Raw genomic sequence first — 72,089 nt, 5'->3', positions numbered from 1 at the left:
GAAGGCGGGGAGATGGGAGTCAAAAATTGCTCTTTTTGCAGATGACATTCTGTTGACCTTAATCTCACCCTTAACATCTCTACCAGCAGTATTTACGGAGATTGAGGCATATAGCCAAGTATCAGGATTTAAAATTAATTATACAAAGACTGAAGCCATGGCAGTGGGGATGGAGGAGAGAGACTATCAGACCTGCTGTCAGACATATCCGTTGACTTGGGTCAAGCAGGGATTACGGTATTTGGGGGTGATACTTACCAGTAAATTGAATGACATGAGTACAGCCAACTATTTGCCCTTAATTAAGGAAATTAGGAGAGATCTAGATAGATGGGATCCCTTGCATCTCTCGTGGTTTGGGAGAGTGGCAACTGTGAAGATGAATATTCTCCCACGTCTGCTATATTTATTTCAGTCTATACCGCTTCCAATTAATAATCGTATGCTTCATTTGCTCCAAACCAGAATAGAACACTTTATATGGCAGGGTCATAGGGCCCGTCTCCCTAGGTCCCGTTTATATGCAGCTAGGAAAAGTAAGGGTGGACTGGGGGTACCACATTTGGGGCTATATCACAGAGCTGCCCAAGCGAAAGCTGCAGTAGAATGGTTCCATGAATCAGAACATAAGCTTTGGATTCAGATAGAGCAGTATATGATACAGAGCCCACTAAGGTTGGGACAATTACTTTGGCTGGCACCTAGATATCGATATTTACCTCAACCCTTAAATCCAATCATTCAATACACCTTTTCTTGTTGGGACAAATTAGAGAGAATGAAAGGATTCTATGAATCACGACTAACACCTATAGCTTACAATGCAGCATTCCCTCCTGGATGCACACTGTCTCCTTTTATTAAATGGCGGAAAACTAGATTGATTTGGTGGGGGCAGTTAATGAAAGATGAGCGCTTCATTACATTTGGGGAGTTGGCTAGTGAATATGACTTACCTCAGCAAGACCAATATGCATATAATCAGATTATTCATTTCCTTCAGACAGCAGGTTTGAAGCGTAAGTTATGTGGGGAAGTTACTTTTTTAGAGCAACTATGTGTGGAAACTGAAAAATCCAAGGGTTTGATCTCTAAGTTATACAACCATTTGAGGGACTCCCTAGGGATTAGTTGTAGACACCGGGATAAGTGGGAAAGCGAATTGGGAGTGACATATACCCCTGAAATGTGGCAACAGATGGAGCGGGCCTCAGTTCACAGCTCTCGAGCAGTCAATATCCAAGAAAATTGTACAAAAGTAATATATCGCTGGTATCTCACCCCGGCAAGGCTACATCATATGTACCCTGGGGCATCGAAATTATGCTGGAGAGGCTGTGGACAGATTGGCACAATGGGACACATTTGGTGGTCCTGTAGAAAAGTACAAGCATTTTGGAAATCGGTACGAGGCAGGTTGAATAGATGGGTGGAGGGTAACATACCATGGGACCCTGCAGTGTTTTTATTTAATAGACCAATCATGGGGCTCACTAGCCAGGGGAGCCAGCTGGCAAAACACTGCATCAATGCAGCTAGATTGCTGATAGCACGAATGTGGAAACAGAATGGATGTCCCTCAATACGGCGATGGTACAATTTGGTGTGGTATATAAGTAATATGGAAAAACTAATGGCTAAGGAGCGTAAAACCCTAGCAAAATGGGAACAGATTTGGGCACCAGTAAACACATCGTTATCATAGATATGGATCTTGGAGTCATCTTTTGGGATGAGACATGGAGAAGTGAAGGGAGGGGGGGGGGAGTTCTTTGGGGTTACTGGGGGGTTATAAAAGGTTTAAATGTGACAAGAAATGTTTTTGCTTTTTATGGAAATTACACTAGGAGTCTTTATGTATTATGGAAATTAATGTGAGAGGAACCTGTATGATAAGTGACTGTACAGTTTTGAATTGTACTTTGTGGTTTCACCCAATAAAGCTTCTTGTTAAAAATTAAAAAAAAAAAAAAAGAAATACCTTGCCCACTTTCACTCTTCTAGACTCCTAAGTCAAATGACCAAGTCACCACTGTTTCCAAAGTCATGGACAGTCATAGCCTGCCTGAACCCTTAAACCAAAAGGGACATCCCAGTCATGGTCCCCTCGCAATTCTTCTTGAATTTTTAGGAACCCTTATGGTATATAGCATTCTTCAATGATACCCTGAACCCACTTAACATGCCAAGATTTCCCAATACTCACCAGTAGTTGGCTAACTGCTTCCTTATTGCTGACTGTGGCACAAAGCTCAAAATGGTGTCATGGACAACTTGACAATATCTGAATACCACAATACATGTATGATGGCTTTTGTGGGGTCAGTGTATTGAGATGATGAGCACAGAGCCATGATACTCATTGTGAAATTTTGAGGGCACTATAATAGGTTTTTTAGAAGTTTTGATGATGTGTTAATTGTCCTATCATATTGTAGCTATTCCCTTTAAGATGTAGGGTCCCTTTTACCAAGCTGTGGCAAAAGGGGGCCTGTGCTGGCATTGGTGCGTGTTTTTGATGTGTGCCGAGGCCCCCTTTCACTGCAGTGGGTAAATGGTAGGTCTTCCTTTTTTTCAGGAAATGTCCATGCGGCAAGTGAAGCGCTTGCTGCATGGCCATTTCAGGGGGGGAGCCCTTACTGCCACCCATTGAGGTGGCAGTACTGGCTTATGGGCTCCCACACTAACCCGGCGGTAACTGGGCAGCACATGGCTGGATATGCTGATGTGCTGGCATGGGAACTGCTGCTGGGCTGGTGCGGTAGCTTGGCAGTACTTCCTTTTTAGCGAGTGGTAAGCCTGCATTGGGCTTACCACCACTTTGTAAAAGTGGCCATTAGTTAGCTTTCCTGTGGTAATGGGGCCCATATCACCATGCTTTGGTAATAATATAAGATGTATTGTTAAATGTTAATACCTAGTAGTTGGTAAGTAGGAATGTGAACATACCAAAATTTTAGGTTCATCTTCAGTTCTTTTAGCTTTATTCCAATTTCTAGGGGACAGAGATAGACTCATTTTACAAATTGTGCAGTTTCTGTCACAAATGGGCTCTTTTACTAAAGAGTGGTAAGGTTTTGCACTTAACGTGTATTTGTTGAAAAAATTATCACATAGGAAATGCAAAGCCTGTGTGATAAAGGCAGGGGGCATGTCCAGCATTTAACTTGCATCTACCGCATGGGTAAACACTTCCTTCACAGTATCACATTTTATCTAGTGCAGGCACCCATGCTATCTGACATGTATCTGCTACTACATTGAACACAATACTAATAGCTCAAAAATATATATAATTAACAGCACTGCCATGGTGGTGCACTACCCAAATACATCTTACCCAGTTTTTTGAGTTTCTGCCAGGTACTTGTGATCTGGATTGGCCACTGTTGGAAACATCATACTGGGCTAGATGGACCACTGGTATGACCCAGTATGGCTATTCTTATGTTCTAATTTCTGACCCCCTCCCCCTTTCCCAACACCACCCTGATCTATGATCCCTCTCTCAACACCAACCCCTCATCTCTGATCCCCTTTCCTGAAACCAACCACCATTTCTGACCCTCTCTCTTAAGACCCTTTTGATCTCCAATCCCCCCTAATTCAATCCCAAACCCTCTGAAGGATCAAATCATAACCCCCTTGGCTCAGTCACTGAAGTCCCAAAGGTCCAAATCCTAACCCCAATGAAACTGCAAAGCCCACTCCTCAAAGTCCAGATCCCACCTACTCAGAGTCAAAACCTCACTGCCATCCCCCAAAGTGACACCCTCCCACCACCCTCCTTTTGAGGTGTCAGTAAATGCAGCCGCATTATTGGCAGTCTTGACAGCTAGTTTGTGGTAATGACCTACACGCTTGCTCTCACAGACGTCTACTCCTCTGTTCTGCCTTAGTCACACCCAGTCCCATGTTAAATAGATAACTCAGACTTTTTACTGAGATTGAACAGTGTATTAGACATTAGTGAGGGTTTGTGCTAATCTATACCATGTGGTAAAACCCACACTAGCTGCTTAACTCTGCTTAGTAAAAGTGTCCCAGACTTTATAAAATGTCAGAGCACTTTTTGGTAGCCATATTTTCAGATGCACATTTATAAAATATCACACTCATTATGGATGAATACATATCCTATATATCTGAGTCAGTGCAGAAAGTACCAATGCAGAAAATAACGTAGTATAAATATGAATATGTGAGGTGGAAATAAATGAGCTTGATAAGGAGACAGGGAGGTAATTTGTAAACATAAATAAAAGTAGTTTTAAATTAGGAGGACATATATGATGTATAGATTTTAAATGAGAGCAAAGTCTCTGAGAGAAAAAAAAAACCCCCAAAACAATCACCTTAGAATGGAAACATCAATTACCTGCAAAGAAAAACATCCCTGGTCTTTTGAAGCACATTTTCAATAGAAAAGCTTAGCATATCTTGAAAATAAGGGAAGTATAAAAAAGATGTTACATGCACATTTTTGACACATTTAAATGAGAGTTTGCCAGGGAGATAGTTCAGATTTTTCTGGAATAATGCAATTGCTGTCATAGGCCACTTAATGAAAATAAAGTTCAGCAAATAAACTGTAGGTGGTAGCTCTTAATTGCATTAACCTAAAACATTTATAACTAGCTTCAGGCAATTATATTTTGTTTATCAGTTAGCACAAAATGAGCTAATCAAGCTATTTCCTGAGTATACAAGTAAATTGTAGTCTGCATTACATCAGCCCATCTATTTTCCAGTGTAAGAAATGGAAAGAGGAAAGCTCTGTTGGTAAAATTAAATAACCTATGCTGATAAAAACTAACATGCTACAGAGAGGAACAGGTGCCTCTGGCTTCTCTTTCAGTTTAAACTATTCCATCAAGAATCTAATGATCAAGATACTGAAATTAAAACAGCCAAGCAGTTTGATTCAAAAACAAAAGGACATTTAATACAGACATTGATTACCTCACTTATTGCTAGATATAGGGGCAGGAATTGAAAAGATTTGTATGTTAAAATTGAGCTTTCGTCGCAGAACTTAGATATGTGGAAATAAGGGTCCAGATCAATTTGCAGGCAATCCAACCAATATTCAGCGCTACTTAGCTGGCCAGAAATGGGTTCTGGCTGGTTAAATAGCACTTAACCAGCTAAGGCAGCGGTTCTCAAACTGTGCACTGCGGCACCCTGGTGCGCAACAGCAAATTCTCAAGGGTGCCATGGCACATCGCTCCCTACTTTCCCCTCCCACAGGTCCAGCATCTGCCACTTCCTGCTTCTTCCCTTGCTGCCACTGCAGTGCTTGCAACTTAGATTTTCGGGCCGTCCACGATTCACACAGGTACTGCAAGGACTGCCCTCTGCCTCATTTGGCCCTCGCAACAGGAAGTTGCATCAGAGAGGGCTGGACGTGGCAGACTGGGAAGGCCCCGGAGTGCCTGTGTGAATCACGGATGACCTGAAAATGTAAGCTGCAAGCACTGCAGCAGCAGTGGGGGAAGGAGAAAGAAGCGGCAGTGATCCTGGACCTGTAGGAAGGAAGATAGCGAGTGATGCTGGATTTAGGGAAGGCAGAAGTGTGCTGGTATGAGAGGAGGGGGGCTGCAGAGAAAGGGAGACCCATGTGGAGGGGTGTGGAGACCTTTGAGGCCGGGAGAGAGTGTGGAGACACATGTGACTGGGAGGGGTGCCATGGAGACCCATGTGGCAGGGGGGGGAGTGCCGCGAACCGAAAAAGTTTGAGAACCCCTGAGCTAAGAACTAATATTTAGCATGATATAGTGGTTATCTCTGCTGAATATTACCACTTTTGCACATAGCAGCTGACCAGTAATATCACACAATATAACTGGATAGCCACAAAAATTCAGCGCATCACCAATGAACTTCAGCGGCCAAATTGGGCCACTCAAATAGCAGGCCTATCTTTGATCACTATAAACTTAACCAACCAGCGCTGAATGTTGACTTGGCCATTTTAAACTGGCCAACCCCCCCCCCCCCCCCCCCAAAAAAAAAAAAAAAAAAAACAGATAGTCAATGCCTGTTACTGAAAATGGCCCAGCATTGAATAACCAGGCTCAGCAACGATCGCAGGATTTAGCCCGCCTGTCTCCCACGGGCTGAATATTGGCCGGAATATCTCGTTATTGGACTAACCTGAGGAGTAGCCTAGTGGTTGGATCACTGGGCTGGCAACCATATCTTACAGCTCAGTGAAAAGAAGTAGAGGTTAGACAGAGGTGATTAGATTAACACTTTATAGTTGAAATGTCCTGTATCTGATAATAGAAGAGAAAGTCAGTGCTTTAATCAACTACTCATTTTTTCTATATGAACCTATACTGCATGGTCATTAAATAAGAGATTTTATGAAATATTTACCTACTGAACTCAGTTTTGTTGTTTGTTTTTTGTGAAAGTTTATGGTATGTTTATGAAGGTTGATATATGTTTTCAATTTTTGTTTTTTTTCTCCAATGCAGGGCTGCTCTGACCACATATGGAGCTCTCAGCAAACTTGCAGATGGGTATTGCTTGCTTCAGTGGAGCCCCTCCCCCCTCAGTCCAATAGCACCTTCTCCCTGGTCTAGTGTCACCATCCCCCCCCCATCTGCACCATTATCTCTTCTGAATCCAGCAGCACATCTTCCTTATCCCTGTGTTAGCAAAGCTACTTCCAAGGGGGAGTGGGAGATATGGAGCTGATGTCTAGCCTTACCACTGATGGGTCTTGCAGGTTCTGCACCTCAGAAACAGGAAGTCCATGCCAGATGAGACAAGACTGGCAAAACCAACAGTGGTATGGCCTAGAAAATGGCTCTGAGCCTTTATGCAGTGGAGTTGGAAGGGTAGGTTAGGAAGCATATGGACCAGGGGAAGGGAGGGAAGGAAGATATTGGACCTGAGTGGTCCTTGTGTTTGGGTCACTTTTACCTATAGGCCATGATAAGCTAGGCTCAGAGCAGCTGTCCCTTTTGCCCATAAATAAACGTGGTCTCACTCCACTGTAGCATACCTCTTCCTATTTTGTGCACTGGGTCTTGTTCAAGAAGTTGTCTATGGGTGGAAGAGTCTTATCTCCTCCTGCAAGACCAAGCAGAGATTATGCAGGCAATAATACAAGACCAGTTACAGAAGCAGATGGCTACCATGTGAGAGCAGTTTCAATGAATTGAAGGAGGCATGCAGGGGATGGCATGTAGTCAAGAGTAGACATGCTGGATCACATTATTCTCATGACATCCATTCTTGAACATGATGGTCTCCTTTCCATATCTTATCCTCACTTTGCTTTGATTTATCCTCCGCCTTCTCAGGGAAAGCCCTGAAAACATTTCAGAATACCTTCTTATTGAAGAAGAATAGGTGCAATGCAAGAAGAATATTATGACTGTGTAGGTACAACTTGTATTTCCACTACATCTCAGTCTAATTTGCTAAGAGGTCATGAAATGGAAATGACTTGTCATACTTTGGAAAAACAACCACATTGGACCAGATATCATAGAAAGGAGGCACAGAGAGGCACCGTTTTACAAACAATGAAAAAATTTAGGAGTAAAACCAACAAAGATACAACAAATAAAGATAATTCTTGTGGTTAAATTAGGCGTGGATCCTCAAAATTCTATAGTCGTGTGTGCATCTTTAGTGAATGCCCCTGATCTGCCCATGCTTCTCCCATGGCCATCCCATTTTCAAAGGATTTATGTGTGCATCTTTATAGAATAATGCTTAGCAAGATATGCATGTAAATCCAAATTGTTGCCAATTAATTCCAATAATTGTTAACACCCAATTATTGGTGCTAATTGTCTTGTTAGCCAATTTAGTTGCATCTGTATCTCAGGACTGAATGCAATTTTGCATGCAGAAATTTGCACACCATTTATAGAATCTAGGCAATACAACATGGTTAATCCATGTGACTGTGTTAAAGGGATTTGCAGTAGTTTGCCTGTTTCTACATGTTAAACAATGTGTTACTGGATTTTTCTATGTGGCAATGCATGGGCAGAGTGGGCATTAAAGTGTTAGCCAACTAGCATATTCAAACACAAAGGAAAACAATCCTCCCATAGAACAATACAAAGGGGGGGGGGGAGGATGAAAGGAGCCAAGCCACAAGTCAAGATGATGTAAAGTGGCTTAATTTATTATCCAACATTCAAAAAATGTCTGGACAAAAATCTCAGCAAAAAATGTTTGTACAAACAGACTCCCAAGTTGAACAAATGCCTATCTAGGCTCTATACTTTATCATTCACACTGTTGATATTCAAGATCAACCCAGTGCTATGATGGAGTGAAGGAGTGGCCTAGTGGTTAGGGTGGTGGACTTTGGTCCTGAGGAACTGAGTTTGATTCCCAGCATAGGCAGCTCCTTGAGACTCTGGGCAAGTCACTTAACCCTCCATTGCCTGCCGCATTGAGCCTGCCATGAGTGGGAAAGTTGGGGTACAAATGTAATAAAAATTTAATGGCGGAAATGACCTCAAAAATCTAGGCACAGCAGCAAGTGTAATATCTTAGTGCCAGCACTTAACAGACTCCAGTATTATCAGAGGTCAAAAAACCTCCACATATTTTCATCCAAATTCATTGGCTAAACTTTTAACTTTTTTTTTTCCAGAGTTTTTTTTTTTTTTCTTCTGTTTTCTCTATATCATGACAAATAATTCTGAAGTCACTTAGCTTTCACGCTGCCCAATGGGGCTCCCCGTTTCACTCATTATGGAGGTTTTTTGACCTATGATAATACCGGAGTCTGTTATGTGCTGCCCCTTCAAAGACTGGGACCTGGGAACTCATAAAAGCAATCATTCACATGGACTGCAATGCATATTGCCAGCCTTCAGAACTCACATTTCCACAAACATAAAATTCACTAAAAATTTAACATCCTTTAGTAAATCCCAGACTCATGGTGGATAAGGGAATACTGAAACCCTTTGAAAATGTGCATTATTGGGGGATGGTGACAATGAGCAACCAAGATGGCTGCTTGAGTTCTTTTCTCCCTCTTCCCTGGCAAATAATTTCAAATAAACATGATATTCCTTGATTTGGGATGATGTCTTGCTAGTTGGCAAAAGCTACAAATTTGAGGAACTGACTACCTGACCTGAAGGAGCTAACACAGTGTGTTTTTGACATACTTTTCCCACTTGCCTAATTTGGAGGCTGCACCAGACATCACAGCTTTCCAGCATAGAGTTTCAGTTCTAGTTTGTCTCCTTAAGATGGGCCTTTCTTGCCAGAGTAGCATTTGGCACTGGTGACCGGCAGCTACAGAGGCTCTTGCTATTCTATTACAGAATTACTCTGATGCTGCTGTCATCTAATATCACAGTTGTAATAGAGTGTTTGGTTGGGTTCTATAAACAGCAAGACTCTCACTGACAGATTTAGAATCTGCAACATTAAAGGAAGTCATTTGGAATCTTCAATGCACGTTATCAATATGGGCTTCTGTTAAGATGGGTTATTTTACTGTAAATATGAGTTATTAGTAACTAGATCTCATTGCATAAAGTGGAACCTGCGCTAAAATAACACAAGTAATAAAATAACCAGTCTTAACAGTGGCCCCTATTGGTAACTTCCTCCCTAGATGCCTGATAAAGAGCTGATAGGATCTTTGAAATTTGACCTTTGTAAATCTTGATAACATAGGGGACCTTTTTTTTAAGGTGTGGTGAAATCTGGGTTTAGCACATTCTAATCCTGGACTTTCCCAAATACTAAGCTCAGATTTACTACAGCATTAAAGTTAGGCATTTTTCTTAATTTATTGATTTTTTTTTTCCAGGTCAAACACTAGCTGTATAATGTGGGACTGCCTCCTCTCTGCCCATGACACGCCCCCCTGTAAACATATTTTTAGAAAATAGTTATGCACACACACAGGCATAGAAATGCAAGATGCTTTAATGCATTTTGCAGTAGCCTGTTTTCCCCTCCCAAACATGCATTAGGGCTTAACACCCTTTCGTAAAAAGGCCTCATCATTATTGTTCTTTTGTGAAGCTGTTTGACCTTAATAAGTTCTTTTGCTCATAGGCACAGCTTGATGAAGTTGGTGGTTTTGCTTTTTTATATCATTATCACTAGTTGTTATTCACTGGTTTAGGATTACTTATAGCAATATATGGACAGTGTATTACTCTAATTTTTCTTTTGGCTCTAATCCAGTTCTTTGTCCAGAAGAGAAGAAATTAGCTCTATGGCTGAAAAGTCAGCTTACTTGTTGGCAGCACTTGCTAAATATGATAATATCTCCAGGTCTAGTTCTTAAACCAGTATAATGACTGCCAGAAAGGAAAATAATACTGGAGCAAATCTCTTGCAGAGAATGCACCAATTAGCAAAGGAGATATTACCAAATTATTGATAAAGAATAAATGTCTTCAAAAAGACATTGCTAAAGTTGTAAAATCTAGATGGAGCACATCACCTGAAAGGGGTTACAAATCCCGAACTACTGTGGTCTGTTTCCATCAGGGAAAAGATTGTATGTTTGGAGGTCACCATCCATAATACAACCCGCTCATTTGATGACCCAGAAGTACTAAAACAATTCTTGGACACATTCTGATCTCTATTTATAGATCTGCAAGCCTGCTCTTATATTTTTCTCTGCTTATGCAGCAGGGGCGTATCTGGACTCCGGCGGTAGGGGGGGCCAGAGCCAGAGGGAGGGGGCACATTTTAGCGCCCCCCCCCCCCCCGCCGCCGAGCCCCCACCGCCACCAATGACTTAGTCTCTCCACCCCCCTCCCGCCGCCAACCCTCCCCCGCTGCCGTTCTTACTTTTGCTGGCGGGGGACCCCAACCCCCGCCAGCCGAGGTCTGCTTCCACCTGCCGCTGCCTTCAAAACTTCTTCTTCAGCCGGCGGGGGACCCCAAACCCCCGCCAGCCGCCCCGCGCTGTTTAAAATTCATCTTCGGCCTCCGTGGCCGTGCTGCTGGGATAGGCGGCGCTGTTGAAATCCACTTCGGAGTCTGACGTCGTTGTACGTTGTACGTGCTGCGACGTCAGACTCCGAAGTGGATTTCAACAGCGCCGCCTATCCCAGCAGCACGGCCACGGAGGCCGAAGATGAATTTTAAACAGCGCGGGGCGGCTGGCGGGGGTTTGGGGTCCCCCGCCGGCTGAAGAAGAAGTTTTGAAGGCAGCGGCAGGTGGAAGCAGACCTCGGCTGGCGGGGGTTGGGGTCCCCCGCCAGCAAAAGTAAGAACGGGCAGCGGGGGAGGGTTGATGGCGGTAGGGGGGGCCAGGGCAAAATCTGCGGGGGCCCAGGCCCCTGAGGCCCCACGCAGATACGCCCCTGTTATGCAGTGATCCTCGGGTTTGATAAAAGACTATATTTTAGTGCTTTAGTTCGTTATTCTATTTATTTTCTCTTACAAGTCTATTTCCTAAACAATATCCTGCTTATAATAGAAAGAGAAAAACGCCTATATTGCGACCCAAATTGGGTGATGGGCGTCTTTCTCCCGTGGGTGCCCAAATCGGTATGATTGAAAGCCGATTTTGGGCGTTTCCAACTGCAATCCGTCGCGGAAACGGGTAAAGTTGACGGGGGGCGTGTCGGAGGTGTGGTGAAGGCGGAACTGGGGCATGGTTATCGGCCGAGGAGAGATGGGCATCTTTAGCTGATAATCGAAAAAAAAGGTGTTTTTACCGTGATTTTGGGTCACTTTTTTTGGACCCTTTTTTTCACGAATAAGTCCCAAAAAGGTGCCCCAACTGACCAGATGACCACTGGAGGGAATCGGGGATGACCTTCCTGGACTCCCCCAGTTGTCACTAACCCCCTCCCACCAAAAAAAACCCCCCACTTTAAAAACTTTGTTTCCAACCTCCATGCCAGCCTCAAATGCCGTACCCACCTCTATGACAGCAGAATGTGTTCTATCCTGTGACAGCCTTTCCCTGGTTCTGATGTGGCTCTCAGGTGAGTGTGACACCTTTTCTGTTATGCGCACTGCAGAGTCACATCAGCAATGCATTGTGGTGGGTGTAGGGTATTGGGCTCCGTGATTCCACTAGCTTGTGGCAAATGCTCACGATGTTGGTAGTTGGTAGGCTCTACTCCCATGGTGCTTTTCCCCCTGCTTACTGGGTCAGAGTGTGCCCTGTTTTGTTTCCGGTAGTCCATGAGGTAGTGACCATTTTTGTAAGCCAGTTTTAGATCCCTTTCACGTGTTAGCCACATTACAGAACTTAGTTCTTACCTTGAATGTGGCTGAAAGAGGGCATTGTACACCATTCTGCCAGCTCTGACCTACTGCTAATCTCAGTACCAGGGAGACTCTTTGCCAGTGGGGCACAACCTCTGATCTGCAGTTAACTGTGAGTAAGCGTGCTTGTTCCAATAAAGGACATTTTCGGAGAGATTAGTCTTCAGGTGTCAACTGGTGTGCCAATGTTATATAGCAGCAACAATTCCTAGAGGCCTGCGTGTATGCAGGTCCCTGGAGCACTTTTAGTGGGTACCGCAGTGCACTTCAGCCAGATGGGCCCAGGCTCATCCCCCCCCCCCCCCATACCTGTAACACTTGTGCTGGTAAATGGGAGGTCTCCAAAACCCACTGTATCCACATGTAGGTGTCCCCTTCACCCCTAAGAGCTATGGTAGTTTTGTACATTTGTGGGTAGTGGGTTTTGGGGGAGAGGGGTTGGGTGCTCAGCACCCGTGGTAAGGGAGCTATGCATGTGGGAGCTTTTTCTGAAGTCCACCGCACTGACCTAGGGTGCCCAGTTGGTGTCTTGGCATATCAGGGGGGCCAGTGTACTACGAATCCTGGCCCCATGACCAAATGGCTCGGATTAGGACGTTTTTTCGAAAATACGATCTGTCCCGCCTCTTCACGTACCCGATTTTGGACATAGATGCTCATGGAGATAGGCGTTCGCGTTCAATTATGCCCCTCCACGTAATTCAATTTTACAATGAAGCATGCTCATCATATTTTATATGCATGCGCACTTGTCACATTGTTCATTTTAATAACTCTTTTGACCACATCTAATTGTACTGCAATCTGGATTATTTGAGCAATGTATTAGGCGTGCTGCTTTCTGTCACTCTGTCTCTTTCTTTCTACCTTGTTAGATCCATTTAGGTAATGCCAAAACCATGCAATGCATTCGGATTATGTCACTATCACTTCTAAAACTATTCGATTGTTAATTGTTTATTTATTCATCTCTCTTTGTGCTACCTGTGCTGTGGTAATTATTCATAATATTTACGTGATAAAAATGTCCTTCCTGATTTTCTTTTTCAGTATTTTGTTACAGCACATCTATGAGAATAGTCTCCCTTACCATAAAAGGGTTGAAGAACCTGGTTAAAAGGGGTGAGGGACGGAGGACTCTTGTTATATTTCTCTAACTAAAATGCTGACTTAGCTTTTATCCAGGAAACTCATTTGTCAGAGGCTGACTCAAAGCATCTCCTGGATATTTATTAGCAGCATATTCTCCTGCCATTAATAAAAAAAATGCTATAGCCATTTTATATCATAAATCTCTCCAAATTCCTAAAATCCAAAACAAACTGAACCTGTATATCTCTGATGCACCCGGTACCATTCACTAAATGTAACAGGTAGGGGCGGGGGATGGGCCTGGGTTCGCCTGCCTGAAGTGCACTGCACCCACTAAAACTGCTCCAGGTACCTGCATACTGCTGTGATGGACCTGAGTTTGACATCTGAGGCTGGCATACAGGCTGGCAATTAATATTTTTAAAGCTGTTTTTTGAGGATGGGAGGGGGTGAGTGGCCACTGGGGGAGTAAAGGGAGGACATCATCCCCAATTCTCTCCGGTGGTCATCTGTTCATTTTGGGCACCTTTTTGTGGCTTGATCATAAGAAAAACACAACCAGGTAAAGTTGTCCAAGTGTTCGTCAGGGACGTCCATGTTTTCGTTGATTATGGGTCAAGGACGTCCTAGTGTTAGGCAAGCCCAAGTCCCACCTTCGCTACGTCTCCGATACGCTCCCTTGAACTTTGGCCGTCCCTGCGACGGAAAGCAGTTGGGGACGTTTTTAATGTGCCTGTAAATTTAAGGCACGTTAAACGCTAATGCGCCTAAAACATTTCTATGGGCACGTTAACATTTAACGCTTGTAAACCATTTATGCATGTTAAAAACGCTAACGCGCCCATAGTGCCACTTAGTAAACATACAAGTTAAAGAGACCTTATCCCTATAGTGTGGAGATAAATTCAAACTCTACAGCCTATCTCAAACACTGTTCAATTTCCTACATTTATAGGTAATATCAATCACAGCAAAACACCACATCTCTTTATAGCTGCATATATTGTCTTAAACGGGGATCTTCAGATTTCTTTGATCACCTCCTCCATCTGGGGCAATCCCCAGTATTGCATTGGTGACAACCCATTCCTCATTGATCAACCCGTATCTGGTCTTAATTTCTTTTCAAATTTTTCTTCTTTTTTTTGTTTTCTTATATTTTTTTTCAATTTAAAGATATTTAAATTCTTCTCCATAAGATAACAATCCCATATTTTTGTATACAATTAATATTTAGTACTGATTAGCTACTTAGCTTTTAAACAACGTTCAGCAGCAATGTTTCTCCCAGGTCAAACCTCTGCCAACATGGCCATGTTTCGAAAATCTTTATCAGGGAAGAGGCATGCTGGAAATAAGAATACAGTTACTTTAAAGTTTGCAAAAATAAATATCATTTTCTTCATAATGATGTGTCGTGCTGAGATCTTACCATTACTGACTTTACTCCTGCATATAGAGAAAAATGGCTGCGGCGTCTTACACAGCCACTATCATTTATATAGGCTACAGCTGACTACAGAACTCAAAATCTGATAGGTCCACATATCTCTTGTGTCATCCAATCAGATTAGAGACCACCAATCTACCTCCGAGTTCAATCCTCGAGGTTGCAGAGCATGCAGTTTAAAAATCCATCTCTGTTCCTTATAGTTCAATAGAGATTCAGCATAAGTCAAACATAGGCATAAGTCAACTGGTCAAAGTCAGCAGTCATGCCCCTTTCTAAATTTGTACTTCAATCACAAGTCCCACAATACCCTTTCATATGGGAACCTAATAAACTAAAGCCCCTGTTTATGAAGTGACACAGCAATGCTGACACAGCCCATTCAAAGTAAATGGGCTGTGCCACATTAGCACATGGCAGTTGCTAGCGTGGCTTAGTAAATAGGGGGGGGGGGGTAAAATATTTAGGTATCACATACAGTAACTCCCCTGAAGACCCTCTTAATTTAATCTACCATTTTACATATAACCAATAGTTTATTGAACTCCTAGACCACTTTGTTTCTTTCTTGGTTGGGAATAAATGAAGCCATAAAGATGGTTCTAACTCCAAAAATTAATTATTTCTTTAGTATGATTCCTATCCTATTTCAAATTTAGTTGGAAATTCTCCAAACCACATATAGCTATCAAAAAAACTCTGCATCTTCCCTGCAATTTAGATGGGTTAAACATCCTTGATTTTAAACAACACCATCTAGCCTTTCAAATATCTCAAGCTAAATACTGATACTCCATGCATCAAACTTCAGATATACCTAGGTAGGTAACCCTTGAATGTTAGAAATTGCTTCCTACACTTTTGTATCTCATTTATACTATGAATACATTTCATTATACAGAAGATCTACTTATACTTAAATATACCTCACACTTCATCAATCAAGTGTGGAGCATGTTAAACATTAAATGGTCAGATTCAACTGATTTCTATTTGGTATAATTTCATGTTTCAATGCAAATCCTCTTCTAGTTTCCGTAAATTATGGTCCATTGGCAATGTATGGCCTTCTTGTCATTTGCTGGCACATGATAACATTATTCCTTTTTAGGTATTTTGCCAATGCTTTAATATTCCAAACACTCACAAAACTTTTGGGGATCAGCTTACTCAAATCATGTCAGATTTATCCATCATCTGATGCAAGATTAAAAACCATTTCAAAACTTTTTCAGTTTCTGTCAGTCTCTTCTCATGGCTTCCAAATCAGCCTCCAAAATCTACAAATCCCTACAATTGACTAAACCTAATTTCTGTTCAACCCTCACCTCAGAGTGGGAAAAAAACCCCTGAACTTCTCTCTATCCCGAAAGGAATGGAACTTATTCTGGATCAAAACCATGAAAGCATCTCTTTCTGCAGCGTTGCTCCAGTCCTCATGTTTCTTTCTTCACAATACATATTGGACCCCAGTTAAGCTGGCTAAACTATCTCGCAAACCATCAGATCTATGTTGGTCATGTCAGTCTGAAGTGGTTTCACTTACCTATGTGCAATTATTCTATTGTAAAAACTTGAACTGCATATCCTCACAGCCTTCTCTGGGGTCCACCCCGATCCACTCAGCGTCTTCACTCTAGGTATCTAGCGCTTTCACCGGCTGCCTTCCAGGTGCTGCGGAGGACTTGTAGTCCACCTGCATATCCTCACAGTCTTCTCCAGGGTCCACCCTGATCCACTCAGGGCCTTTGCTCCTGGTACCTAGTGCTTCCACCTGCTGCCTTCCAGGTGCTATGGAGGACTTGCAGCCCATCTGCATATCCTCACAGCCTTCTCCGGGGTCTACCCTGATCCGCTCAGGTCCTTCGCTCCAGATGCCCAGTGCTTCCACCAGGTGCTGTGGAGGACCTGCAGCCCATCTGCATAGCCTCACAGCCTTCTCTGAGGTCTACCTTGATCCACTCAGGGTCTTCCACAGACTGTTAAAACGTGTTGTTTCTTTCTCTATATCACTAAAATTTATCCTTTCCTTTCTGAGCACACTACCAAAACCCTTCCCCACACTACCAAAACCCTTCCCCACACTCTTATCTCTCGCTTAGACTATTGCAACGTGCTTCTCACAGGTCTCCCACTAAGCTATCACTCTCCCCTTCAATCTGTTCAAAATTCTGCTGCATGACTTATATTCTGCCAGGGTCACTATGCCCTTTCTTTAAGCCACTTCATTGGCTCCCTATGCGTTTCTGCATACAATTCGAACTCCTCTTATTGACTTACAAGTGCATTCACTCTGCAGCTCCTTAGTACCCCTCCACTCTTATCTCTCCCTACACTCCTCCCTGGGAACTCTGTTCATTGGGTAAATCTCTCTTATCTGTCTCTTATCTGCACCCTTCTCCACTGCAAATTCCAGACTCCATTCCTTTTATCTTGCTGCACTATATGCCTAGAATAGACTTTCTGAGCCAGTACTTCAAGCTCCATCTCTGGCTGTCTTCAAATCTAGGCTAAAAGACCACCTTTTTAATGCTGCTTTTAACTGCAATCCCCTATTCACTTGTTCAGTACCCATGTTTTATCATTCCCACCTTAGTAATTCCCTTATCACTTATTTGTCCTGTTTCTCTGTCCTAATTAGATTATATGCTCTGCGTATGTCTAGTAGCGCTATAGAAATGATAAGTAGTAGTAGTAATTCATACTGGCACGCAATTTGGGACAGACTGAAAACAATAATTTCTTAATCTGTTAATCTCTCTGTTAAAATTTTTAATACTGAAATCCTCCACTCCAGGACTTTCGGTGCCTCATAAGAATGCTAAATTGTTTAACTTGATGCTCTCGCTTCCCATTCACATCATTGTGATCAACTGGAAAAACAATTTAAATGTCTTTTTTAATGAATGGTGGAATCTACTGTACTCTTTCCAATGATATGAAGAGGCAGTTTCTTTAAAAATAGATCTTATTCACTCCTTTCAAAAGACTTGGTCTATTTTAGATAATTATTGCCTAACATATATGCCCTACTAAAGCTTTTCATTCACTATTCTGTCAAATCACAACTTCCCATACTCTTAATACCATTACCCTTTAATCCTTTTCAGTCCACAGTAATACATCATCTTTATGTATCTGTCATTTTATGCCTATTGTGTTTGTTTTCAATTGTTGGCTCCTTGCCGTTGAGTTGTTATTTCAGTTCCAGAAGATTTGTTCTCACCTATTTTTGTAAGTTGTACTATATACAAACTTTATAAATAAAATTGGAAAAAAAATTGTGATTTAAACATTTTGGATTAAAAATGTCCATCTGCGCTTTCTGCCATTTTTTGGACATTTTCGGTTTTGAAAAATGAGCCCCTACGTGTGTCCATGTAAGTCAATTTAGTAGCACACTCCTGCAATGAAAATCTGTTAATAAAGATTATTTTTTTTCTTTTGTATTTGTGAAGGAAGGGGAATTGTAATATAGCTGTTGAGTCACTTCAGTTTGGCACATGATGTACTCTGCTGGTTTAGTTTTGAATTTCTCTTGAGAAAGCGGAAGAGAAAAGGGTGGGATTGGGAGGATAAGAACAGATTAAACAAAGCACACTGAGGAAATTTTGCTAGACCCTCCGGACTAGGGGCTCATTTTCAAAACAGAAAATGCATCCAAAAAATGGAATGACAGACAGATAAATGAATTTCTTGCAGAAAAACATATAAAGAATGTAATTAAACCACCAAAAATTCCTGCCAAATTCCACTGGCAGGACCACCAAGAGACAAAGCCAGGCCTGGGGCAGGGTCGCCCTCCTACTTGGGCCGCCACTGGCAGCCCTCCCCCCACCAGGCAGCCTCTGCCCCTCCAATGGTCCACTGCCCCCCACAGGGCAGATACTTCCCCGCTGCCACTGCACCCTGCTACCGCAGCCCCCCCCAGTCACTTACTGTGTCTGCTCTCTCCCTCGGTTTGTCTCTCTCCTGCTCCAGTGTGTCGAGACCTGGGTTATCATGTTAGCACAGCTCTGCCACCATAGGTTCTTCTTACTGCCACATCCTCTCCCACCTAGGTGGAAACAGGAATTACTTCACACACGAGACAGGCAAGGCAGGAAGAAGGACCTGTGGTGGCAGAGCACAGTTAATACATTAATACAATAACCTGTGTCCCAGCATACAGGAGCAGGAGAGAGACAGATTGAGGGAGCAGAACCTTCTTCCTGGGTGCCTGCCTGCCATTGGAAGCCTTGTCGGCACCAGGCCCCCTTTGGAGGCTGGGCCCTGGGGAATCTTGTCCCCCTGCCCTTCTTCTTGGCAGCCCTGCTCCTTGCCGCCAAAATGATGACATTCCCAGAGGGGGCATTTCATAGGTGTGGCATGGGCTGTGTTACGTGAACATTTATTGCTGATAACGGATAGCAAGAAAATTCCTGGGGGTGGAAAGAAAAAAGGCCAGAATTAGACCTGCTTTAAAAATGTCTAGTTTTAAGGCTAAATCTGTCTTTAGACTCATTTGTGATTTTTTTTTCCGAGTTAGAAGGTGGAGAGATGGAAGTGGTCATTTGTGTGAAATAGTGGAGAGTTGCTGAGTGTATTCTTACCTTTGTGTGTTTGCCCCAATCTGCAACTTTTGACCCTGACATTTCCTGCCTTGCCTCCTCTGTGTCTCACCTCCTCAAGTTCTTGCCCACACTTGGTAGACCCCAGCCATACTCATCCCTTATTCACTGGAAGTCATTGCAGAAGAGTCTTAATCAAGATAATGCCATAGTGATACATGGTAAGGGAAGGGGTAGGAAATAGATGGCCTAGGGGTAAGATACATATATGTTGGTGTTGGCCAGTTTGGGGGGGGGGCAGTGAGTGGGGGGGGGTGAGGAAATACAGTGGGATGGAAGGTACGCTAGGTGGGTATTTATGGATAGGGATGTGGCTTTCTACGATATACATCACAAATCACTCAATGAGGAGGGAAGAAAATCCACAAATCACAAAAAAAAAACTTCACTTCACCTAGGTGAAGTGGTTTTTTGTGATTTGTGGATTTACTTCCCTCCTCATTGAGTGATTTGTGATGTACATCGTACAAATACCTACCTAGCGTGTCTTCCATCCCACTATATTTCCTCTCCCTCCCACTCACTATCCTCCCCACTCCCACACACACTGGCCAACACCTGAACACTATAATTGGGAACTTTACCATGGGTTATGGCACCATACCAGGGAATTAATTTTCAGGCAATGACCATGTTGTCTTTAGAGATGTAAGACATGTGCATCCCTTCTATTTTGTGCAAAACAATATTGTTCTTGCTGCACCTATGAGAACACACACCTAGACTATAGAACCTGGTGACAGACCACATGCATCTTCCTGGGAGGGACAGATATAATTTGAAGTTCTTTCTAAATTTGGTTATCTTGGGGATGACAGTTTTATACCTGCTCATCTCACTCTATGCACTGAATTATGAAGCTGTATTACAAAATATTAAAACTGATTTTGAAAATTGAAAAGGTTCTACTATTTCTTGGCTAGGCAGAATGAATGCTTTAAAAATGATAACTTTGCCAAAATTGATATTCTTATTCCCTTATCTAAAGATAACACTAACCTGTAACTTTCCATTCAGTGTGGACTGTTTGGAAAGGTATAAAAGCTGCTTATAACTCTGAAAAATTTGAATACTTTGAGGATGAATGGAGGGAACTTATTCTATAACAGTATCTGGGAACCCAAATTTCATTATAAAATATTATCATAACCTGTTATTGGCATGCCTATCATTTAAGGGCACATCCTTTGTTATGTTCCACTTACTCTCACCTCTTGCACGCTCTTTCTTCAAACAATTTCACTTTCTTTATACATGCTGATGATGTGCAGATTTGTTTTCCTAAGCAAACAGAGATGCCGGTGGAGGAAATTAAAAGGATTGGGAGATGGAGGTTTGTGAGTTGTCAGTGCTATTTGCACTAGCATTTTTTGTTGTTTTGGTATTGATTTATGTTTTCTTTAGTTTTAATTTCAGTAAACAAAGAGACCATTGTTTAGATTTGTGGTCACTCCCATGGTTTTTTTTGGGGGGGCTCAAAACTTCTTGGAGAATATATCATCTCTTGCATCACCGCTTAAGAATGATTTGTGTGCTTATGAATAATTTATGAAGGCATTTGGTGGCCAATGTCAAAAGAGTCAACTGGCTAGGGCGTTACCATCTAGTTGTACTGATGAACAAGTGTTATTTTGTATACGATTGACCGGAAGGGCAAGATTGAATTTCTATTAATGTTTTCTTGACATTTGTAATTAATAAAGCTGCGTCCTTGATATTCCAATATAAAATTGGTCTTGTGTGTTTTGTGGAAAAATGAGTGGAGTCTGTGAGCTGCACATTGTGTGTGCCATGAGATGAAAAAAGGTTGAAAATCAGTGAGCTATATCATCAAATTCTCTAAATGTAGTGCTCTTCAGGAAAATAAATAAAATATCTTTGTTTTCCTTTGGAAAGCACTAAGAATCTGGTCAATACAGTTGAGTGGAAACGAATTCCTCTGGTGTCTTCAACGGAAATTTAAACATTGACTGTAACTGGGCAAATCCAGAAGAGATGATTTTTAAAGTACAACAGTTTTTCTGCATATTCTGTCTTAAGATGTGTCATTTGTATTGTGTTGGCATTCCACCCGATATTCAGCGATATTTATTTAACCGGCCAGGAATGGCTTCTGGCCAGTTAAATAGCATTAAGTCAGCTAAGCGCAAATATTCAGCGTTTAGTGGATAGATCAGTCACCAGCTATGTTGCATGATATAGCCAGTTAGTGCCAATATTCATCAGCTGACTGGCTCAGTTTAGCAGAAAGACCCACATACATAGCAGATCAATCTTTAGCCGCTATAATTTACCTGATCAGCCAATGAATATCAGCATAACCGGCTATGTTCATAGTACAAACAAAATATAGAAATTCAATGCTGGTTGCCAGATATGACCCAGCATTGAATTTCCAGATTCGCTGACGACTGCAGGGATTAGCCAAGCTGCCTCCTACAATCTGAATAACGGCCCCGTTGTGGTTATCATATATTTTGTTGTATAAACGTTCCAATGTGCTGCCCATTAGGGTGCTTTATTTGTATTGTGCTGGCATTGTTAATATCATATCTATGTTATATAAATGTCCTTCCATGTTGCCTATTATGATGAATCATTTGTACTTTGCTGATACGTATCATATTTCTTGTTATATGATTGTTCTACTGTGCTGTTTTAATGTGTATATTTCTGACACTGTACCATTGTATTAATACTATTAGGATTCAGTTTGCTTGTCTTTGATTTTACCTGATCAATAGCGTTTATGCTTTTATTTGGTCATGTTACTATTGTCAGGCTAATAAAAAAATTGTAAATTGGAAGATCAAAGATGACTGAGAAGCCGCATTTTCATTGTTCATTTTCCCTTTTGTTTGTCAGCTTTCTAAGACTTGAGATACCAGTACCAATACCAATGCATTTCTTACATACCACATGATTCCCAATGGACATCTCAGTTATAAAACTAATTTTGGATATCTGAGGAGATTTTAAGCATTGGAGAGATAAGCAGAATTGCCTGTCGATCACTCTTCCAGTGTTTAGGCCCAAACAGGCAGTTAGCAGTCATGTGTGACTTGGTATAAATGTGGGCAGGCAAATTTAAGCATGCATGTATTGCTTTTGCAAAATAAGAAAGACATAGATTCTAGGATCTCTCAAACAACACCCAGTACCCTTCAAATCTATGTATGTCATGAATATGCAGTTGTAAGAATCAGCTTGTATAAACTTGTTATGTACACACTTACCTCTAGATTCTATATAAGACACTTTGAGTTTCGTGCACACATTTGGCCATGCGGCCAAATTGTATGTGCAACTTAATTGAATAACCAGCCAATCAGCATTGATAATTGGGGCACAAATTGTCACTAATTAGAATTTACGTGTCTATCTATTTAGATGTATTCTATAAAGAAGTACGCCTAAATTCTAGCACCTGCATCAGAAAAGGGGTGCACCGATGGCAGGAAAGTGAAAGGGTCATGGACATTGTCAAAAGATGCATATATTATAGAATTTGGCGGAACCATGTCTAAATTAAGTGCAACAAATTACACCTGCTGAAACCTGGTATAAATTGTTGCACCTAAGAGGAGGACACGGATCCTGACACTAGGCGTTATTCTATATATGGTGCCTATGACTTCATGGCCTACTGTTAAACAGGATATCCTTCCTGTGGAGTTACCTGTTGTTGTAGCTTTGGGTTATGATACATTACCTCTTGTGCAAGTCATATTTTTCACTTGGTCACAACAAACACAGACATTTGTCTAGATTGATCTGAACAGGTGGATGTTTCTGTTGATTTGGGGAAGCTTCCTAGACACTTCTGTACTGACATTCTCAACTGTGCTAGAAGATGTCTCTTCAATGAAAAGGCTGGAGGATAGCCTGGTAATGTAGTGAAATGGTTGGCACAGCAACCGTTGATGCTTACTGACTGATTCAAATTTTGGATCTGAGACCTTACCGCCAGCCATTGACCTAGTGGTAAAGTCTCACGTGGTAACCGGGCAGTAATGACCTCTGTGTGTCAAATGCCACTTGGTGCGCATCCAATACGCCCATCCATAAATTTTTCGGATGCGCGTATCGGATGTGCGTAAGAGCCACGTGGTAGCCAGGCGGTAACTCCATTTTGGCATGTGTTGGGCATGCGTAGATGCTTACGTGGCTTAGTAAAACGGTCAGCCTAAACATCTCACCCACATTATCTGGCTAGAGTGAGAAGGTGAGGCCATGAGGGATATCAAGATTCTTCTTTGTAGCACAGACTCATCACATGGAGAAATGTATGTTTTGGAAAATCCAGACTGTTTAATGTGTCTTCTGGGTGTGGTGAGTGGGGGATAAAACCATACTGAGCACACATTGATGCTTTGGGGGAGCTCTTCTGTGAAAGGCCGCTAAGAGAACCGCCTATAGTAAAGTTTGCCATAATGAAGTCTTCTGTCTGTATAGGGGCAAGGGGTGAGAGCGAGGTTGAGTGGTAGGCATGTGACAGGTGTCTTATGATACAACCTTGTTCTTCACAGTGGGGCATGACATTACTGTATTATATCATTCTTCCTGTCTCCCCCTTCACATTCCACAGTATCTTATTTCCAGGGCATTACATATAGAAAAATGGTAATCTCACCCTCTCACATGAACATGCTGCCCTCCTAATTGACTGAGACAGTAGGCTACATAGTAGTTGAGGTAGTTTAGTGGTTAGAACAGTTGACTTATTATTCAGAAGTGGTGGGTTCAAGTCCCACTAGTAGTACCTTGTAGTGGGGTCAATGTTAATATGCTGTTAGGAATGACTGCTAGTGTTTAGGCTTGGATATATTTTATTGGTGCACAATTTGGGTTCTGTAAATGTCATGGAATGTGATGGCATCCAACATCAGTGCCAATCTCTGCAGGAGCTACAATTACAGCTCAAATATACTCAATTTTGTATTTAGGACTCATAGAGAGTGTGTTTGCATGTTCTACTGTGCTTCTGGTGATATTTTGTGATCTTGGTGTGTGGTCTGACCTAACTCCATACCCATTTCATTTAAATTCTGTCCCTGCTGCTCCTGCATACTCCCTTTTCAACTATACCAGCTCCACTTCAGTCCATTCCTCCCTTCCCACTACTTGCTGTTCCTATCCCTCTCCTTTGTCTGCCCAACCCACCCTGTATACCATCCCTATATGCAAGTTGGTGTTTGTCTGTGTGTGGTTGTCTCAGTATTACAGTGCTTATGCATTTGTGTATGGTGGGGGGGGGGGGGGGGCAGCCAGTTGTGTCTGTCTTTGCCCCTTGGTTGTGAGTGTGACTGCAGCACAGAGTGATGTCTGAGCTCTTCATGGGCTGGTTAATGGCACATTAGGGGCGGGGACAACAGAGGAAAGGGAGAGATTGAGGGTGAGGACAGGTGCAGAGGGTGTACAGGCTCAGTACCAGGTTCTTGGACCTGACTAATGAAGATTGGGTAGCTAGGTACCACTTTAATAAAAAGACCATAGTGCACCTGCATGAACAGCTGCAAGAGGACCTGGAACCTACTGCTTGGAGGGGGCATGCCCTGCCAGTCCATGTGAGAGTCACCACAGCCCTGGCCTTTCTGGGATCCGGCACATTCCAAACACCTCTAGAAACTGCAGCAGAAATCAGCTAGCCAGCTGCATCACACATCATCTCCCACTTTCTTAAGGACATTTTGAAAAAGAGTCGCCCAATTCCCCTCTGTGCTGGATGCGATAGCTTATACACATGTGGCCCTCAGCTCACCTGCAGCCAGAGAGCCAGAATACAGAAATAGAAGGTCCTACCACTCCCTCAGCATGCAGGTTGTCTGTAATGCAGCACCAGAGATAACAGATCTGTGTACTTATCATTGTCTACATCTCTCTCTTTACTCCACAGCTGTGTGGCCAGTATGGGCCCAGTGGTTTGAAGGATGACACAGAACACACTTGTAGGAACTGCCAACTTACAACAAAAGGTGTGTGTATCTTCTCTAAAGCCCTACAGGGAAAAAGAGAATTGAGATTGGCATTCTAAAACTCCTGCAAGGCCTTCTGCAGTTCCATAACACAACCATACCTTTCCTTAGGAGCACAACCAGTGGTGTGCTGGTAAATTTTTAACAACAGGCTGTCTCCCCGGGTATGGGCAGCCCTGCAATTTGGGAGGGGGGGCACAGAGGTGGACTAGGGGCCCCAATCTAACTCTGTGCACCCCGCAAAAAAAAAAAAAAAACTGCACAGCTGGCTATACCTGGGGAGAAAGCTTGGGGGGGGGGGGGGGGCAATGCATTACTCTCTCCAGGAAAAAAAAAAGATTTTAAATGCTCCCAGGTTCCAATCTAATTCATGTTTAATGTGGGATAAATGCCATAAATAAGTAAATAAATAGATATAAACTCTGAATGTTGAGCACCTGATTCTCATATCATGATATCTGTTTTAGAAGCCCTTTACCAGGAGAAAAAAAAATCTCTGCACCAATATAACAGGGTTAGGGTGTCCCTATAACGAGCCCCTCCAAATGACACACAATTACGATTTATAACAAATTACTACTCTACCTATGAAAAGTTATTCCCTTATACTTCCTCTGTGTACATCCGTATGCACAAGCTGGCATGTTTGAAAATACAACTTTATTTTTTACAGTATCTTCCCCATAGTGGTCGGAACTGGTCTAATCTGAACCAGTAGTTTATACATCAAGAAGACTAGGGCTTGATTTGTAGACAAAAAGGAAATGTAGGGCCTGGGAAGGGGCAGGCACAACAGGAGAAGAGAGGCTGGATTATTCAGTAGAATAGCTATTCTTTTCTCTGCTTCAAACTCACTCCTTCCCCTCCTGTGTCCTGCCAAAGGGGAGGGGGGCCTAGAGCAGAACATCCCTGTTTTTCTGGAGTCTGAAAAGAGGTGGTAATAATAATAATAATAATAATAATAATAATAATAATAAATGTATGTGCAGATACTGATAAGAGAATGACAGTGCCATGTTTACCCAATCCAAACATCCAGCTACTGAAACTAGAGACAACATTTAGGTTGCAAAAGAGCATCCCAATTAGTTATACTATTAAGAATCAATGAGTTAAAATATCAGACCTGTTATATATACATAGTAAACATCTCCACTTATTGAACACTGGCACCATTTCAGCTAAGAGTTACTAATTGTTTCAAATGCTGCATCAATGTAGAAAACATGGCTACTCCTGGGAAGGGGAGCACCTCGAGGAATGCCTTTTCTCTGCACATGGACAGTTTATCATTGGCCTTTAAATTTTTCAAATTTGCTGTCAGTTATTAATAGAATAAATCAGTCTAGAAGTCACCAAGGCCTTTTGCATCTCTGGGTATCCTGGTGCTATCTTGTCTAGAGGATCATGGATTTGCTATACTGTGATACAATCAAAGCAGTTTTACATTTATTATATACATGTACTCGGCTGCCGAGAGACACAGCTGGGCCTGGGGCAGGGCTGCCATGTTCCACCCCCCCCCCCCCCCACACACACACACACACTCTCTTGCGGCCGATGTTGCCGCTCCCCACCCTTCCTGTGTCTGCTCCTCTCTCGGTCTGTCACTCTTTTGCTTCTGTGTGCCTGGACCTGGGTTATCACATGAGCACGATCACCCAGGTCCCACACAGGAGCAGGAGACAGACAGACTGAGGGATCAGATTCTGGCACCGGGTCCCTCTTGGAGGCCGGACCCAGGGAATATTGTCCCCTGCCCCCATTCTCAGCAGCCTTACAGATATTTTTTCTAAGGTTTTGTACCTGGGGCAATGGAGGGTTAGGTGATTTACCCAGAGTCACAATTAGCTGTAGTGGGAATTGAACCGAGTTCCCCAGGTTCATAACCCACTGCACTAACCATTAGGACACTCCTCCAAGGGCAAGTATAAATGCAAGCAAACCCAATTTAGATTCCCTTTTCATCATCCATAAATTCCCCAACAGTGAAAATGCCACCTGTATATTCCAGCACTTTCCTTTCCTTTGTCTAATGATGTACAGCACACAAAGATTTAAAAAAAATACATAATTTTAAATACATATATTAGCATTTATTACTTTTCAAATCATATTTAGAAAATCTGTGTTCACATAAACAGAAAAAAAAGGACAACGGGAGCACCTCTGCTTATGCTGTTGATGTCACTGGCAAAATACAATTTTCTCTACCTCCACCTACTGGTAGGAAGGAAAGCTGACTATCCATATAAATAAAAATGTAAATGTTCATTTGTTCAAAATCTTAAATCTCCGAAAGTTCTTCACTGATTGCTTTCAAATTTGGACACAACGTTGCATTCGAATACGCGCATGTTTTTATATACCTACTATTATATAGATGTCACAGCTGTCGTAATCGTGGAGTGGAAGCAGTGCAACGAGTAATTGCAAATCAAACTGAGGAAGAACGGCCATCAGCGAACAAGCGAAACACACAAAGAATGGCTCAAATACATGCCGAGGAAGCAGAGCAATGTGCAGACAGACTTGACGATGCATGGTTGCGAGCACAGCAATCGTGTTCTGCAGCTTCAGATCTGCTTCATTCTCAACACAATCAACGCGACAGGCTGAGAGTGGCTTAAATATCTGAAAGTTCTTCACCGATTTCCCTTTGGTAAAGTCATGTTGTCTCAGATCTTGCAACTTATTGGTTTCCAGGAAATTCACTATCCTTTCCTTCAGCATCGCTTCCATTACTTTTCCAATAACCGAAGTGAGGCTTACCGGCCTGTAGTTTCCAGTTTCTTCCCTATCACCACTTTTGTGAAGAGGGACCACATCCGCCATTTTCCATTCCCACGGAACCTCTCTTTTCTCTAAGGATTTATCAAACAAATCTTTAATAGGACCCAACAGAACCTCTCTGAGCTCCTTCAATATCCTGGGGTGGATCCCGTCCGGTCCCACAACTTTGTCCACCTTTAGATTTTGAAGTTGTTCATACACACTCTCTTCCGTGAATGGTGCTATATCCACTCCATTTTCATATGTACTTTTGTCAGTCAATTTTGGTCCTTCTCCAGGATTTTCTTCTGTGATAAGAGAACAAAAGTATCTGTTTAGCAAATTTGCTTTTTCTTCATCATTTTCTACATAGCAGTTTGCAGCATCTTTCAGTCTTACAATTCCCTTTTTAGTCTTTCTCCTTTCACTAATATACCTGAAGACATTTTTGTCACCTCTCCTTACCTTTCTAGCCATTTGTTCTTCCGCTCGCGCTTTTGCCAGACGTATCTCTCTCTTTACGTCTTTCAGTTTTATCTGGTATTCCTCTAAAGGGAGGTCATCCCCGATTCCCTCCGGTGGTCATCTGGTCAGTTTGGGCACATTTTTGGGGCTTGATCATGAAAAAAAATGGACTAAGTAAAGTCAACCAAATGCTCGTCAGGGACGCCCTTCTTTTTTCCATTTTCAGCCGAGGATCCACATCTCTTAAGCACACCCCAGTCCTGCCTTCGCTACGCCTCCAACACACCCCCATGAACTTTGGTCATTCCCGCGATGGACTGCAATTGAGGATGCCCAAAATCGGCTTTTGATTTTGCCGATTTGTCCGACCCTGAGAGGACGCTCATCTCCCGATTTGTGTCAGAAGATGGGCGCCCTTCTCTTTTGAAAATGACCCTCCCTGATAGTGACCCAGGCCATCACAAGGTCATTAGGCACTTTCAACCTTCTGCCACCCTCCTCTCAATTACCTTTTTAGCTCCTATCACTCCTCCCCACTAAGATTTTCATAATTTAACACAACAATAATTGTTATCCCAAAATTGTTGCTCCTAGAATGATCCTGTAAAAACACATAAATGGATGACACACTTTTAAATACTAAACAGGTAAAAACATCAAACATCATCAAAGACAAATGCAGACACCAGAGGCCATTAGTGCGGGACTAGTGCCCGTGTTTTCCTGCACCTTAGGATCAGAGCCGGCGAGCGCAGGTAACAATGAGCTCGCCAGCTCTGAGCAGAAGTAGCATGCAAATGCTTGCTAACCAGGGGAATTAATATTCCTCCCCAATGCTCAGAAAGCAGAGCACCAAACAACGGTGCTGCTCCCATGACAAACTGTACACCAGCTTGGAGCTGGCAATAGGGCTTGCCAGGGCATTGGGGAGGAATAAGGAGACCCTGTTTAATATGCATTGGCATGCTTGCAGACTTCCCCGAAACACTGTGGCCTGGAGGTCCAGTGCACCTCCAGAACCCCTACCCACCAAACACAAAGGGGCTGAAGGTCAGGTAAACCTCTAGACCCCCTACTCCTCCCACAAAATCCCCCTCACTAAAAAACCTGGTGGTCCAGCAGACCCCTACAAGTCCCCCACCTACCCAAGGCTTGCCTGGTGGCCTAGAGCCCCCCCCCCAACCCCATACCTTGAAACAGCAGGAGGGAGTAGCCCTCCACAGTGGCATAGCTAAGGGGGGGGGTGCAGGGGGAGCGGTCGTTCCCCCAAACAGATTTTAGGAGAAATGGCGCCTATGCGCCACATGCTGCCAGTAACTTTCCCTGCCACCTTCCACCAACATAGTCTAGTTGCATCTTCTCCTCCTGTCTCTTCTGCCCACTGTCACCATCTGTGTCATCATTTTTACTGCCCAGAAGTGTTCTCCTAGACACCGGCGATTCACAGTCAACCTTCAGCCAGCTTCGGGGCCTCTCCTCAGGCGCGTCCCACTCTCACCTCTGCAGAATACAGGAAGTCGCGTTAGAGTAGGCGGGAGTCTGGGACGCGCCTGAGAGACCCCGAAGCTGATTGAAGGCTGACTGTGAATCACCGGTGCCGAGGGAGAACGCTTCTCAGGGCAATAAAAATGACAACGCAGACGGAGACAACGGGCAGAAGAGACAGAGAGAGAAAGAGCTGCCCAAGGAGGTTTAACAGACGAGTGGAAGTGAGCTACATATGGCCAAGAAGATTTCAGTGAGGATATCCTGTTTCCTGATGGGTTCATCTTAACTCTTGTAATCTGCCTTTGGTAAGCCTGGTGTTATAAAGATGATAGAATACATTGAAGTTAAATGGAAGTAATTAAACTCGCCTTTCACTGGGGCACATGGAATCACATTTTCACGTCAACTCATTTGTAAGAATTTACATTTTAGATACACAAATGGATTATTCTGTTTTTAGGCATGTTTCAGGGACAAGTGGTTTTATAGGTCAAAATAAAAATATTTTTTTAATGCAGATATCTTTTGTTTAAACATAACTAAATGGGCTATAATCCCACAATGCAGTCCATTGGCTTTCTTATATTTTGTTTTTGTGAAGACTTATGCTGAGCAAAAACTGAAAACTCTTATCTCTATCTGGTTGATAGTAAAAGAAACACTATCCACCCTAAAAAGTTGTTTTGTGGCTCTACATGAGGAATTGTGATATTGAATAAATAAGTGTATGTTTGTGGCCCTAGTTATGCATCCTATGTTTCAAGAAATCCAGTTAATCATTTAACATTAGTGGAACATTCCACGGAGGCATGGTATAGTCTCATTTTTAATATGGTAATATTAGGGATCAGCTAAGGAACATGTTATTTTGAGTTAGTCTTCACTGGACCAAACTTGCTTTCCTTGTGCCATCACTATCCAGCAGGTAGGCAGTGTCTTAAAAGGTGGAAGATACAGGCCTTTTTTTTTTACATTTATATCACACATTATCCCAAACAAACTCGGGTTCAAAGTGGTTTACAATTGAAAATACTGTGAGACAAAATAATAGAATTCAGTTATATCATGGGAGCAAATAGATGGATATGTCTGAAGCATTTAACTAAGTTGAGATTAGCCTATATACCCAACTGGGCATTTAAAAGTTTGCCCTTGAATGATACCACATATTCAGAAATCATTGCAAAAGTAAACAACAACTTCTACAGAGTGCATCCAAAATTTAATTTTTATTTCCTTATTTCCATCTTCCAAAATTCCAGACAGCAGATGTACAGATCAGGAGGACCCAAAGCACTCCAAAACAAGTAAATCAGAAACAACACAGTTTATACCTAATTGTTCCACCACCCTTAGGATTCACCTTTGGGTTTAAAAAGCAAACGTGTATGTATGTAAGGTCTGGATAAACATAGTTTAAAGCAAATGCCCACACACGGTAGCAATAATGAAACATTGATGGAATATTCACATAGCAGTCAGACAGAGCCAACATTTATTTTCCACTGAACATAATTAACTTTGTATAAACTTGGTAGCTCATAGCTTGCTGAACTTGACAATGTTTCCACTTCAACCTATATTTCCACCACGGTTCTATATACCACCATGGACTTAAGGTCTTATGCGGGGAACAGTCTCATAATGTCACCTGGCTTTTGTATTCAAATTGTATCGGGACCTTTAAGGTTCTGTGACTAGTTGTAATCACTGACTAGAACCCCCATCACCACTGTATCTCACAGCAAGGTGGTATAATGGTATATATATTTTTATATATTTTTCTTTTATGTATTTTGTTTATAGCTTTTAACTTTTTATCTTCAATGTGTGCTGAGTGAACACCAAACACACTATGTGCTGAAAGATCACCGAACACTTATCTGCACTTTTCATTTATCCCCCGGACCCCGACAGGTCCCTGTTTCGCCTCGACTTCATCGAGGGGTCTGGATTTGTTCACGTCTTTCTCTCCTTGCACATCAGCTGTGACAATGTTGGCACATTTAGACTGACTCAACTTCTGAGTGAAGTTAGCTCTGCCCTCATTATTCAATATATGTCTTTTAAATAATAGCAATAAAATATCAAGTGCATTTTAATAATGTACCTCTGCAATCCACAAAACAAAAGGAGCAAGTTCCCACAAGGCCATCTTTTTCTTTTGATGTAAGCACAGGAAACAAAAGATTTAAAATGCTCCCAGGTTTCAACCTAATTCCCAGGTTTCAACCTAATTCATGTTTAACGTGGGGATGTGAGTTCACACTAGGAGTGGTTGAAAAATCTCTCTTCTGGAACTGGATCACTTGGGAGCTCTATACATAGCTATTTGATAGTGGGGACATAAAACGAAAGATCAGTGCCAAACAGATGTAGAGAAGGAAAGGAAGAAGACAAAAGGAGAGAGAAGAAATGGAAAGGTCAGCCTGGAAAAGAATTTGTAAGGCTGACTCATGGAAAAAAAGACTGGGACCAGCCAAATTCCCAAACAACAAAGGTAGAAGAAACAATATTTTTATTTAATACTTTGTAAGGACTGAGATGTACCTGCTTTGTAAAATGTATATATATTTTTTTATTTTTATTTTGCAAAGTACAAGAGAAAATGCTTTCTGTTTCTTTTTATTTATTTATTTATTTATTGCATTTGTATCCCACATTTTCCCACCTCTTTGCAGGATCAATGTGGCTTACAATACATCATGAATGGTAGAAATACATAAGAGAAAAGATATTTAGTATTACAGAAGGATCTTGGGCAATATTATAATGATAGAAACATGATAGTAGTATAACAAGCAGATATTATAAGACAATTCTAGATTTATGTGGAGGAGTTCGCATTTGTTGATCTTTGTGGTATGCCTTGTTAAAGAGATGGGTCTTCAGTAGTTTGTGAAAGTTTGTTAGTTCATAAATCGTTTTTAAGTTGTGCGGCAGCGCGTTCCAGTATTGTGTGCTCAGGTATGAAAAGGTTGACGCATGTGTTAGTTTGTATTTTAGATCTTTACAGTTGGGGAAGTGAAGATTTAGGAATGTGCAGGATGATTTTTTAGCATTCCTGGGTGGTAGTTCTATCATGTCTGACATGTAGGCTGGGGCGTCTCCGTGAATGATTTTATGAACTAGGGAGCATATTTTGAACGTGATGCGTTCTTTAAGTGGGAGCCAGTGTAGCTTTTCCCGTAAGGGTTTGACACTTTCATATTTTGTTTTGACGAATATGAGTCTAGCTGCAGTGTTCTGGGCTGTCTGAAGTTTCCTGATTATTTGCTCTTTGCAGCCAGCGTAAAGTGCGTTGCAGTAGTCTAGATGACTGAGTACCATTGATTGTACCAGATTGCGGAAGACAGTTCTTGGGAAGAAAGGTCTTACTCTTTTTAATTTCCACATTGAGTGGAACATCTTGTTGGTTGTGTTTTTCGCATGGTTCTCAAGTGTTAGGTATCGATCAATGGTAACTCCAAGAATTTTTAGGGTATCCGAGATTGGAAGATTCAGTTTTGGTGTGTTAATGGAGGTGAATGTGTTCATGTTATGTTGAGAGGTGAGTATTAGGCATTGGGTTTTTTCTGCGTTGAGTTTCAGCTGAAATGCATCCGCCCATGTATGCATGATATGTAAACTTTGGTTGATGTCTTTGGAAATTTCCGTTAAATCTTGTTTGAATAGAATGTAGATCATTACGTCGTCTGCGTATATGTATGGGTTGAGGTTTTGGTTTTGATAGTAGTTTGGCCAAGGGTATCATCATTAAGTTGAATAGAGTCAGTGAGAGGGGGGATCCCTGTGGAACTCCGCATTCAGGTATCCATGTGGCTGATGCAGTCGAATTAGATGTCACTTGGTATGATCGTGTGGTTAGGAATCCTTTGAACCAATTGAGAACGTTGCCTCCAATTCTGAAGTACTCGAGGATATGTAGTAGTATTCCATGATCAACCATGTCGAAGGCGCTAGACATGTCAAATTATAGAAGTCGTATGTTCTTGCCAGTTGCATTCATTTGTTTGAATTTAGTCATGGGAGTAACTAGTACTGTTTCAGTACTGTGGTTAGATCAAAATCCTGACTGGGAGTCGTGTAGTATTGAGAATTTGTCTAAGTAGTTTGTGAGTTGTTTAGTCACCATCCCTTCCGTTAGTTTGGTTATTAAGGAGATGGATGCTACTGGCCTGTAATTGGTTAGTTCACTGGCACTTTTTTTTGCATCTTTGGGTATGGGGGTAAGTAGAATCTTTCCTTTCTCCTTCGGGAAGAGTCCATTTTGTAACATATAGTTCAAGTGATTAGTTAGGTCAGTCATAAATTGTTGAGGGGCAGATTTCATAAGGCTGTTTGGGCATATGTCTAATTTGCAATGAGATCTGGCAAATCTTTTGAGCGTTTGGGAAATGATATCCTCCGATAATGTCTCGAAGTTGGTCCAGGTTCTGTCTGCTGGGTGTACACCAGGGTCTGGATCTAGACAATCAAGGAGTTCAGCATAGTCGGTGGTGCTGACAGGTATTTTAAGTCGTAATTGTGCGATTTTCTCTTTGAAGTATCTCGCGAGATTGTCTACTCCTGGTGTATCTTTGCTGTCGGTTGTGACTGGTGTAATACCAGTATTGCACTGTTTATAGAGTCTGGTTTTCTTGGTCAGAGAGCAGGGGGTCTCTATTTCAACTTTTGTTGTTGTTGTTTTATTTTGTGGCTCCCTATTCTGTATTAGATTGGTAGGATGGAATGTTGTCACAATTTGAGTTTCTGTGAAAGAAGAAAAGTCGCTTCGTCCATTGGCCGGCCTTCCCTCATGTCCCGCCCTCTGATGTAACTTCCGCAAGGGCGGGACATGAGGGAAGGCCGGCCAATGGACGAAGCGACTTTTCTTCTTTCACAGACGCGAGGAGGCACTGCCGCTTGTAGCTTTTTTAAAAATGCTGGGTCAGATGAGGTGCCGGCGGGTCGGGTGGTAGACGAGGGTTGTTTGGCAGGTCGAGCAAGGGGGGCTTAGACGGGGGAGGGGCTCAGATGGCTGGAGGGAGGTGGAGCAGGGGAACGAGGACTGGAGAGTCGCGTCGCTGGACATGGAGGGCAGGCGAGCATTGGCGGTGGTAGGAGAGGCGAGGCAGATGAGGCGGGCCGCGCGGGGCCCCCTTAGGTGCGGGGCCCTATGCGGCCGCCTCGGTCGCCTCTGCCTAAGACCGGCCCTGAATGTGAGTGCTATTCCTGAGGTGATGGTCACGATTTAAATATTTTTACTTTGTAGTTAAGAAGACAGGTTGCCTGCTCTGGCCAGTCCAGGGACCTCTTCTGCATCCTGCCTTCTGATGTAACTTACTGTTTCCTTGTAGGCAGGACACAACAGAAACAGCCTGTATTAATCAGTGCCCGCCAAAGCCCTTGAGCAACACCATAGACACTGCTGTCTAGCCGACACCAACTGGCACCTATTTTGTAAAAGTTTGCTCCCCCTGAGATCAAAACCTGGCTATGCCTCCGGCGCTCCATCCCTCCTCCTGTGAGCGCCGCCTTAAAATTAGGGTTCCCATTTTTTGTCCTTAAAAAAATAGGGCACTTGCCCCGCCAATGCCCCACCCCATTTCACGCCCTCACCCCGCCCCTTTCCACACCTCACCCCGCCCCCCTGTCACATTTTCCCCTCCCCCTGGTCACCCCCTCACCTCACCTCCCCTCCCCCCCCGGCCCCATCACCACCTCTTCCCTTACTCACGATCTTCCCTGGTGGTCTAGTGACTTCGTGGCAGGAAAGAGCCCCCTCTTTCCTGCCTGGCACGCTGCTCTGCATCCTGTATGCTGACTGTGACGGTCTCGGCAAGATTCAAAATGGCCGCCGAGAATTGAAGTGGCCTCGCAAGACTTCAATTCTCGGCGGCCTTTTGAATCTCGCCGAGACCGTCACAGGCAGCATACAGGATGCAGAGCAGCGCGCCGGGCAGGAAAGAGGGGGCTCTTTCCTGCCCCAAAGTCACTAGACCACCAGGGAAGATCGTGAGTAAGGGGAGGGGAGGTCCGCCGCCCGCACGCACGCACATCAGCGTCAGCCTGCCCATTTGTCCAGAAATCCAGACAAATGGGCAGGCTGGCCAAAACCCGTCCGGACGCCCGGACATGTCCTCAAAAAGAGGACATGTCCGGGTAAATCCGGACGTATGGTAACCCTACTCAAAATGTTGGTGCTTTGCCCTGCCCTGTGCATCGCTGAATGGGGACTTCACTACCATATAAGGGGGGTCTGAAGATCCACCAGACCTCCATGCCATTCTGTTGGGCTAAGTTTGACAGGTCTGGGGGTTTTTTTTTGTTGTTTTTTGTCAAACAACTTCTATGGTAGGATTGTGCCTTGAGTGCGTGCCCATGCATAGTCCTCCTGCAGAAGTACCCTGATGATCAGTGCTAATAGTGTGCATAAATTTGCTTGTTATTAGTGGTGAACATAGGGGCATTATTTACCTGAGCTAATTTTACAGTGATGTTCAGAACAATGTGGGAAAATTGATCATCGGCCTGCGAATTTGTGTGGCTGTCAGGATCTCTTTTGCTTTGACTGCAGCTGCTGTTTGCTGATCCCCTGGAATGTGCTACTCTAGGTAGCTGGCCGTGGACTGACTACTGTTCAAGCTAGGATGCTGTGCTTAGTGGATCTTGGTCTGTTTTAGTTTGACTTTTGTCATGTTGTTATGTTCTTATTCAAGAACAACAGGAATCTAAAACAGGACTTTATTTAGTACACGGGTTGCTTCAGCTTATTACAGCTGGAGATAAAGAGTGAGTATTCTCTGTGAAAGATCAGAAGAACAGTAATAAGAAAAGCAACTCATACATGACATTTGACCCTGCAAACACAACAATGCCATCTGGTGGCCTTACAATAGATTTTATATTCAATATAGTAGTCTTTAATATATAGGTGTTGCATATCTCACCAAACATGTCTGTGAATGGACATCAGATTTTGATGTTTTACTGAAATGAAACACAAAGTCTAAAGCAGATTTAAGGATCAGATGAAAAAGAGCAAAATATCAGCAATTTAGTTTGCTTCTGTTCCCATCACTTTTCTACTTCCTGACATCTCTTTTGCAAAAGCTGAAAAACTTATCATTCAGATCACTACACTCAAATTCGAGTATACCACTGAACAGAGGAGCCAATTTTATGTTGGATCCAGGTTGGAGCAGGAACCAGTAGTAAGCAAAAAGAGCCCATCTATGTTTTACTCAAAGTTAACAATTGATAATAACCCTTGAATGGTTATATTTAAGGATTCCAGAAGTGGTAAACCATGGTGTTCCTACCATGCTTACCTGGGATGACGGCGAAAACCTGAGGGGATAGTTCAGCTGTAACCATTTATTGCAATTTTATGACTGGATTGGCTGAAAAGCCCTCCTTCAACCTGGATCAGAGATATTTCTGATGTGGACATGAAAACAAATGTTAAAGTTTAAAGCTGTTACATCCTTTTGACTAAATGTAAGGATAGTGGAACATAAGTTTGCAATTTGGTTAAATAGAATTACAGTAAACACTTTCAATGAAGCACTGGTTGCTGGATCCTTCCATTTGTTACAGTTTAGTGTATAAGGCTATTAAAATTACATGAGGAGATGTCGCTCTGATCCCCTCTCCTCCCTCACTTCAGGATTCTCCTGCCCCTCTGACCCTGGGCGCAGGAGGAAGACAGTCAGACTCTGAAAGGCACTTCATAAAAAACAATGTCATCAGTCCCTCTTGCTGATGTGAGGAGGTCTAACATATCAGAAAGCACACAGGCACAAACTCACTGTGCCAAACTTAAACCAGAGAGATGGTACAGAGTAAGCAGGACCTCACATTGGGCTAGTGTTTGAGAGGAGCAGGCTGCTCATCCCATTAGATGCAGCTGACAGCTGTGCAGCTGGCTGAGCCCTTGAATGTCATTCCTGATTTACACATATACCACCACATCTCAGACTGACTGGAGAAGCTGTGGGCTGCTGCATTTCATGAATTAAAACCCTGAAATTCATTTAGGGCAGAGGACAAGGACTGTTTCACTTCATATTCTGAAGAGACAGAGCAAGGGAGGGCTGTCTCTTCAAAGCACAGATGAAAAAGAGGAGAGGGCTGTGTCTTTTCATAAGGCAGGTGAAAACTAAAATGGTTTACCTGTCACAGGAAACCACTGACATGAAAGGCTAGATCATGTCTTTGGCAACATGTTTTTAACCCTCTTTGGTAATGTATGGAGAGTGTAAGTCACAGGTCGTATAGCCTGCAGCCAAGTGATCGGGTTCCAGCAATTTCTGATACTCCACCTCCTGATCCATTTTGGCACCTGAGACATCCATTTCAGAGGGAAAAATTAGGAGAGCAAAAAGCTCTGTCAGTTGAAAATTCAATCATGAAATACGTTCTGAAAATCCTACAATTGGACCAATTAGAGAAGACTTGCCAAAGCCTTTACCTTTAGAAAGTGGATAGAAATATTCTTGATAAAAAATGCAAAGTACGACTTTCAACACTTCTTTACAAGCTGGTGTTCTGAGATTGGTGGCTGTAATGAGTAATATAGAGGGTAAAGACATGCCACTTGTGTCTAATAGTTACTCAAACTTATATCTGTGCACAAATTAAGCTTTCAGGGCCCCTTTTACAAAGCAGCAGTAAGAACAATGCAGGTTTACTACTTGCTAAAAAGGAACTACTGCTAGGTCACTGCAGCAGCCCGGTGGTAGTTCCCACCCCCAGTGTGCCATCATATCTGGCGCTACAAAAATATATTTATTTTTAGCACCAGTGTATACCTGGCAGTAATCAGGCAGTGTTGCACACTGTCCGGTTACCACTGGGTTAGCGCAGGAGCCCTTACTGCCACCTCAATGGGTGGTGGTAAAGGAAATGGCCACACGGCAAGTGCTTTACTTGCCATACAACCATTTCCTACAGAAAAGAAAGACCTACCTTTACCCGGCTGCGGTAAAAGGGGGCCTTGGCGAACATCAAAAACACACTTTTGCCGCAGCTTGGTAAAAGGGGCCCTCAGTTTTTTCTACCTCAGAAAATCAAATCTGTGTGTTTAGAGAGACAATGTCACTCACCTTCACAATCTTCTATAACCTTGTGAGGAAATATAAGAGCTCTATGATGAAACAAATTTTCCAACAGCAACAGACTGATGACACAGCAGCATCCAGGCCAAAGACAAAGCTCAGACTGACACCATCATCTCTAATATGTAAAACAGAATACAAATTATGCTTCCTAAATATATATGTTTTGCTTTCAAAAGTACAAAAATGTCTTCCTGTGGCAGAACCTTCAGGAAATCTTTAGATTGGAATATATGTGAGGCAGAAGAGGTCCAGGGACATTTTGCATGCCAAGCTTGTAGCCTGTTTTTGCATCTTCAAGCCTATTTGATCACTCAAGCATTAAACACTTGACCAGCCATTGGCAGCATAAGCTTCAGAATTAAGTTGTTTTTGATTCTCATATGTATCCAGTGTGTCCAGAAATCCAGGTCAACTAACATAGGGCAGAACCGTTCGATTCACAAAGATGGCAATTTTATCAATTGAAGCCAAAATTTAGGTGCAGTCCTACGATACTACCAACCCTGCTGGAAACGCCAGAGGAAGAGCAAATGCTGGCCCTGACCCATATTCAGAAAGACAAGAGAAGGGGTGTGTGTGTGTGGGGGGGGGGGGGGGGGGGTGGGGAGCAGACTCCTAAATCAGAAGCAGGTTCTAGAGATGCAGCAAGACCGGATAGCAGAAATGACTTTCGGTTTTGCAGTGTTGGGTCTTGCTCCATTGTTACTTCTCTCTGTTGCTTTTCTAATCACCAATGCATTTCCTTCTGTTTGTATTCAATTTCAGTATTATTGTAAACTATCTTGAATGGCCCTTATTAGGGGTTTACTAAGATTTTTATAGCTTAGAACTTGGCTTGGTGCTAGTTTGAAAAGGCACTGTGAAGGGTAAGCACATTGATCTAGAACAGGGGTGAGCAACTATGGTCCCCTGCTGGCCACATCCCAGGCCGAGCACTGAAGTCCTCCATGATGAAAATGTATAAGGACAACCCACATATGAGTTGGCGGAATATGTGAATCATTCCCAAGCAAACCCACTGGCCCAGAACATTTCACATGTAAATCACCAATGTTGCCATTATTTAATTCTTTATTTGACATTAGGTTATTAACTTTGAAGAGACTCAAGAAGTCTTAGAGAGATTTTATACCTATAGAATGAACCTGTCAAGTAAAACATGCAAAGCTACCATCTGAGAGAGATTGCTATAGCCACCTCCTTTGCATAGGCAACCCGGTGGAGAGAGGTGGGAAACCATCCATGTTTGCCAAGGTTTGCCAACCATGAAAGATAGACAACCTAGGCTCCAACACTCAAGATGTGAGGAAAGGTGGGAAGGAATAGGTAGAGAGAGGTTGAGTGGTAGGTATGGGGCAGATGTTTCACAGCCTAGTGGTTAGAGCAGTTGACCTGACATGAAGGGGTAACAGGTTCAAAACCCACCAGGTCCTCCTAGCTCCCTGAGCTGATCAAAAGTGGCATGCAAAATAGGGGCTTTGTGGTGCTAGGGTCACAGATGCAATCAGGAGTTTTACTATGCACTGTACCCACCTTGTCTTTTGTATTTACCTCCCTAGGGAAGGAGGCTTGCTACTTGGCCCTTCTATATTTGTTGTAGCTTCTCCTGCATCCAGGGATAATGAAGCACATTCTCTCCATGACCATTATAAGCCTGGCAAACAGGATTGTGTCATCATCTGAGAAGTTGGGCTGCTTCCTGCCTGTTGCCATTTTTCTCACTGGCCCTGCGCCGATGACATCATGACACATTACATGCCGATGTCACCACAGTGATGTCGATGCACCGACTTCAGGCCCAAACTTATGCCGGATTTCTTCAGATTCTATACAGGATGCAAAAGAAACTGTGCTTTAAAAAAATCCGTGCACAAACGCATCAGCACTGACAGCTATTCTATAAATGGTACACATCACTAACTATGTTATTTAGAATGACGCACAGCTCCAATTTTTTTGAGCGCCATTTACTGAGTCTGACATTTAGGGCTCTTTACCTGTATAAACCTGGTATTTGTGCATGCAAATGCCATGTAACCCTTTCTAAATAAACTAAACATCATAGCTTGTGAAACAAAAATACTTTCAACGTTTTCACTATCAAGATAAGACCTAGGCACACTTGCCATGCTTCCTCAGGCACATCTGTTTAATGTACTATCATTGGTTGTTTTTAACATATTGTAAACTACCCTGGTGAATTTTCCTTGAAAGGTGCTGTAAATATCTAAATAGACTTAATTTTCAGTTGTACAATGCTAGGCGAGTTAGGAATTCATCAACTCAAGTTGTGATCACTGTTACGGGGCATCTAGAGACCCCTAGTGTCTGGCTATGAAATAGCACCGAGTCAAATAACAAGTTAACAGATTTTCTTATAAGAGCAATATATTGCTGGAGAGATAGGTAAGCAAGGTTAGAAAGCAGTATTTCTCAGAATCTACAAGTCTTCTGGGAAGTTCTCCCCAGGGTGTGAGCTAAAATACAGACACAATTTGACCATAGCTTTGCTGACACATATAGCACTTCTTATTTTCCTTTGACCTGTTACTTGTTCAATGCCTTGTTGTTTATCAGGTACAGAGGAAAGAAAGACATTTGGCCCCTTTTCCTATTCCCCTCTGTCAGCAATATGCTAGTGGTCAAAAGCTATCGATGCATTCAATTTTTTTCAGCATGGATATTTCTCAGTCACCAGCATACCAACTAGCAAGGCTTATCCAGTATGTTCTGCTACACTTCTAAACAATGTTTGGCCTAAAAATTAATGGTTCGCTTATTAATTCTATCATCTTGCTATTATAATATAAACAGAGAAAAAATGCATTAAAATTGCTGACTGGCACCACCAAATTTATGCCCAGATATGCAATGCCAGGCAATGTCCATGTACCAGCAATAAATATCTGGGTATGTGAAGATAGACAGCATTTAACTGGATAAGTGCTGATATTCAGCTCTTAACCGGTTAAGTTAAACTGGACAAAGATAGGTCTGCTTTTTATGCGGTCCTATTTGGTTTGTTAACTTAACCAGTTAAGGACTGAATATTGGCACTTATCTGGTTAATGCCGACTCTACTCCTACTCCATACCTGGACCACCTATACAATAGCTGGTTTTGACTTTAGTGGTTAGAGGACATATTCAGGGTCCAGGGACACTATGCAGGTAAGTGCCACAGAATATGGTTCTGAATATTGACCTCTATGTATATAGATATGGGAGTAATAATGATATTTCACATTACAACTCCTACACTACTAAATACATAGTAAGCTGAGCCAAATAAATCCTTTTATAGGGATGTGCACAAGGCAAAATATTTTGGCTTGTTTTCTGTTTGTCACTGAACCCAGGATGGTGAGCCCTTGGGCTGCAGCCAGGCTGCAGCACACAAGTCCTCTGGGGAGGAGCAGAGCAGAAGCGAACCAGACACTGAATACAAACAAGATACCAGACATGGTAAATAGACAAAGCACACTCAAGACAAGGTGAAACCAGAGCCTGGATAAAGCGAAAACCAGGAACAGAGCTTAACAAAAGCAGGAACTAGGAACAAAGGAAGGACACTCATACGGGCAGCAAGACCGAACTTGAACCCACTCGTAACAGAGTCCAAGCATATGGGCCGCAAGGCCGAACTGGAACCCATTCAAACCAGATGGAAGGGAAAAGAAACAGAATGGAATCTCTTGAGCAAGTACTACTCATGCAGTGCACACACACTGCACTAAACAGAGCCACAAACAAAGGGTCAAAAGACCCTACACACACAGGCACAAGGAAACTGAAGGGGAAAGGACAACGCCACTTAGACTCACATGGGAGAAACCACAAGTAAAAGATAAGAAAACCACACAGAGAGGCAGCACAGGGCTGTGCTGAGAACCACAACTATAAACGAATAGACCTTACCAAGTCAAACACACATCACACAGAGAGGTAGCTCAGGGCTGAGCTAGTAGTCCCAGCTAAACGAAAGAGCTGACCACTCATGCCACACAGAGAGGCAGCTCAAGGCTGAGCTAGTAGTCACAGCTAACAGAAGAACCACCCACTCAAACACAAACAGAACCAAACAGAGAGGACGCTCAGGGCTGTGCTAGAACCACAGCTATAAATGAACAGTCCTAACTAAGTCAAACAAAAATCACACAGAGAGGTAGCTCAGGGCTGAGCTAGTAGTCCCAGCTAAACAGAAGAACAGCCCACTAGTGCCACATAGAGAGGCCGCTCAGGGTGGCGTTAGTAGTCAAAGATAAACAGAAGAGCAATCCACTCAAACACAAACAGAAACCAAACAGAGAGAATGCTCAGGGTTGTGCTAGTAGACACAGCTAAACGAAAGAACAGCCCACTCATGCCACACAGAGAGACCGCTCAGGGCTATGCTAGTAGTCACAGCTAAATGGAAGAGCAAACCACGGAAACTCAAAACAGAAACCTCACAGAGAGGACTTCAAACATAAATCACACTGGGAAAACTCAAGATAAGGTCACACGGCCATAGTAAAGAAACACTCACAGCTATGCCACACAGCACTCAAGAATAAGGGAAGCCACTCATGAAGGAACACTCTAAGCTGTACCATACAGCACTCAGGGAAGAGGGAAGCCACTCAAAGGAATACTCAAGGGTGTGCCACCAGGCACTCAAGGAAAAAGGGAAGCCACTCATAGGAATACACAAGGCTGTGCCACACAGCACTCAAGGAAAAAAGGAAGCCATTCATAGGAACACTCTAAGCTGTACCATACAGCACTCAGGGAAAAGGGAAGTCACGCAAAGGAATACTCAAGGGTGTGCCACCAGGCACTCAAAGAAAAAGGGAAGCCACTCATAGGAATATACAAGGCTGTGCCACACGGCACTCAAGGAAAAGGGAAGCCTCTCATAGGAATATACAAGGCTGTGCCACACGACACTCAAGGGTAAAGGGAAGCCACTCATAGGAATACACAAGGCTGGCCACACAGCACTCAAGGATAAAGGGAAGCCACTTCTAGGAATAGAGAAGGCTGTGCCACAGAGTCAAATAACAGACACTAGAGGCAAAGGGAAAAGCAAGCAAACAGGGAAAGCTGCCTTTACATACACAAATCAGATAAGGAGCAATGCTCACAAGAATCAAGAGACAAACACAGCAGACAAAGAGTTAAAGCAAATAAAGGGAAGGGCTGCTTCTAATACACAAGTCAGAAAGAAGCAGGGCTTACACTGCAATCAAAGGTTTAAAGCAAACAAAGGGAAATGCAAACATGCTCTTACCAGAACTCAGCCAGCACCCACAGTCAGGTAGGGAAAGGGAAGGCAGGCAGAGACAGAGCAGTCAGAGCATACACAGTTGCATGGAAACAAAGTAATCAAGGAAAGAAGCTGGGCTGGCAACAACCGGCTCTCTGAACAGTACCAAGGGAAACCACACAGGGAAACAGAACAGTCTATGCTGGATAGCCAAGTTAACAAGAAAGTAATCCATTCAGGTTCAAACCAGAATCACACACACAGAAAAACAGAACAGGGCATTGCTTAGAAACAAAGCTAACAGGCAAGTAAACCATACAGGTTCAAACCAGAACCACACACACACATAGGAAAAAAAGAACAGGGCTTTGCTTATAAGCAAAGATAACAGGCAAATAACCCATACAGATTCAAACCAAAACCACACACACAGGGCTCAGATCTGTGCCCAGAGGAACAGCTTAACAAGAAGATCCGTCCCTCAGAATCAAACACCAGCACAACTAGAAAAGGGAAAATAGACCTGTTGCAAAGGCCAGGCAGGAAAGCTCCCTGGGTCCTTATAAAAGAGTAGGCTGATGATGTCACAAGTAGGAAATGAAGCAGAAGCAGGGAGACCAAAGCGAGGCTTGGCTAACAGGAAGAACAACAACAGGAAAAAAGGCAGACTGGAGAGGTCACAGAGCTAGATACAGAGAAACAGTAGGTCTGGACTTAAGGGCACGGCCACAACCGTGACACTGTTGATTTAGGTGCTCGTTACAAATTTGCATAGTAACTTATATAACTTTGTAAATATATGCGCTTTGAAAATGAGCCTCCATGTAATCCCTCCCCCCCCCCCCCCCCTCCATTTTTATATATTTTCTCTGGTTCACTCATGCCATTTTCAGTGCTGGTTAAGAATTTTTAACACACACTAACTTGAATTTTGTATGCATTAAATTGAGTTAGTGTGAACAGCATTTTTAAAGGCACATTTTGTAAAATATGATGATTTTTTATAAAGTTGATGACCTAAACGTCCATTTTCTGACCTAGATGTACTATACAAATTTAAGTTCTATATCTGTTAATGAGGTGTTTCTTCGAGAAAAAAAAAAATAACCTCAAAAATGACCATTCAGGGATATAAGCTAATGAATTCTCTGTGAGAGCTTAGTATTTCTCTAACCTCTGATGCTAGACAGACCCACCCCCACCACCCAAAAAAAATCTCCACAAGTGTTTGGTAGAATAAGAAACTCCGTATTAGAGGATGGCATAAGGTGTGCCCAGGTATTTTTAATGGAAGGTAACATTATTGAACCTATTCTAGTACCTTTATGGGGGCCAGCAGTGAATATCCAAGTCTAATACAGTTGGTCTAATTTCAGATAGGACCCCACCTACTTCCTGTAGCATTAAAAGGAAAGCTAGAGTGGTGACTCACTGGGATGTCTCTTTGCTAGATCTCTGGAAATTGTGATACAAAGAGAAATTATACTCTGTCTTTTTCATTCTATGCCGTGAAAGTTTGGCTGCCTCTTGTACAGGAAGAGAAGCAATAGGTGGTGGGAGAGGAAGGTGCAGGAGGGAGCACCATGGGTCTACTGGAACAGCAACAGGACTCCGAGCAGGGGACAACAGCAGAGGAGAAACAGGAGGATGCTGATCCTGAGCAAGAGGAGTGGAATGGGGTGGCAGTGGTGGCACGCAGCGAAGGTTTCTGCCATAGATGCTAGTTGTTGGCGCTAACTGACAAACTTTTGTGCCAGAACTAGTGTTTGGCAGCCCAATGGTAGGAAAAGCTGGAGCTTATGTGCAAGGGTCTGCAGCTGTAGGAGAGGAGCTTGCAAGAGCATCAGGAGACACATCACGATATATTTCAGGTGGAGGAGTGGCCTAGTGGTTAGGGTGGTTGACTTTGGTCCTGAGGAACTGAGTTCAATTCTCACTTCAGCCACAGGCAGCTCCTTGTGACTCTGGGCAAGTCACTTAACCCTCCATTGCCGCATTGAGCCTGCCATGAGTGGGAAAGCGCAGGGTACAAATGTAACAAAAATAAAATACAAAGCATTTTGCATGAGTCGTTGGGGCTACAGAGGGACTTGCGAGTCTATATTACTTCCCTGAGCTCAACCCTGCCAACACAACCTGTGATTGTCTCTGTACATGCACCAGAGATGACACCAGCCAGCCAGCATCATCTTCAGCCTCTCCAGAACATGTCAGCAGGGAGGCAGTGCCAGCTATAGCTTCCACATCTCACAGCAACAGCTAGAGTGGCAACAGTAGTGAGAGACTGTGAGACTTGCAAAGAGATCTTGCCTAGGCTATAATGGAACAAAGGCTGGTAGTTCCAACAAAAGTCCGGGGCCCCTGAGCCAAAGCAGACATGTGCTGAGTGAGGTTAGGAGATATAGTGGAGCCACATCACCCATAAAATTCCCTGATATTGCAGGGGCTGCATGGGCAGCTGGGTGCCGAGGGGAGTCAGACCTGAGTGAGAGCTCCCTGAGAGGACAGGGCCATCAGCTGGGGTCATGGGGGAGGGGAACATGGGAAGGGAAAAGGTAGATAATTGTATAACAGGAAAGGGTCTGTTCAGAGCCACATGCTTGTGGTGACATGGTGGTGGTGGGGATGAGTGGCCTGTGTAGATGGAATGGGTGTGTGGGGGGAGAGTTATGGTGGTGGTGGTGTGTGTGGGAAGGAGTGGGGTTAGTGGTGGTGGGATTTCACATTTTGTGTGGCTAGCAATAAACGTTGCACTTATGGTCATGGGAAATGTCTCTGTATCAGATCTTCTTGGGTGCGGATGTCAAGCTGGTGTGATGTAACATCAGCTTTCCTGGGGGCAGTGAGGGGACATCATCCTCTTCTGGGTCTATTGGTGCTTACTGTTGTTGGGGTACTGGTAGGGGCTGCCTCCTTTGCTGGACAAAATTATACAGCAGACCATGAAGATCTTGCAGACTTTTTCAGGGGTATAGAATACTTTCCCCCAGAGTAGTCAAGGCAGTGGAATCTGTTTTTTTTTTTTCAGATTGCTAAAGGTCCATTCAGTTATTGAGCATGTGTTGTGATGTGCTGAATTGTAGCATTCCTCTGCCGTATTTTAGGTGTGCACAATGCAGGTCATTAGCCAGGTGCATTGGGGGTACCCTCTGTCACCTGTGAGGGATAGTGCAAAGATTACAATCATAGGTGTGTATCACCATCTATGAGTACCTTGGAGTGAAGGAGAGGACTGGAGCAGAGGGCTACTGGGTGCTGGGTACATCTGTAGGAACCATTGGGGAGGGGAAGGGGGAAGAATCACTATCATGCTTACCTAGGAGCAAGCCAGCTCTGATTAACACCTCCGTCAAAGTGCTGACAGATCCTAGAGTGCTGTAGAATGAATGAGTCATAGCAGAACCCCAGATAACATGCGGAGGCATTTATTATTTTCCATGGGCAGTACACACTACTTGCATGTTCACTGAATGAAACGCCTCTCTATTTCAGTAGGTGGCCTCACTTGCTCAGGGGGGGGGGGGGTCTGAGGACCACGTGGGTACAGTCTATTAATCCTAGGGCCAAGTGGAAGTGGGACACATTTTAGAAGTAGGTCATGGTGTCTTGGATGTCCTATACAATATTGGGGACGGATATGTAGTCAGATCTGTGGGTGAGGAAGGTATCTTGGAACTAGGATAGACAGTGTGAGATAGCAGGCTAGTTGAGGCCTACTGTGACTGCTAGTACGGACTGAAAAGTTCCTGTAGTGAGAAAGGCAAAGGAGGATGTGATCTTGAGATAGACTGGGACTTGATTTCTCCTGTGTGTCTTGGACTGAAGGAGGGGTTCTAGCTGCTGACAGAGGTGTTGAATGGCAGCCCTATCAAAACAGAACCTTGTAATGCAATGCTTATCACTAAGGTCCATGAACCTTAGTGTCCTTGGCCTGAATATTCTTTGATAGGGGTACCTCTTCCTATCCCTCCCCTTCTGACTCTCGGCCACATCCAGCAATGCATATATTTCATACTCATTCATCTCATATATGCTTATTGTACAGCTGTCCCACCACCACAGGTGCAACTGCTAACACCACCGTGCATATCACCAGCTACTCATAGGCGCCCGGTATCGAAGGCTTGGGGAGGCTAAGCCTCCCCAGCCGCAGCAAGCCAGCTCCTCCCCCTCCCTCCGGATCCGGTCCCAGTCCCTCACGTTTCTGACCTGACTCTTCATCTTCGGAGCTGTCAGCACTAACTCTCCCCCGCTGCGCTGGCGCTGCCGGCGTTCGTGCTTTAAAAATGACCGCCGAGACTTCCAGAGGCGGCCTCACGAGACTTCTGCTGAAGTCTTGGAGGCCGCCCTGTAAGTCTTGGTGGCCATTTTGAAGCGCGAACGCTGGCAGCGCCAGCACAGGGGGGTAGAGTTAGCGCTGACAGCTCCGAAGAGTCAGGTCGGTGACGTGAGTGGACCGGATCCAGAGGGAGGAGGGAGGGAGAGGAATTCGTCGAACAACTCGGGAGGGGGTGGCAGGGGAGAGAAAGGAGTCGCTGGGCATTTGTGGAAGGAGGGGAGAGAAGGGTCGCTGGGTATAATAGGTGCATGCAGGGGAGAGGAGGATCACTGCTGGACATGGGTGGATGGAGGGCAGGGGAAGGAGGGTCACCGGGTATGGGTGCATGCAGGGCAGGGGAGAGGAGGGTCACTGGACATGGGTGGATGGAGGGCAGGGGACGGGAGGGGAAAGAGAAAAAATGCTGGACATGGATGGAGGGGAGGGAAGAGTGAGGAAGGAGATGAGAGGAGAAAAACTGCACATGGATGAAGAAAACAGGCAGAAGCTGAGGACCAGAAATGAAGAAGAAAGGAGGAAAGGAAAGGAAGCCCTGGAAATGGAGTTAAGAGGACAGATAGCAGCAGAATCGGATACTAGGCCAGCATGATCAGAAAAACAGTCACCAGACAACAAAGGTAGAAAAAAAATCATTTTATTTTCATTATGGGGTTTGGAATATGTCCACTTTGAGAATTGGGTGCTGAACATTAAAAGTTTATATTTATTTACTTATTTATGGCATTTAATCCCACATTAAACATGAATTAGGGTGTTTTGTGGCTCTACATGAGAATTGTGATGATATGATCCCGTGTTTCATATTGTTGACGGTCTGCATTTTCCGTATGGGTGGTATATTGGTGTATTAGGTTCTGCCCAGTGTAATATTTATGGTACAGTAAGGTTCTGACTGTGTTTTTGCACAAAATTGTGCATAGTGTTTTGCAGTTGAGCAATTGTGGTTAGTATATGCTTTGAGCAACCACTTTATTCTTTGACATATGATACATATCTAATATCTATATTTAATAAAAGGTATTAATTGTGACTTTTTTAATTTATTTATTTTTTCTGTGTGTTATCAGACAATTATGGATTTAAGCTCCACCCCTGGCTCCATCCCTAACCCCGCTCCCTTTAGCCTCCCCAAACAGTTGGGCCACCGACCGCCTATGCAGCTACTGCAGGACTAAACACCACTTTGTGAGTCACTCACCCAACACCAGAACACAGCACACTGGCAAACAGGGAATGTGCAAAAACAGAGGCACTGCACACAGGGACAATGAGAAACACAATATAAGCAGGACAGGAGCTAGTTCAAACGGTTCACACTGTGACACACAAAGACAGCAAGCAAAGCACAATCCACCTCTCCACTCACCTTAACTCAGTACCAACACAGATGGGCCGGAAAAGAAAAGTCATGGTTTCACTTATTCACTTTTATATCAGGTCTAGGGATGGACGTCCTCACTTCAGGCCCTGGATGTCGGGTTGCTATCCGTTATTGTATTCAGACATCCAGATTGTAATGCCTCCTTTGACATAACCCCAGAATGGCTACTCAGGAAACGTCCAACTTGGGAGGCCTAGCTCACTTGGATGTTCCTGTGTGGGTGTTATAAAATCAGGATTTGGACGTTTCAAGTGTAGATATCCGTATCCTTTGGAAATAAGCATCATAGAAATCTATGTGTCTTTATAACATACTTTCAAAATAGCTGCTTCCTTTTTGGTCTTTAAACCTAGGTGTCTTGTTATAAAATTATACTCTATTTTTACACTTTATTAATTTTGACTTTGTAACAGGGACCTTATCTGTGCTTTCTTTGATTTTTTTTTAATGTAAATTAATATGAACCTGGAAGAGAAAAAGACTCAGAGAGGCATAATCAAACGTTGCTGGTGAAATAGTTCGCCGGCGATCTACTTTGGCGGCAGCGCAACAGCTGGCCGGAACCGTATTATCGAAAAAGATGGCCAGCCATCTTTTTTTTCAATAATACGGTTTAGCCCAGCCAAATGCCAGAGTTCACTGGGTTTGAGATCGCCGTTTTTGTTTTTCAGCGATAATGGAAAAAAATACCAGCCATCTCAAACCCGGCGAAATCCAAGGCATTTGGTCATGGGAGGAGCCAGCATTTGTAGTGCACTGGTCCCCCTCACATGCCAGGACACCAACTGGGCACCCTAGGGGGCACTTCTAAAATGTTTAAAAAAATACAAAGAAAGCTCCCAGGTGCATAGCTCCCTTACCTTGGGTGCTGAGCCCCACAAATCCCCCCCCAACCCACTCCCCACTCCCCACAACTCTACACCATTACCATAGTCCTTATGGTTGAAGGGGGGCACCTACATATGGGTACAGTTGGTTTTGGGTGGGTTTGTAGGGCTCAACACTTAGCACCACAAGTGTAACAGGTAGGGGGGGGGATGGACCTGGGTCTGCCTGCCTGAAGTGCGCTGCACCCATTAAAAACTGCTCCAGGGACTTGCATACTGTTGTCAGGGAGCTGAGTGTGACATTTGAGGCTGGCATACAGGCTGGCAAAAAAGGTTTTTATTTTTTTAGTGTGGAAGGGGGTTGGTGACCACTGGGGGAGTGTAGGGAGGGCATCCCCCATTCCCTCCAGTGGTCATCTGGTCAGTTGGGGCACCTTTTTGAGGCTTGGTCATGAAAATAAAAGGACCAAGTAAACCCAGCGAAATACTGCTTAACGCCATTTTTTTCCATTAACCGTGAAAGCCGGCCATCTGGTAGCCACGCCCATGTCCCGCCTTCGCTACGCCACTGACACGCCCTTTGAACCTTCACCGGCGCGGTGATGGGAAAGCAGCGATGCTGTCAAAAAAGCCGCTTTCGATTATACCGATTTTGCCGCTTTTGAGAGACCACCGGCCATCTCCTGGTTTATGTCGGGAAATGGCCGGCGATCACTTTCGAAAATAAGCCTCTCAGAGACTCATGCAAGATCCAGAGAAAGAAGTGGAAAGAGGTCTACTCCTGGTCATCATACCTGTGGTAGGAGCATTTTCTGTTTCCCTGGTGCATAAATGACAATATTAAGCAACGCACCCTTTACTATAAAATGCATGAAGAGCTGCAGTGCTCTGGAGAAAAGACAGGCTTTGAGACCTGTGCCAGAGCTAGAGAGAAAAAGGGAAAGCAGCATACTCCAGGCATCTATATAATTGTGGTAGGAGCCGTGATTCATTAAAGGAGAAAGATGCCCTTAGACTTATGCAAGAACCATAAAGAGAAATTGAAGGAGGTGTACTACCAGTGGCTACAGTGTTTCCTGGCTTCCTCACATCTAAGTGACATCATCAAGAAGTGCCCCCACTGCTGTAAAGTCAAAACAGAGCTGTGGTAGGTAACCTGCAGTCATGCACTCATAGGCCCATGCCTGAAGGGGTCTGACCAAAGGGGAATGTCCCTTTGGAGTCAACTGAGGATCAAACAGATGATTTGTGGGCATGCTCCTTCTAATTTGTGAAAGGCTATAAGGGCAATTCTATAAGGGGTGCCTAATTTAGGCATCATTTATATACACCAATATGTATAGAATAGGTGCACCTATATGTGTAAATAACATCACTAATTGGCATTTATATGCATAGGTGCTTGATGCCCCTAAGTCACAAAGGGCCAGATTAGGTAAATGATGCTCAAATGTAGGCACCAGGAAAAATCTGTGCTAATCACTATTATATAAAGGGTGTTCAAGGCTGAATGCTCTTTATAGAATACTGCTTAGGGTGGATTCCCATTCTCAGCTTTGGGCACAAAGATTTGCACCTGCTGAAACCTGGTATAACTCCTGGCGCACAAGTTGGGTGCCACTTTACAGAATTGCCACCTTAGTGGTCCTTTTACTAAGGTGTGCTGAAAAATGGCACCGATCCATTTTTCAGCACGCCTGTTAAAAAGGCATTTTTAAAATTTTGCTGAAAATGAACATGCATTGCTATATGTCCATTTTGGGTCTGCGACCTTACCACCAGCCATTGACCTGGCGGAAAAATCTCATGTAGTAACTGGGCAGTAATGACCTACATGTGTCAAATGCCACTTGGCGCACATCCGAAAAAAAAAATATTTTTCAGCTGCGTGTATTGGCCACACACCAAAAATGAAATTACCACAAGAGCCATGCAGTAGCCGGGCAGTAACTCCAATTTGGTTGCGCATTGGGCACTCATAGATGTTTATGAAGCTTGGTAAAAGGGCCCCTTACAGGCTTATTTTCAAAAGAGAAGGATACCCATCTTTCGATACAAATCACAAGATGGGCGTCCTTCTCACAGGGTCACCGAAATAGGCATAATCGAAAGCTGATTTTGGGCGTCTCCAACTGCTTTCCATCGTAGAGACAACCAAAGTTCCCGGGGGCGTGTCGGAGGCATAGCGAAGGTGGGACTTGGGCATGCCTAACACATGGGCATCCTCGACCCATAATCAAAAAAAGAAGGGTGTCCCTGACGAGCACTTGGACGACTTTACTTGGTCCTTGTTTTGTTACGACCAAGCCATGAAAAGGTGCCCAAACTGACCCGATGACCACTGGACGGAATCGGAGATGACCTCCCCTTACTCCCCCAGTGGTCATTAACCCCCTCCCACCCTCAAAAAAGAACTTTAAAAAATTTTGTGCCAGCCTCAAATGCCATACTCAGGTTCATCGCAGCAGTTTGCAGGTCCTTGGAGCAGTTTTAGTGGGTGCAGTGCACTTCAGGAAGGTGGACCCAGGCCCATCCCCACCCCACCTGTTACACTTGTGGTGGTAAATGTGAGCCCTCCAAAACCCACCACAAACCCACTGTACCCACATCTAGGTGCCCCCTTTACCCTTAAGGGCTATGGTACTGATGTACAGTTGTGGGTAGTAGGTTTTGAGGGGGTGGGGGGCTCAGCACACAAGGTAAGGGAGCTATGTACCTGGAAACTTTTTCTGAAGTCCACTGCAGTGCCCCCTAGCGTGCCCGGTTGGTGTCCTGGCATGTCAGGGGGACCAGTGCACTTTGAATGCTGACTCCTCCGACGATCAAAGGGCTTGCATTTGGTCATTTCTGAGATGGGCATCCTTAGTTTCCATTATCGCTGAAAATCAGAAATGACCAAGTCTAAGGACAATCATCTCTACGGACGACCTAAATGTCAAGATTTGGGCGTCCCCGACCATATTATCGAAACAAAAGATGGACACCCATCTTGTTTCAATAATACGGGTTTCTCTGCCCCTTTGCCAGGACATCCTGCGAGGATGTTCTCAGGAAAACTTGGGCACCCCTTTCGATTTTGCCCCTCTTAGTGTACAAAATTTTACTGTTGTGCAACTTTTTATAAGTTGAGTTAACATTTGTGCACTGCAGAGGAGGCAGAGCCAAGATAACAACTTTACATGCTGGCTGGAGATAGGTAGCCAGTTCTCTCATTTGTGTGTTTGTGTGTGGGGGGGGGGGGGAGGTAGACTGGGGGCAACACATTCCCTCTCTCCCACCCCCATTGTGTGTTATAAATACTGTAAGAGGGCCCATCATCTGAAAAGAAAAAGCTTTCTTACCAAATGTTAATTAAACAAAAAAAAATCAGTGTCATGTGTCCTTTTACCTCAGGTTTCAGTTCTCTGAGATAGAATTTTACACTTTTTAAAAAAAACCTCTTCCTAAAACCTCCTCCTTCTCTCTCAAAAAAAGGAGGTATTAAATTATTCAAATTAAAATTTAAAGATATAAGCAAAGAAAATATGTTACACTCTGTGTATTTATAATAAACTTATTTATTGAACATAAAATGTTATTCAAATTGTAAAATTTCAATTAAGTTCGTAATTAAGTATGTAAGAAAAAGTATTAAGGTACTGAATATGTTAACAAATAACTTTTGCTCTAAAGAAACTTGTGTAAACCTCACTGAATGTACCTTAACTGTATTTCAATTCTTTTACAAACTTCTGAACTTTAGTATCAGATTTTTACAAGTAAATATTTGAAATAATTTCCTTTCAAGTAAGTTCAGCATCTTCCAGATAGTGATCTTCTGTACCAAAACTTATTCTTAAATAAAATAAAAGGAAGAAAACTATCTGCTTAACCTTGTGTATGAATTGGCTATATGTTTCCTGACAGAGTCTGTATTCCTAAACTGAATGAAATATTACTTTCAAAAATAAAGCAGATGTCAATTCATTAACTATTTTTCTTATACTGACTTTTACTTAAAATCCCTATCCTAAACTATTTGTCTTCTGTTAGACTTGAATTCTTCACAGATTTTCTTCTCTTCAGTCAGCTTTCATTCACACCTCATTCACTTCTTATTAAACTTAGCCAGGAAAATTTCAATATTTACAAATAGAAATAATATTTTTCCTGAAATATATTTTTAATAATTGTTTGAGAGATTACCTTATCACTTTGTCTCAAGTGATTAAAAAAAAGAGATATCACTTTCTCTTCTTCAAATAAAATTTCTTTTAACTGTCTGAAGTATTTTAATAGACATCACATTTTCTTCAAGAGAAAAAAAAATGTAAAAAATGTTTGTAATATATATTAGTATCCTGAAATGTCTTAGGGGTATGTTTACTAAGGTGCATTAGCATTTTTAACATGCCGTTAAGGTGCATTAAATGCGAATCTGCCTGTACATTTCTATGGGTGCATTAGTGTTTAATGCACATTAACAATTAACATGTGTTAACCACGCTAACATGCTTACAGTGTACCTTAGTAAACATAGGCGTTATATGAGCACTGGGCTTTCCGACAGCTGATTCTGGACAGAATCCATGCCTTTTGGTCGACCACCCCTGGTCTAGGAACAGCACAAGGGATTACTTTGACAGCCATCACCAGGACTGTCGTGACAGACCTTGACACAAACTTAACAGATGATGTGCAGGAAACCTTGACAGAAACTCCTACTTTGGGATCCTAATTGTGAGTCCATTTCACCTTTCATCATCGGTATTTTTACAAGATACCTTGGAAGAAATGAATTATGTATGGCTGGCAGCTAAGTGGTCAGTGGACTTACAAACTACCTCTTGGATCAGCTATGGCAATTTTGGTTAGGATTTCAGAAACATTATTCAAACATGCTGCATAGAGAAATCATTTACATGTTTGGGATACGTCTTTACATTTTCTCTTCATCGAGTTTATTGTGTGGGTTTCTCTACAACTGGAGCTTGCCCTAAATGTGCACAACCAGAGGTGACCTTGGAATACATGCTTTGGCACTGTCCTCTAGTGACTGACTTCTGAATTCGTTGCTGACTGCTCTTCATCCCCTGTAGTCCTGTGTGCTCCCTCGTAGACCATTGCTCCTCTCTGAAGTGGGTATGGTGGAGCTGGTGCCTCCTCAAGTTTTCTGATTTTTCTGTGCTACTCCATTTTGTTTGCCTTAAAGACCATTTTGATCTCTTGACTGGATTCAGCCAGTCCATCTCTCCAAAGGAGGCAGGTGTTTATGATTTTTCAAATGAGAATGGAGAGGTTGCTGGCCAAAGACTTATCTCATTCTACTGGGTTTCACTTTCAACAAGTTTGGGAGCCCATTTGGTGACTTTAACCTCTAGAGCTCATAACTACTTTTTGAACATTTACCCTGTTTAGATGTCTGTTTAGGTGTATTTGGAATTCCTTGGTTCTCGGGATTTTGGTTTCAGGTGTGGGGGGGTGGAGTGAGTGGGAAGGATAGTGGGGGCATGTGGGTATTGTGTGGGTTCAAACTGTTTTTTGCCTTTTTGGTTGCTTATACCAAATAGTGTTGTTTGTGATCTGCTTTTACTTATTGCTGGAAAGTCAATAAAAATGATTTAAATATAATTTGGTCAATTTGGGTCTGACCGAACCCCTTGTACTGTCTATTTCTTTGATTTTGTTTTCCTATGTTTCTTTATCTCTTTTAATTTTTTTTATTGTTATGTAGGATCAGTGGTTTTTGTTTGTGACGTCATGTGACCATACACATGATTTTATTGCTCCTTTTCTGTCCAGTGTCCTTTGTAATTAGTCTTTAGGCCCTTATTTTTGAAGCTCTATTTACAATTTACTCTTGCAAATGCTGACAATTACATGTGTAAAACCCAATTTTAGAAAGCCAGTATTTACATGTATATAACTGTATTATGAGTAGAGTACAAAGAAGTGTGGTTTGGGTGGGGCTTGGGTGGAACCAAAATCAACATGTCTTCCCCATTTCAGAAAGGGAATGCACGTGTATGACCCAATGTCAGGATTTACAGTTGCTCTCTATCATAAAAAGTGTTCATTTGGGCTAGCCTTTTATAATAGGGATAAGGGTGTTCTACTCCTTAATCTGCCATTGCTTATTTCCCTCTCCATAAGGAAAATAAACAAGGATCACACCTCTATGGTTAATTAGCAGCATATATGATTGTAGGTTTGCAAAATGGCAGGCATGTATGTGTCGACAAGCACAGAAGAACAAAAGACCCTCTCACAGGTCAATACAGGCAGGCAAACACAGCGAAGGTGACACCAAAGATGATGGTCATCCATGTGCCGACCGACCATATATGGGCCAGGACGTCCACGTGCTGACCAGGACATCCATGTACTGACCAATCCATATATGTGATGGACATCCATATATGGAGCTATGCATGTAACGACGTCCACCACACATGGACGTCCGGCTCTCAGACGTGAACCAAATGTTAGCGTCGCTGAAAGTATGGTTCTTGTGCAGCTTTGCCTGAGGCATAGACAGTGCCTTTTAATGCACCACCACCATCTGCCCCCAAGGACCGTTTGCATTAGAGCATGGACTCTAATAAGGGACAGGTTGGAAAGGTAACTGTTTGGGAATGCCCCCCCCCCCCCCAGCATTTGGCCTGGGCTATCAGGTCCCCCTCCTGTAGCACCACATATAAGAGCTCCCTCAGCAATGTAAGCACTAACTGTAGTCTTCATTCAAGGGTAATCAATGATATGTGCACATGCTAATAGAATTAATGTACTAGAAAGGAAAATCATTCCCACATCCCTACAATACTGCACAGAAACGGTACTCTCTGTCCTCATGTCCACCTCAATAATATCACCTGTACCAATGTAATGTTCCCCCCCCCCATCAGTGTTGTGTGTCTCTCCAATTTGACTGCCAAAGGAATTTGTGTTGTGAAGGCAAGAAGGGCCATCCCCTGACTCCTGCTGTACAAACTTGTATCTTGCAGACGATTTGGCATACGGAGGGACCTTTAATCCCTTTGGCGCAGGTTCCGCCACATACGTTGGGACAACCCAGAAATAATTAGGAGCGTATGATGTCACTTCAGGGCTAAACATAAGTATTATAAACAGGGTACCTGTACTCCTTTGTAAATGTATTTATTTAATAAGCAAATTTCATGTTCAATATCAGTTTCCATGTGGCTAATAGGTAAATAGTAAGTCATAACACCTCTGTCCAAGATCAAGGCCTGAGGTTGCAGCTACGCTCCCATGAGTGTGGCTACAACTTCCAACTAACCTCCTCTGAGATGAATGAGATGACATGCAAAGGAATGGCTGACATTGCAACAGCTATGGCAGGAAAGGGTGCCTCACTTCTGTATTCCCCTTTCTGAGGTGGATACTGTTTCATGGTATTCCTGCCTAAGGTCCTGCTCTTAGTGGATGTCATATCATGATTTTAAAGTAATGTAAAGAAATAGTGCTTCCACCCCTCCCCCCCCCCTAAAAAAAAGAAACTGGTCATCCAACCATATTCACAATTCAAAATGCTATTGTTGCCCTCTTCCCCGCTCTGAAGGGATGTTTCTTTAGTAAATAAGTGATGACAACCCTCCTTTGTCCATAGTCGTGCCAGGAGAGTGTTCATCAAGCTCCGGAGCAGGGGGAAGCAGGTCACAAAAAACTAACCTCGTCCCGTCACTGAAACAGGGGCGGGATGAAAAGAAACTAATTACAGGATTATGCTGATCAGGAAGAATCAAATCCAATCTTATAATACAAAGATTAGTTTATTTAAGAAATTAGAAATCAAGAAAAATATTATTATCAAGAATTTCAACAACATCTACTTTTACAGTTTGTAATGTCTGGTTTTTACCTTAAATGAACATTTAACTAAATTAACTCTAGTTCTATTGATTTATTAACAGGTCGGACTTGCTCTAGTCAACACAGATAATTATCAGTTAAGTATTTCATGTGATACTTAAAGATCAGACGTTAGAACTTAAGTACTTAATAATTGTCAAGTAAAAGAATTTGATGCTTTGTGTCTATTTCCTCCTCTTTCAGGTTACTGCTCCCTTCCCCTCAAGCTGTCAAGGTAAGTATATTGTTTTTCTCTTTTTTTCTCTATTTCCCCAGAATTTTTCCTTTAGGGATTTCTGTCACTTAGCTGTTGGTTTGATGTTGAAAGTTGCAACACTTTCTTGCGTTGGGGCCCGGATCGAGGTATTTTCTCTTCTTCTTCCGTTCTTCTCCCTACACCTCTCTCTTAAAACTAAAATAATTGGAAGCAGGACCCTCTCTCCCTGAAAATTTCCAGCAACCTTCAAGGGATAGTAAACAATGTTGCAATACTGTGGCCAACTTCTCTAATCCAAATAAAATTAAGTAGATATTCCCTTTTAACACCTAAGTTGTACTACATTTCCCTATTCTGGGTGCTGCGGTGCTTAGCTGTCACTCACTCTGCTCAAGATTCTCTCTCTTTTCAATCAGTGAACATTCTTTTCACCTCTCCCTTAATATTTCATATGAAGAAAAACCCCACAGCCTCCTTTTTCCCTCCTTTGCACCTAAGACTGTTTTTTTTTTCTTCCATTCACCCTTTATCTGTAGCCCTCCCCTTTTCACTAACAATCCCGTTCCTTTTACCCTTTACCAATCATCCAACAGCCACTTTACACCAGGCAGACTTTCTGTACACACTTTCCCTATTACCCTCCTTTCTCTTTTCTCATTCCCACACTTTTACCTTAGCCATACTACTTTCCCCTTACAAATGCCTTCAAATCCTCAACTCTCTCTCAGAGCTCACTCACAACACACCTTCTTCTTCAAAGCCATAAGCACCACTTAACTGTCACAAGCTCCCGTTTCCTAGACAACCCCTCCTTAGCTTCCCATTCCAAGTTATCTTGCTGACCAGCGGAATGTTCGCCAGCACAAGTACAACCCCATTTTACTTTTGATTTTCCCCATAGACTATAAAGTATTATTTTTTTCCCCTCTTTTCCCTTCCCCTTCTCTTTCCTTTAACCCCTTGGTTACACTAACATGCTGCTGAGGAATGAGTGTGCCCTGCCAACACATCTTGTGTACTCCCTTTTTCAGACCAGCTCCCAGGGTTCCCTGCATTTCATCTCATGCATCTCACACCCCATGTGTATAGCCCAGGGCTCACCACTGACCACACCTTTCCCCATCCCTGCCTCATGCCAGCCAGCTCCTGCGCTATGCAAGCCATGTTGAATGTGCTGATCTCAAGGACAATCCTTTTAAATACATAGGGCGGTAGCAGCAGCTGCAGCAGCAGGAGGAAGAGGCAGTGGTGGTATGACCGGTGATGGAGGAGGAGAAGGAGAAGACAGAGGTGGCATCACCAGTGGAGGAGGAGGAGGCGGTGTGGCGGCGGAAGGGCCACAATGTAGGAGGTTCCCCATGTGGCAGACCATAGGCAGGATATGTCTCCCCTTGAGGGGGATGAAGAGGAGGGGGAGATATAGCCACCAACACCACCAGCCCTATCCACACTATCACCAGTACCAGCACCAGCACCACCAGAGCAGTACAATGCTGCTGTACTGCACCTCCTGCAGCAACTGATTCATACCCAAAACCAGTTGATGCAGGAGGTGGCAGCGAGGTGGCAGGCAAATGAACAGCACTTTGGGGCACAGTGGCAGCTCCTGGTGGTGCTCGTAAACCTGCTTCAAAGGGCCACGGAGGGAGGAGGACAAAGCCCTCATTCAGAAAAAAAAAAGTATATATATATATATATATATATATATATAGCACTGTTTTTTTGGTTCAATACACATTTCATATTTTTTAAATAACAGAGTGTGTGTCTCTACTTTGTGCACTACATATTATTAAATGCTGGGGTTGATGTGAGAGGAGGCAGGAATCTGGGTTGCATGACAGGTCAACTGTGACAGAGAAACTTTGGTACATACAGTGGGGGAAATAAGTATTTGATCCCTTGCTGATTTTGTAAGTTTGCCCACTGACAAAGACATGAGCAGCCCATAATTGAAGGGTAGGTTATTGGTAACAGTGAGAGATAGCACATCACAAATTAAATCCGGAAAATCACATTGTGGAAAGTATATGAATTTATTTGCATTCTGCAGAGGGAAATAAGTATTTGATCCCTCTGGCAAACAAGACCTAATACTTGGTGGCAAAACCCTTGTTGGCAAGCACAGCGGTCAGACGTCTTCTGTAGTTGATGATGAGGTTTGCACACATGTCAGGAGGAATTTTGGTCCACTCCTCTTTGCAGATCATCTCTAAATCATTAAGAGTTCTGGGCTGTCGCTTGGCAACTCGCAGCTTCAGCTCCCTCCATAAGTTTTCAATGGGATTAAGGTCTGGTGACTGGCTAGGCCACTCCATGACCCTAATGTGCTTCTTCCTGAGCCACTCCTTTGTTGCCTTGGCTGTATGTTTTGGGTCATTGTCGTGCTGGAAGACCCAGCCATGACCCATTTTTAAGGCCCTGGCGGAGGGAAGGAGGTTGTCACTCAGAATTGTACGGTACATGGCCCCATCCATTCTCCCATTGATGCGGTGAAGTAGTCCTGTGCCCTTAGCAGAGAAACACCCCCAAAACATAACATTTCCGCCTCCATGCTTGACAGTGGGGACGGTGTTCTTTGGGTCATAGGCAGCATTTCTCTTCCTCCAAACACGGCGAGTTGAGTTCATGCCAAAGAGCTCAATTTTTGTCTCATCTGACCACAGCACCTTCTCCCAATCACTCTCGGCATCATCCAGGTGTTCACTGGCAAACTTCAGACGGGCCGTCACATGTGCCTTCCGGAGCAGGGGGACCTTGCGGGCACTGCAGGATTGCAATCCGTTATGTCGTAATGTGTTACCAATGGTTTTCGTGGTGACAGTGGTCCCAGCTGCCTTGAGATCATTGACAAGTTCCCCCCTTGTAGTTGTAGGCTGATTTCTAACCTTCCTCATGATCAAGGATACCCCACGAGGTGAGATTTTGCGTGGAGCCCCAGATCTTTGTCGATTGACAGTCATTTTGTACTTCTTCCATTTTCTTACTATGGCACCAACAGTTGTCTCCTTCTCGCCCAGCGTCTTACTGATGGTTTTGTAGCCCATTCCAGCCTTGTGCAGGTGTATGATCTTGTCCCTGACATCCTTAGACAGCTCCTTGCTCTTGGCCATTTTGTAGAGGTTAGAGTCTGACTGATTCACTGAGTCTGTGGACAGGTGCCTTTCATACAGGTGACCATTGCCGACAGCTGTCTGTCATGCAGGTAACGAGTTGATTTGGAGCATCTACCTGGTCTGTAGGGGCCATATCTCTTACTGGTTGGTGGGGGATCAAATACTTATTTCCCTCTGCAGAATGCAAATAAATTCATATACTTTCCACAATGTGATTTTCCGGATTTAATTTGTGATGTGCTATCTCTCACTGTTACCAATAACCTACCCTTCAATTATGGGCTGCTCATGTCTTTGTCAGTGGGCAAACTTACAAAATCAGCAAGGGATCAAATACTTATTTCCCCCACTGTATGTGTCATAAGTGTGGCCGTATAGAAGGCCACCTGTTCCTTCCAAACTGCATGGCTGTATGGTAAGGGGGAGGCTGGGTGGGCATTTCTGTTGAGAAACAGAAATGCCCATCCAGCCTCTCCCCCCTTACCATAGAGCCCCACAGCACAGAGTTGTCTAAATAATAGGTATGTTGTCTAGCACTAGCAATCTGCAAAGTACAAACTTGCAGATAACCATAGGCAGTGCCTAGACTATCATTTGCTCTTTGTTCAGCAGACAACCTTACCCACAACCAAACTACATTGGTGAGGGCCAGGAAGGAGCTACAAACAGCTGGGTCATCTTTTCACACTGAATGTATCAGCAATGGTATATAGTGCTGAGGAGAAAAGGCAAGACAACAGTAAAAGCATTAGAAGGATGTTTACTTCATCACAATTGCGATATAATACATCAGGTACAGAAGGGCACAGGCTAGGGGAATTATATAGGCACCACATTGTAGCCACCTGCGGGTAATTTAGAACAGGAACTGTAACGAGAACCTCTCTCCCTCAACATGATTTAAGGGCTCAAGGCCATGGTAGGCACGCACCTGTTGCCACCTAGATAGAATTTAGAAATGTTGTTGTTCCATAACTATGGAGGATTGTAGGACTGTGTTCAATAATGTGGAAAAGACATTTAGTGCATATATGCTCCCCCCCTCCCCACCCCCAGCAACCTTGAGAATGGGTGGGCACTTCATAAAACGGGACTGGGCTTCACCACATAAAGAAGGATGGAACCTAGCGGGGAGACACATGAGGTGTAAAGCGGGAGCAAAACTACCAGATATGGATACCTGTGAACCTGGTGAAAATAGAGGTAAGATTTGAATCCAGAGAACATACACAGCACGGGAAGCCCTTGACCATGAGGGATGCACACATCCATTCGCAGGGCCTCTTCACCTTCCATACCCCATCCCACAGGCAGCCACAACTGAGTGTGTCCAATAGAGAGCAAGACATCTGTACAATGAATTGGGTAGAAACAATCATGGCTCTCAGAGTTCAGTGTATTAGAGTCCACTGCTGTTTCTTGCAATCCTCTTCACCAGCTGTAGTGCTGTAACCTGTACTGCAAGATGCAAGAAGTGTTTGTTTAGCACCTACACAGCAGAAAGGGAAGAGGTGGCTGAGTGGTATGAGCTTACCTTGAATTTGTGGTGCAAGAATCTGTTTGCTCTAAGGGACCAGAGGCTGGGTGCTTCAACAAAGGAGAGAGGGAATGGGGGGCAGTGAGGGAACACATCAGACACAGCAAGCAGCTCCTGGAGGGTAGAGAATGGAGAATTGGTCAGATGTAGAAAATGCAGAGTATATGCTAAGCAGCCAGCTAACACCCAGTCAGAAACTTTTGAAAGAAAAGGTATACACCCCACACACCAGTTATCTTTCAAGAATTGGCGAAAAGGTGTACAAAAAAAAAAGAGAGGTGTGCAAAATGACACTTGTGCTTGTAATGGGAGCCCTCCAAAACCCACTATACCCACATGTAGTTGCCCCCTTCACCCCTAAGAGCTACGGTAGTGTTGTACATGTGTAGGTAGTGGGTTTTGGGGGGGGTTGGGGGGGCTCAGCACAAAAAGCAAGGGAGCTATGCATGTGGGAGCCTTTTCTGAAGTCCACCGCACTGACCCCAAGGGTGCCCAGTTGGTGTCCTGGCATGTGAGGGGGACCAGTGCACTACAAATGCTGACTTCTCCCACGACCAAATGCCTTGGATGTCGCTGGGTTGGAGATCGCCGGCATTTTTTTCCATTATCGCTGAAAAACAAAACCGGTGATCTCAACTCTGGCGAACTCTGGCATTTGGTCGGTCTAAACCGTATTATCGAAAAAAAAAAGATGGCCAGCCATCTTTTTCGATAATACGGTTCCGGCCAGCTGTAGCGCCGTCACCAAAATAGATCACTGGCGATCTATTTGGCAGGTGACTTTTGATTATGCCCCTCACGTTACTATGAATCAGGTTCTTTCTCTTTGATGTTATGAATTATAGTACACAACATATAGGTCAAGTCAAGTATGTTAATATGGAGCATTGAGAAATTTTTGTCGTGCACACAATTGGAAGATAGAGAACAGCAGGCAAGCTAAAACATTTTTGCATATCAATCACAAATTCAGACCTTCCTTTTTGGCAGAGCGTTTACCACAAGTCCTGCAGGAGCCGCAGCCTTTTAGCCCACAGCTCACTCCGTGATACCCTATCACACACCCTCTCTTCCTTTCCCTCGTCAGTCATCTCTTTCTCCCTCCTGTGGCCCTTGTCTACTGTACTTTATGTTATTGTATTATGGTTTGTTTATTAACTATTGTACGCCACATTGAGTCCGCCCATGGGCGGGAATATTGTGGGATATAAATGTTATAAATAAATAAATAAATTCAAATATAATAATTAATTCACATTGAACTTGAATGGAAAGTTCCCTAACCATTAATAACAAAAAGATCTTACAACTTCCTTTCACCATAATCCAATAGTCCCCTATTAAAACTATCCTGCTGACATGAACATGTATATCCTGAAGGAAAGGAGAAACAGAGGTAATATGAAACAGACGTTCAAATATTTGAAAGGTATTAATCTGCAAACAAACCTTTTCTGGAGAAGGGAAGGCGGTAGAACTAGAGGACATGAATGAAGGTTGAAGGGAGGCAGACTCAGGAAAAATGTCAGGAAGTATTTTTTCAGGGAGAGAGTGGTGGATACTTGGAATGCCCTCTAGCGGGACGTGGTGGATATGAAAACGGTAACGGAATTCAAAAATACATAGGATAAGCACAAATGAATCCTGTTCAGAAGGAATGGATCCACAGGAGCTTAGTGGAGATTGGGTGGCAACACTGATAATTGGGAAGAAAAGCTAATGCTGGACAGACTTCTACGGTCTGTGCTCTGAAAATGGCAAGGACAAATCAAGGTCAGGTATACATATAAAGTAGCACATACTAGTTTATCTTGTTATGCAGACTGGATGGACCATACAGATCTTTATCTGCCATCATCTACTATGTTACTATCAGCCATAGCATAAAAGCTGTTAAGAAAAAACCCATCAGTGGGAGAATAGTAAACCATTGAAGAGTTATTTAAACTTCTTCCTCCTTGCAGCACTTAAAGAAAAAGGTAAATACATTCAAAATGATTGAAATCAATATATAGGTAAAACAAGTAATATCAGTTGTTTTAGCATGCAAATCCAGAATTACAGATGTGTCTCTATTATATATAATTAAGTCACCATCTGAAAAAGTGCTTCTTGTTCTTGTATATAGAATTCCAAAATTTGGGGGTCAGTGTAAGTAATGGTTCTATTGTTATGGGTTATATCTTGTTTCAATTCTGTTTAGTCTGGGTTGTAGGAGTAAAATTGTCAGCCTCAATCTACTATATCTTTTGTATAGACTGCTGAAATGAAAATTGTTTGACCCTCAAGGGCCTTCCTCAAGAGTCTAAAAGCACACATATAAAAACTAAATATAAAAATAAATATAAAATAAACTCTACAACACTCAAAAAAACATTCCTGAAGACACAGCACAAAATGGATAAAAAGAAACATATAAATGACATCTGCCTTTAGCATAGTTATATAATCTTACATGAAAAATAATTACAATACAGTACTTTTGGAGTTTGTGGACAAATGTAAATAAATTAACGGAAGGCAATAAAAAATATATGACTTTAAAAATTAACAGATACAAGCACGCAAATAAGTAAAAGAACCATATAAATGGTCAAAGTATAATAATACTTCTGTAGTGTATAGGACAAATGCCAATAAAGTAAAAAAGTTGGGGGGTCTTTTACTAAGGCGCGCTCATGCTTTTGGCGTGCGCTAAAATTGTAGGTGCGCTAAATGTTAGAGACGCCTATGAATTCCTATGGGCGTCTGTAACGTTTTGCGCGCCTACAATTTTAGTGTACACTAAAAATGTGAACTCGCCTTAGTAAAAGATGCCCTTGATAATAATAATATGAGAATCACTTAAAAGTATATTTCTGCAAGTACAAGCATGCAACATAGATATAATGCAAAAAACCTTTAAGGTATAACACAAAAAGTCAACATACACAATGGAGATTATAATGCAATTAAATACATTATATAGGATGTGTGTTGATGTATATCTGAGCCCAATACTTTACAAAATGTTATATAAAGTCTGAAACAGAAAAGGGGGAGGGGAAAAGGGGTAAGGAAAAAAGAGGGGGAGAAGGAAAGGGGAAAGGGGAGGGGAGAAGGAATAAAATAAGAAGGAAAAAAGGGGGGAGGGGGAAGGGGGAAAGGGGAGAGGTAAAAAGGTAGAAGGGTATATGTATAAATACATAGTCAGTAGATGAGAACATTATGTTCTTTTTATAAAAACAACCCAATGTGGTTATCGTTAAAAAATGTCTAAAACAACTAGCCCCAAAGTTTAACTCAGAAAACTCAAAAAACGTCCTTACCTATCTTCAACTAAAAAGGCCACTGCATGAAGCAAATGTATTTACCAGCATCACAGAAAAAGAACGGAAGGTGCACCAAGTGTACAGAACAAATCTAGTACAAGGGTCGGCAGGATATACCACCGGTATCAATGAGAAAAGGCAAAAGCAAAACCAAAGTAGACTGTGCTGCTATGCCAATGAAGGAAATGGAAAGAAAACAGAGAAAAGAAGAACTGCATCTAGAACACTATAGTGAAAAGGAAAGGGAAGGGAAGGGGGGGGAGAGGGAAGGAAGGAAAAGGAATGGGGCAAGGGGAGGGGAAGGGAAGGGAGGACAGGGAAGGGAGGACAGGGAAGGGAGGGACAGCGGGAAACAATGTTGACTTTTTGTGCTATACCTTAAAGTTGTTTTGCATTATATCTATGTTGCATTCTTGTATTTGCAGAAATATACTTTAAAGTCATTCTCATATTATTATTATTATCAAGTTTTTTTTAAAATTTATTTGCATTTGTCCTATATACTTCAAAAGTATTATACTTTGACCATTTATATGGTTCTTTTACTTATTTACATTTTTGAATCTGTTTATATTTTTAAAGTCATATATTTTTTATTAAGTCTTCAGTTAATTTATTTACATTGGTCCACAAACTCCAAAAGTACTGTGTTTTAATTATTTATCACATACGATTATACACCTATGCTAAAGGCATATGTCATTTATGCTGTGTCTAAAGGAATGTTTTTCTGAGTGTTGTAGAGTTTATTTTATATTTATATTTTTATATATGTGTTTTTAGACTCCTGAAGAAGGCCCTTGTGGGCCGAAACACGACTTGTGTTGAGTCTTGGATGATTAATAAAGGTGATAATTGTGATATCATCTGCTGCCCCTTCTTTTGTCACCCTTGTTGTGACTGGTTTGTCTGTTTGACCACAAGGGTTACTGTTCTTCTGTTGCCCTGCCAAATTGAATCTTTTCATTCTTTCCAGGATAAGAATTATTTAGGGTAATCACGGTATTTTAATGGTAATGGGCAGAGGTTTACCTTTACCCGCTGGTTGTGTGTGCGTGGGAACATAGTGAGCTCTCTATTTCGAAAGGACACTCAAAGTTTATGTTTCGAATTTCTGGGAGCCAAAAAAGTTATAGGTGAATTACCTTTGGTGCCCTCATACATACCGATTATGTGAAGGTTATTGCATTGACTGTGGTTGCCCATATCCTCTAATTGTGATTCAATTGTGTGCAGGGCCTTCTGGTCCATGCACTGGTTTGAAGAGAGTTCTTCTAGTAACTGCAATTTCTTTTCCAAGGTACCAATTCGAGAACTTAGCACACCGATTTCGAGGTCAGGTTGGTAATTTTGAATTTGATATGTTTGATATTATTTTTATTACCTCCACCATATTATCTTCATTAGTGGAGCCCTTGTTCATCTTCATGGGAGATGGTGGGTTGTGTTTTGTCCATTTGCCAGCTGTTTGTAGAGCAAAAAGATGCATCAAGATTACCCTGCCATTGATATGACATTGTAGATCAATCAATATATATACATTATTGTCGTGGTGAAGCTGGTTTACATTGAAATTTGTGATGTGGTGTGGGAGCCAGGGGAAGCCCAAGACAATCTGCCACTTGAGGCGAGGAATGAGCTGCTGCCCCAGTGCCTCCTCCACAACATCCCACCACGATCTGACATCCCCCTTCTTTCCTTCCTTCCCCAACCCCCTTCCTCAAATTTACCTTTTCTTTTCTTGTCTCTTAAAAGGCGGAGGTGGCGGCAGCGATTCCCATGGGCTGCCCTGCCACCTGTCCGGGCCCCCTTCTCTGTACTGCCACTGTGGCCTGCCTCTTAGGAACTAGGAAGTTACATCACAGAGGCAGGCCGTAGTAGAGAAAAGGGGCTAGGACCAGCGGCTGAAACACCTATGGGAATTGCTGCTGCCACTGTCACCATTGCCTTTTAAAAAACATGAAAAGCTAAGTTCAAGGAAGGGGGTAGGGGAAGGAAGGAAGAGCAGGAGGTATTGTCTCCTCAGAAGAGTGCCTCCTGAGGCCCCTGCTTCAGGTGGCCTAATGGTGGGGACACCACTCGCGGACACCGTTCATTCACACCATCATTTCTTAGGCATCCATGAGCATCCCCCTTTAATGGCTGATGCAATGAAAAAAATATTTGCAATAGATTCCAAGAAAAAGAGAAGTAATAATCTGTACATGTAAGAGTTAAGTCTTATACTGATTTTCTATTAAGCCTAATTTCTTCATGAAAAAGACAATATGTTCAGTCATTTAAACAGATAAAATAAAGGAAATTGAGAGACATATATGCATAGGCCATTCTCATAGCTTTACAGGAAAGAATTATCATGAAAGCAGAAAATCATTAATTATTATTCATGAGGTATTACCTCAAGAAGATTCAACAAATGCAACATCTTTAAACCATTTATTTTCTATGTTCAAGAAAGATAAGAGTGCTTATTTGCAATAAAATCCACTTAGCAAGCCTAAAACTTATCTATTCAGTACTTGGAAAACATTTGCCTAATATCGCTCTTTCTATATAGCCACATTAACCTGAGACAAAGCATGCACTGAGAAACAAAACACAGCTCGACATTTCATGAAATGGTGGTAAATGAGTGCAATCAAAAATGTCTCAGAAAGGAAAGAGGATCACACAACTCAAGAGTGTTAATAGTTCATCCTCGTAGGGTTGCAGCGAATGATTTCCTACAGACATTTGAAAAATGTTGAGAATATTGCTAAACATTAAGGCTCTCAAAAGTTATAAAATGAATGTAATCTAAATAGATAGCTTTATAGAAATATTTCATTATATATTTCTGTTAACAGTTCCCTCTCTCTCTCTCTCTCTCTCTCTCTCTCTGAATATATATCTATATCTCCATGGCTTCCATACATAAATGTGCAGTAGGTTTTTCAGTTTTCAGTTACAGTGTGTTAATTGCCAAAATTAAAGTGTGATAACGGCAAAACTTCTCCATAAAGGGATGAATTCTATACACGGTGCCAAAACTTCAGCACTGAAAAAAGCGCTATTCTATAAACCGTACTTAAAGTTAGGTGCAGTTTATAGAATAGCGCTTACACCTGGGATTGTGGCTAACGTTTGGCATGGCCATTTGCACCAACTGAAACATAGTGCTAATGTAATCACCTAAATTAGGCACATATCCCCTTCATCCTATAATAACATGTGTAAATTTTAGCAACGTCCCCATTCTGCCCACGACCTTCCCATTTCCATGCCCCCTTTTTGAACTTGCATGTAAAATTTAGTTGGGGATCCTGCGCCTAAATTTATGTGCATATATTTCAATTAAATCTAATTAGTGCCAATAATTGCTTGTTAACAAGCCAGTCATAGGTGCTTATTAGCTCATTATTCAATTAAATTGTATGCACAAATGGCCTTGTGTCCAGATTTGTGCATGCAATTGTTAGGTACTTTTATAGAATTTGGTGCCTTAGTCTTGAATGTCCCAAGCTCAGGTACACTACAAAGGTGTTTTAGTCTTTAAAACATAACAGAAAAACAAAACCTCCTTCTCATAATTGGTTGAAGTAGGATTCCACCTTCCTCAAAAAGGCTATCATTAAACTTCAAATATCAGTGCTCATCTTTCTCCATACAGGTGAAAAACATAAAACCAAAACTGTTTGGCTTTTCCAATACTTTTCCAAAAGGCTAGCAGACAAATGTAAGCTGCCCACAGTAAGGCTGCTCCTCGCCATGAATCAAAGAAAGCAGACATGATGTTCACTTTTAATTTGTTAAGAGGGGGGAGAGGGAAAGTCTCATATTATCACAGGGATATGATTGTCTTAATCAACACCCAATACATAGATGAATCCAACTTGTGACTACTATAATCATCAACAAAAAATCCCCACCTACCAAATGAATATTTATATATATTTTTAACCATTTTATAGCCGTCTGAATTTTGTCTTTTAGTTTTATACAATTTTTTAAAAATTTTAGATTTTTATTACAATCAAACAGAATGACAGGCAGTTAGCACAAAGAACAAAAAAGTGGAGTCACTTATCTGCATTTATCTGCAAGTTCTTCAGACCCCTAAAGTGGTGCTTAGTAGGCAACTATGGCTGTATCAACTAAGGCCAGTATCAACTAAGGGGTCTGAAGAGCTTGCAGATAAACTTCAAAGTAAATTTTCAATGGATTCCACTTTTAAACAAATCAAATTTAAATCTGATATCATGGTTGGTTGTGCAGATTTTAATTGAGGAACAACCGACATAGCCTCTTGATTAGATTCATATGAAGATTTTAGCTGTTCCAATGTAACATCATGTTGAGTTAACTTAGCTTCCAAAGCCAGCACTTGAGGAGTTAAGTTATTAACAAATGAGAGAAATATTTTAACTGGGTCTGATATTGAGAACCAATTTAGCGCTCCTTTTAAAAATTGGTGCTGCCGATTAGCGTGTGCTGAATGTGAAGAAGCCCATTGGAATTGAATGGGCTTCTTCGCATTCAGCACACTCTAATTTGTTGTGCTAATTTGTAGAAAGAGACCTTAATGAGGTTGAAGGTATAACTTGACTTACCTGATTGTCCTCTGTAGTATCAGGTACACTATAAAGGTGTTTTTAGTCTTTAGAACACAACTGAAAAACAAAACATCCTTCTCATAATTGGTTTATCTGTGTGCTTGCACTTACACGTTAGAGAAAACACAAACAAGAGTTCGCATTCTGCACAAAGCAAATAAGGAAGAAGAAAACAGCAGAGTCAATGAAAATGGCAGGATTCATTTATTTATTACATTTGTATCCCACATTTCCCCATCTATTTGTAGGCTCAATGTGGCTTACATAGTACCGGAGAGGCCTTTGCGAGCACCGGCTTGTACAAATACAAGGTGAAATCGTGCTAAGATAAAGTACATGTGGCACAGCCATATTAGGGAATCGTAGAACGGAAGAGTTGTGTTATGACCATTACATGCTTTAGTTTGGTCGTGTTGCTGAGGTTAGGCATTTAGGTTGGATCGGTAGGGTATGCCTTCTTAAACAGGTT

The sequence above is a fragment of the Microcaecilia unicolor genome, chromosome 2 (genome assembly GCF_901765095.1).
Source record: "Microcaecilia unicolor chromosome 2, aMicUni1.1, whole genome shotgun sequence".
NCBI lineage: Eukaryota > Metazoa > Chordata > Amphibia > Gymnophiona > Siphonopidae > Microcaecilia > Microcaecilia unicolor.
Note: the sequence above shows the minus strand (reverse complement) of the source record.